Source organism: Sinohyriopsis cumingii, chromosome 11 (genome assembly GCF_028554795.1).
Source record: "Sinohyriopsis cumingii isolate HCF-2022 chromosome 11, ASM2855479v2, whole genome shotgun sequence".
Lineage (NCBI taxonomy): Eukaryota > Metazoa > Mollusca > Bivalvia > Unionida > Unionidae > Sinohyriopsis > Sinohyriopsis cumingii.
Genome location: NC_142971.1, coordinates 66,589,132 through 66,661,220, shown reverse-complemented (window position 1 = coordinate 66,661,220; position 72,089 = coordinate 66,589,132). Strand labels below are relative to the sequence as shown.

Sequence of the window (72,089 nt, the reverse complement as noted above, 5' to 3'; positions counted from 1 at the left end):
ACTTTGTTCACTTTTGATTTCCATATAAAGGTGAAAAATAATTCATTTAGCTCTCTGATACAATTTTGCAGATGATTTGGTAATGAGATGAACAAATGATTACGCGGGTGGCCGAGTGGTATAAAGCACTCACCGTTCCGGATCACTGCTATATCACCTCTGTCTGCGTGGGTTCGAGTCCAAGTCTCGGCTAGCGTGGGTACGTGGGAAAAGCCTGCCAGTTGCTGCTCGTGGGTCGGTGGTTCTTCCCTGGGTTTTCCAGGGTTCTTCCTCCACCAGTAATACTGGCCGCCAAGTATAGCCTCTATGTTCTGAAAAATGGCGTTAAACACCTAGAACAACAAAAATGATTAGGCTGGCATATATCATTTGGCACATAAACAATAATGTATCGATTCACTACTATTGTCATGCATATAAAAACATATTCAAAAAGTAAAAAATTATCGTTAATAAGATTTGAGTTTAAAATGTATTGGACAAAATTTCAGAACATGCAGATACGCGTACGTTGTATAATCTAACAATATTTTTGCCGTGGTTTTATGTAAATCTGATTTAAAACAGAAGTTCTAATGAGCTTAAGTATTGACTTAAGTAGCTTACTGAACCGAGAAAAAAGATCACTCCCACCCACGACATACCTGTAAATTTGACACAGAACCTCCAGGTGGGGAAAGGAGTACATTATGTTGTGTAATGTAAAAGTGGCAAAGCAAAATGTAACAGATGCATGGACAGGGAAAATAAAAAGGTGAATTTGAAAAACCAGGCTCAACAGATTTGACAGAATCACAAGATAGTATAAGATCCCCCACCAACCACACCTTATTACGGTGGGTATTTGAGAATTTAACATGGGAATTGTTATCTTATATACCATACTTAGTTATCTGCTATCCAACTAATTAGTTATATAACATCTAACACCCCGTATACACTACCAAAAAAAGCCTTGTGTAGTGTGTAAAACCCAGCATTTACTATCAGACGAAAGGGGCATGATGTAAAAGAAAGGGATGCAATCACACAAATATTATTATCCAACGCCCACGTTTTGATTAATATCCACCACGCACCCTACTATCCAACACACACCCTTTGTGTACTCTCCAACATCCTTTTTTAATATACTAGCCAACACAAACCTTTTGGTAGCCATCCAACAACCCGTACACACCACCCAAAACCGTTATAATAAACCGTTATAATATATAAAAGCCGCAATCTACTATCAGACGAAAATAATATAATGTAAAAGAATGCGATGAAATCACACAAACATACAGTCTAACAGTCACCTTTTTAGAGTACTATCGAACATCCATGTTTTGAGTACTATCAAACATCTGCGATTTAAATTCATTCCAATAACCACCTATACTATCAAAAAACCCATATACACTATCCGAAATGCCTTGTGTGGTGTATGAAACCCACATCTAATATCAAACAAAAGGGTATGATGTAAACGAAAGTGACCAAATCACATAAACATACTATCCAAACTCACTTGTGAGTACTATCCAACACCCTCTTTTAAAATAATATCGAACACGCTGTGGGAGTGATCAAGACCCAACGAAATGGACAAGTGCTTTACACACATTATACTTACATGCACACAAACATACTATCACACAATATGTAAAGAATGGATGAACTATACACACAAGCAAACACAAGCAAGAGTGAATTGCAGATGGAATCCAATTCAATACGCTGGAGTGAAAGAAAACATTACAAATATCAATAGAGATTAATGTAAAATGGCATGTCAATACTATTTTGTTTTGAAAAACAAGACAAAATAATATTTAACAATAGGAAGAAGCTACTTTAACACAAATACACAGTCAAATAAACAAATAAAAATATAAAACATGAACGTATATACAAGGTTGACAACTTTGTGCAGTCAAACATGACTTCCAGTGATCGACGGCACTGTTATTTTGTACACTACGTTTCTGAGCTAAAGACAAGATTAGAGAGATAGCCACAATGTCTACTAAACAATCATTCTAGTTCATCATCCTTTGTTGAGTTCTCATGATCAAAACAAGTCCACTAAATTTGCTAAGGGGTATCATAGACTACGTTGATAAACAAATTATACATAATATTGTCCACCCACTTTGAAAATGTGTTCTTTATCAAATCACGTTATTGATTTGAGTCGATACAACATTCCTTCTCACAAAGTCGTCTTCCAGAGCAGGTAATCCTTGGGCATCAACATATTATTCATCGTGATCCTTGGGAAAGTAGACAGATAACCAACAGGTTCATGATCGCCTACTGTCGTCTATGTTGCTGGGAATATCATCTTTAGGACACGTGACATGATTCCAAGAAGCTGTGTCAGAATACATCCATTTTGTTCACAGGTGATGGAAAGTCATCAATTCACACAATACTTTTTCCTTTAAAATTTTCCTTGAAAATTTCTGTCAATCAAGAATCACGGTTCATCTCTGTACTCTGTTGCAAGGATACAGCCTATTACAATTAAACAACAAAAATGCAAGCGTCTAAGATATAAGTAGTTCTGCATTTTAATGGTCAACAACTCAACAATATGCTTTCAGCCACTTTAACTCAACAAAAACACGTACACATACTGGTGCATACTATTCACATTCTCATCTTCTAAAAATAGATCTTTCAAACAGCAAACACTGTAACTAAAATTTTGTTTGTTTACTAATCTGGGTAGGAACACACACCTCGTGTGATTGACTTTTGTCTGTAATTGATGGTAGAAGTTAAACCATTAATTTCAGATGCTACACCGAAAGTCACAATGACCGACTCTGAAATAAGAGGTAAACATTATTATATATTGGTGGAATATGTGTGTTAGGTTCGGTACCTAAATTTAATGTAATTATACATGTGACAATCTAATACACCATCATTCTTGTTAGTGAAAAATTCATTAATCATATTTATTCATATTGCATACATTGATCGTAAGTAGCGGAATTCACTCGGCTACACTTTGCAGTGTCTCGCTTTTTGTGGTTCTTTAAGATAGGTCTTTATATTGGAGTGATACCATGCTGTATCTGTCTGAGGTCTGGTGTTCCCAGTGGGATATCGTCGCATTTTTGGCTTCCGGTAGCCAACTAGATAGTTGAATGCGTCGCCTTCACGATCGTAGTCTGAATCTTCGAGCTGGTCACCTTGATTGCCGAATTGGTTGTATACAGCGTATTTGACTGGGTAGTCTTCTGGATCGCCGACTGGGTCATCTTCAGGATCGCTGACTAAACCATAGTCTGCGTCGTTGACGGAGTCAAGATTGAAAGAGAGATCAATATGTGTGCTCAAATGAGAGAAGAGAGATTTTCAGTTATTATCTGTATTCTTGGAAGGTCGTTATAACAAGATTTTCTGGCTTCTTGCACGAGCCTTGAAACGCCTCTGTTCTGGTCAATTAAAGATCCAGTCCTTGTTCTTTTGAGATTCCATGGTCTTGCCTCTTCCTGATTGGCGAACTATGGCCAAATGTGCTTGTTGCAGCTAGGAGGTTTATATAACGTTTTTATGTTGTTACAGTTTCATTTATGAGGCTGAAGTATGGGTGTGGGTTAGTGTGTCAGCGATTCGTTCACTAATTTGCACTAGGCTGCTGTATTTTAAATTTGTGACGGAAAAAGTTAAAAAGATGTATATAGTGTAAATCATCTAAAATACAATAACATGTTTAATAATAATTCCCAAAAAATGCTGCTGCTGCTGCTGATGATGATGATGATGATGACAATTAGGACCGTTTAATAATAATTTATATTGCTATTACGACGACAATGATTATCATGATGACCAACAAAATAAAAATATCATTATCAAGACAGATTCGTTCTAATAATGTGAAAATTGAAATTAGTAGACGTACGGCTATGTTGTAGTTAGGGTCGTGGACAGGATTTGTGGGCCCTCAGAAAAAATCTCCAGTAGGCTCCTATGAGCTGTGACGGCGGTCGCACCACTGACCGTTGTGGGTCCCCTGAATTTTGTCCTAACTGTCCTACCCGTCCGCGGCCCTGGTTGCAGCAACATATTGGTCAGCTGTGGAAATTGTGTATTGAAGATAAGCAGACTTTTTTAAAATCAAATTTGTTATTCGAGGACCAACATTTAATGAAATGAATAAAATAAAATATTATACTTATAAATGGCGGGAACGATTAAGGATGATACTAAAGAGATATGAGTAGTTAAGTGGGCCACCATAGGGACAATGGGACTTAGCATTAAAAACACCCCTGGGCAACTCTAGGGACAATGGAAATTTAACATGGAGAAAAACGCTGGGCCACTTTAGGGACAGTGGGAATTTAACATAGAGTTTGGGTCTGTCTAGGGACAAGGGAAATTAACATGGGAATAGAGTTTGGGTTTGTCTAGGGACAAGGGGAATTGAATATGGGATTTTTTTAATTTTGTTTGTTTTTTTAAATTTAAATTTAAATTTAAATTTAGAAAAGGGGTAGGCAATGGAAAGGCTATCTCTTTTCGAGAAATATGGCTGGCCCTGAAAAGGGCCTTTGGGTTTATGTTAATGTATTCATTAACATAAATGGTACCGCATTGGTCTTCTTCTTGTCCTTAGGCTACGTCTCACTGTTGGTCCGTAAATCAGCACTCTTTTCAGGCATCCTTGTCTTTCTACGTAGATCCTACGTATCCACAGGCTGGTGTTTGTCCTGTGGACAACGGCCCACTTGGATCGGACATACATGGGTATGTCCGTCCGGAACATCATGGAAGACACAAGCGTAGAAGATTGCACATCGGTCCACATCTTGAAGCGACGAGAACAGGTGAATCAATGCACTGAACTGCGCTTATTTATAGGTAGAGGCAGGATTGAAACGGATTGAGTTCATTCACCAATCCAAACACGCGTTACAAAATTCAGTCAGCCCGCATCCAATCCGAAGAGAGTAGTCTGTGACGTCAGTTGGTCTATATAGATTCGCTAGCGCTTGCGTGCAGTCAATCTATGCGACAGTGATTCAACATGACGGAAACTCAGAAAACGATCCATTGGGGTGCACCAGCAGGGGAGACTGCCCAAGGGAACCCGGACTTACTTTCAGAAGAGGTACATTGGGATTTTGTGGATTTTCTTACCTCGCAAGAATTTGTTCCGGAACCTTCGTTACCTTCTTCATTACCGCAAGTGGACAATTTTAGACAGAGACAGAAAGAAGAATTGGAGAAATTTATGCAACGACAAAAGGAAGCGGAACAAGCTTTTCTCCTACAGCAACACCAACAGCAACAAGAAGAGGTAAAAAAAAAACAACAGCAACAACAGCAACAAGAAGTAGCAGCAAAGAAACAAGAGGGCGAAAATCAAACGGTCACGGTACTGTTGGACATTTTAGCGGAGTTAAGAAGTCTGAAACAAATGTATCAGACTTCTTTATTACGACCGAAGAGAATACGACCTTCCCGAGCTAAACACGCCAACCCTGTGACTAAGCCTGTCGTACCACCCTTAGTGATTTCAACCCAATCATCAGAAGTAGACCTTGGCCGTGGCAAAGGCTTAAGGCAGTTAAAGTTGATTGGTTAAACTCACTCCTACACCATAAAGAAAAAAGGCCCTTTTCAGGGCCACCCACATTTCTTGAAAAGAAATACAATTTTAATTTGCCAATAACTCAAAAATAAACCCACCCATTTTACCCTTATAGTACGTGTCTGTGTATGAGTGCGTGAGTGTAGCTTCTTATTTTAAAATCAAAACTCAAAGACACTTACCTTATATCATTCATGTATTCTTTTATCCATTTTTTTTACAATCCAATTCACAATTCACCACAGAACACTTTAAAAAGTTCGTACACTTCTTCTTTTTCATTATTTAGTCTCTCTGTTTTTTGAATTTCTTCACCGTTTTTTCCTCATTTTCTTCCCTTCTTCTTTTCTTCTCCTGTTTCTTTGCCTCTTTTAAATAGAATTGTCTTCTTTCTTCCTCTTCTTCCTCTGAAGAATCCCTCTCTTCTTCCGAAGAATCCCTCTCTTCTTTTGAAGAATCCTTCTTTTCTTCTGACTCCTCTTGTTTCTTTTTTGGGCAATCTGGAGACCAATGTCCTTTTTCTTTACAATAATAACAGGTATCTTGACTTTTGTCTTTTATAGCCCCTGTTTTTGTTCTTTTTTGACGGTCTGGACACTCTGAAGACCAATGCCCTTTCTTCTGACAGATATAGCAAGTATCTTGACTTTTATCTCGAAAGGAAGGAGAGTAGTCCGTCGGCTGGTCTGAAGAGAATTTTCTAATGACCCCTCGCAAAGCTCTGACGAAACGTTCCATCTGGTTAGTCTCTTCCATCGTTGTGCTCAGCTTGAGAGTGAAATGAATAGTGAAAGGACAAGACACACACCCTTTTTATATACGCTGGTTTGCCAAGACTATAAATTAGTCTATGGTGTTTAAACTTGAGTCATTTGACGTTTTGCACTCAAGATGAAACGATCCCATTCATTCGAGAAGAAAGAAGAAGAAGAAAGTAAGAGGCAGAAACGTGATCTATCGCCTCGTACCAGGGCTGAAATCTTGGCACAGATTCATGCCAGTGATTTTGAAGAGGACATGAGTGAACCAGAATTTGAAACCTCTAAACCAAGTTCGTCACCCTTAGTCAACCCTGAAAAATACTATTCCATTCGAGAGACGGAAAAGCGCTCCTCTAGAAAATTTAGAACCACGGCTTACACCTACACGGTGAAGTTTAAAGATTTCAAGGCCGACGTACCCTTGGAGAAAGCAGAAGGGTTCATCACCGAGATGTGGGATTCTTTGCTCACCGCACTCAAGCAACAATGTCAACCCAAAGAAGACGATCGCTTGACACTATCCATAGATCACGACGGTTTGAAATCCCCTGTTTGGATCGAGTTTAGCAGACCTGCAGAACTAACCCCTTCCAAAATCATGGACAAGATTCAACACGTACAACAATCTGATGACCAGTTTGACATCACCGATGGTAAAGCCACACTGAAAATGGCCCACGTCTCTCTTCCTCAAGGGACAGGACGCAAAAAGATGTTATTGGTGAACGAGCATCGCAGCATTAAGAGTAGTCTTGTCCAAATTCACAATCCTCATGACCAGATGTGTTTAGCCCGTGCCATCGTGGTGGGACGAACCTATGCCAACAAGAACGACACGACAGAATGGAAAAGAACCTGGGAGAACATTCGAAAATCGAACCGAACCAAACAACGAAACGAAGCAGAGCTCCTGTTGCAACAAGCTGGCCTGTCCAAAGACACACCCTGTGGCATTCCTGAGATGCAAAAATTGCAAGATGTCCTAGCTCCACGATACACCTTGAAAGTGCACCCTCAAGAAATGCGCGGGTCTCTGTTGTTTCGAGGCCAAGACTTTAAGGACGGAAAATACATTCATGTTTATCATCACGATGACCATTTCGATACCATTACCAGTATCAGCGGATTCCTGGGATACAGATATTACTGTGAGAAATGTGACTATGGTTATAATAATCGAGAGCAACACAAGCATTGTGGAATGAAATGCCCAGGATGTTTGGCCTCTCCACCCTGTCTGAGCGAAGAACCAGTGCCTTGTTCGACTTGTCTGCGCACGTTTGTCAGCCCTACCTGTTACCAACAACATTTGAAAACACAAGGTTCACAGATTGTGCCCTACGTGTAGACAAGGGATACGTACCAACAATGCCAAGGCACACGTATGTCGAGGAAAGAAAAAATGTCACATTTGTCACACATCGTGGACTTGGAACATGAATGTTACGTGCAAAAATACCAACCCCCACCAGAGAAAGAGGACGGTCACAAGAAGAAAGGCAATTTCATCTTTTTCGATTTCGAATGCATGCAAGAGACTGTCATTCACATCCCTAATTTCTGCGTGGCTCATCGAGCGTGCGATAAGTGCATTCAAGAACCTATCTTCAGTCATTGCCCTCACTGCAGCAAGATTCCTGGAGGACGTGAAAAAATCTTTCGGGGACCGAACACGCTAGCCGATTTTGCCCAATGGGTCTTAGATCCCATCGACAAGACGTGGAGCCAAGAGGACATCGAACGTTACGGAGATTGTCATCGTCATGCCACGGTGATGGCTCACAATTTCTCCGGATACGATGGACAGTTTCTTCTCAGATACTATACGGAACATGGCACCGAACGTCCTAAAGTGATTTTGAACGGAGCCAAAATCATTTTCATGCAAGTGGGACAAGTACAGTTTAAAGATTCGATGAGTTACTTGACCATGCCTCTGAGCCGAATGCCTAAAACGTTTGGAATGACAGAAATGGCTAAAGGGTACTTTCCACACTTTTTCAATACGGAAGCCAATCAACATGCTGTTCCACCCCATTTGCCTGAGGCTCACTATTACGACCCCGACAACATGCGTACCGAACAACGAGAAGCTTTCTACGCTTGGTACCAAGCTCACGCCTCGGACCCTTTCGACTTTCAGGAAGAAATGTTAAAGTATTGTCGTTCCGACGTGGACATTTTACGGCGTTGCTGTGGAAAATTTCGAGAACTGTTCATGGAACACGGAGGGGTCGATCCTTTGAAAGAAGCTTGCACCATTGCCAAAGCGTGTTCCTTAGTGTACCGCCAACGATTCATGCCTGAAAACACCGTGGCTGTCATCAGTCCTCAAACGACCCACTATGTCAAGCGTCAATACTCGGTCAAAGCCCTACGTTGGTTACATTACTTGTGCGACAAGAAAGACAAATGGATTCAGCATGCCCGCAACGGAGGAGGCGAAAAGACCATCGGAACGTATTCGGTCGATGGCTGGGACTTAGAAAACCCCAAGATCGTGTACGAATTTAACGGTTGCTTATTTCACGGATGTCCCGTCTGTTACCCTGACCGTGGCACTAAAAATCAGTTTTTGCAACGAACCATGGAAGGCTTGTACCAGGACACTTGTCAGCGACGCCTAAAGTTAGAACAGCAAGGATACCAAGTGGTGGAAATGTGGGAACACGAGTACGATCACCGTATGAAAACCGATCCCGAGTTTAAACGCCTCGTGGAAAGTTACCAGTTCATGGACCCGCTGAACCCGAGGGATAGTTTGTACGGAGGAAGGACCAATGCCACCTGTTTGCTGTACCAAGCCGACGAAGAGAAAGGAGAAGAAATCAAATACTTGGACGTGTGTTCGCTGTATCCCTACGTGTGCAAATATTGTCGCTTTCCTGTAGGGCACACGCAATTGTTCACGGAACACATCGACCTGAAAAACATTCGACAATACGAAGGCTTGATCAAGTGTAAAGTTTTGCCTCCCACGAACCTATACCATCCCGTCTTACCTCACCATTGTCAAGGCAAACTGATGTTTCCCTTGTGCCGTACTTGTGCCGAAACGTGCAACCAGGACCAACCTTGCCAGCACACCCAGGAAGAACGTGCCTTGACGGGAACCTGGGTCAGCGTGGAATTGTTCAAAGCTCTGGACATGGGATACCAACTGTTAGAAGTGTACGAAATTTGCCACTTTCCCAAGACACAACAGTACCACAAGGGTGACCCTACTCAGAAAGGCATTTTCGCCGACTACGTGGATGCCTTTTTGAAACTGAAACAAGAAGCCAGCGGCTATCCTTCCTGGTGTCACACTCCCGAAGACCAAATACAATTCAAAGAGAAATACTACGTACAAGAAGGCATCTCTTTAGACCACATCGAGAAAAACGAAGGCAGGCGATCGTTTGCCAAAGTGATGTTAAATTGCTTGTGGGGTAAAATGGCACAACGACCGTGTTTACCCAAGACGGAATATTTGACAGAACCTTCCCGCTACTTCCAGATGATTCACAACAAAACCAAATACATGAAACACGTGGACGTCGTTCGCGAGGATTTGATTTTGGTCAATTACGAAGAAGATCTGGACTTTGTACAAGACGATCCTTTTGGAAACGTCATCATTGCGGCTTACGTGACAGCTCATGCTCGCTTAAAATTGTACGAAGCTTTAGAACTGTTAGAAGAACGCGTCCTGTACTTCGACACGGACCGTTGCATTTACATCCATCACCCGATTCAACAGCACCCTGACATCGAAGGAGACCGTTTAGGAGCCTGGACAGACGAGCATCCCGACGACAAGATTCTAAATTTCGTCAGTGGTGGTCCCAAAAATTACGGCTACGAATACCGGGACAAACAAGGAGAAGTGCACACGACGTGCAAAGTGAAAGGACTGACTCTGAATCATCGTACCAGTCGAGTGGTCAACTTTGGGGTATTGAAAGAAGCCTTGCAATCGGGAGAGGATGGAAACTTTAAAGTCACCACCTATCAACCGAACAAGATTGTATGTTTACCCACTCACCACATCGTCAGTCGACCCTTGGAAAAAGTCTATCAAATTGTATACCAGAAGCGAGTGAGACTTCCCAATCACTTCACCTTACCGTACGGTCACGTCGGTATTGGTCTGTATATGAAAAGGAACCCTAGGCAAGATCGATAGTTCATTGTTCATTGAAGTAACTTACCATGTCGTTGACGAAGAAGAAACCAGATTGGTTAGGAGTCAAATGTTGGACATCACCGAGACCAGGGTTTTTGAGGCTTGGATACAAGAGGTGGCCCAGTATGCACGAGAGTTATTCAAGGAAAAAAGTTACTTTTCAACCTGTGTTAGTGACGGTGCCAGAAGAACCCGTCACCCAGGACAGGACTGTCGTGGACAGGCCTGAAAGACCCTTTCGGGAGGACACTTGTGTGACCTTACCCCTGTTGAACTTGTCAGAACATTACCCAAAACATGTTATACAGAAACTTGTTTCTATTTCACGTTGATCGTTTTCATGTGCATTTTATCGTTGTACTTAAGCCTTTGGCTTTTAAGTATTTTTGTCTTTCGTGTTCATTTTTAAAACATCAATAAACGTGTCCTGAAAAAAGTATATAAACTCTTGTCTTGTCTGTTTTCGTGTCACAAGTGACATTCCTGCCACTATGGCTACCTCTGCTATCTCTGCTCCCTCTTCCTCCACTTTCAAAGTCATCGACGAACACTTAGATCATGCCAGTTGGGAGGCTTTGTATCTTCGCCATCCCTTTAACATGCTCATTGCTAGACCTAGCGGTTCAGGCAAAACCGAATTCGTCAAACGTTTGATCGAACATAAACATCATTTGATCGATCGTCCACCTCAACGCATCGTGTGGTGTTACAAAGAGTGGCAATCGGCGTACAGCCTCTTGCGAGAAAGTCAAGGCGATTCCATCGTGTTTGTGGAAGGCATTCCAAACGAAGACAACGGAATCGTGTCTGACTCCCGTCAAACCCATTTGGTCAATTTCGATGACATGTTAGGACAAGACGAAGAAGAAATTAAACTTTGGTTTACGCGCAAAGCTAGTCTCATTTACATCACTCAAAATTTGTTTCAACAAAGTAAAGCCCATTGCACCATCAGTCTCAATGCTCATTACGTGATCTTGTTTAAGAACCCTAGAGATAAATCGCAAGTGCAAGTCTTAGCCAAACAGTTAGGAACGCCTTGGCTGACTCAGGCGTACGACGATGCCACTCAAACGCCACACTCCTATTTACTCGTCGATTTGAAACCTACGACTCCTGAGGATTTGCGATTTCGTACCCACTTGTTTCACCACTGGTGCCAAGACGGAGGGCCTGTCCTGTACACGTCTCCGTCCTCGACTTCATTTCACTCCCCATAAAAAAATCTATAAAAACCTCAGACCCTTTTTCGTCTGTCTCACTCTCAGTGCGAACATGACGTCCCTTCAGTCGCATCTTCCCGTCAAATTGATTCGTGCCTTGTATGGCATCAGTCGAGAAAAAAATCCACAAACACGAGCTCGTGTCTTAGAAGCTAGTCTCAAAGAAGTCTTACGATGGTTCACGGTGACGGCACGTCAATTACTCCAAGGAATCATTCAGATTCCTCATCAAACCAAACGCTTTTTCGATCGAAACAAAGTCGCTTTGGTCCAACTGGCCGATAGCCGCATCGACACTCAAACCAAAAAACAAATCATTTTGAAACCTGGAGGGAGCGGTACTCTAGGAGGGGTCATCATTCGCTCACTCTTAAGATGGGATCCTAATACCCCCAAAGTTATCCCCAAGACAAAAGTCCAACGAAGCCCCAAGAAGAAAAAGACCAGGTCCCCAAGGAGAACTTCTCCAGTGGCAGGACCCTCCTCTGACCAGACACCACCACCACCCCGGAAAAAGAAAAGAAGCCCCCAGAAAAAGAAAAGTCCGCAGAAAACTAGTCGCAAGAGATGCACTTCGGCCAGGACGCAACCTTACACTCGCAAACCACGACCTGCCAGAGCGGTGACTGCGTCTCCGGCAGCTTCACGTTTGTCCACTTCTCCGTTAATGACACCCAGAACTGAAGAGTACTTGGAGACGTTGATCACACCAAGAACTTCTCCGTTGATGACCCCCAAAAGAACTTCCCCAGTGGCAGGACCTTCCAATTTAGTGGCAGTGGCTGCTGCTCACAAAGTACCTTCTCCCAAAATCAAAGTTCAAGAAAGATCGGGCATGTTACAAAGTTTACTGGATTTGTCCAAGCAAGAACTGGCTCGATTTAGTCCGTTACGTACCCCTGCACGACGTGTCATGCCTGTCCTCAAACTGATACGACGTCAAGACAATCAGTGGCGACGAGTTCCAGTATAAAAAAGGCCTGTGACCAAGTCGGGTATCAGTGTTTTTTTGGTGCTCCTGAAGACTCAAAGATGTCACCCTCCAGAAAACCCCAAGGAAAGAAAAGGAAAGGACTGCCACCACGTTTAGCCAAACATGGGGACATGTTATCTGTCCTGTCCAAAGCTTCTCCACCCCTACGAAAAAAACTCATTCAAACAGCCTCCAAAGAGGTCATCGATACCGTGTGCGAATGTTGTTTGAACGTTTTGAAAGGCACGATCCCTTTGTCCAAACACCAGAAACAATGCTTAAGCAAGCATCGTCACGTTCTTCGCCAAATGGTTCGAAAGAAAATTCCCATTCGTCAAAAAAAGAAGATGTTAGTGCAACGTGGAGGTATTTTACCTCTCTTGTTAGGCCCCATACTGAAAGGAGTCTTGGGAACCATGTTGGGAGGACTGGTGGGAGCAAGATAAAAAGGCCTTCGGAAGTCCCAAGATCTCAGAATCGACCCCTAACAACCCCATGGAAGGACGAAAACTAGCTTTAGTGCCTTACAAACGATGGATGGAATACCATCGGTGGCAAGAACAACACACCCCGCATTTACCTCCCAATCCCCATTTGAGCGAGATGTCCCAGTTACAACACGAATTGCAGTCCTTGATCGATCGCCAAGATTTGTCCGAAACAGAAAAATCGCAAAAGTACGGTCAACTCTTGCAACGACTGCAACTCTTTCACCAGAAAGCTTTAGACGAAACAGCTCTACCCACTCTGAAAGATTTTAAGACCTTGATGAAAAGTTCAGCACCATCACCAGTACCAGTACTAGTACCAGTACCACCAGTACCCGTGACCAAGACAGAAAAAGGAGAAGAAGATGAAGGGTTTCAAACTCCACCAGAAAAAGTACGCAAGTTAACAACACCACCTACCTCCAGAATTGGATGGATTAAAAAGATGATGGCCACCCCTTCTTCATCACAAGAGAAAAAGAAAGTGAAGACAGAAGTCAAGACAGAAGTGAAACAAGAACCGATATCCCCCGCTCAGACATTCTTCTCCTCTTCGACACCTATTGCTGGCCGCACACGCAAAGCATTGCAATCCAAGAAAATATCCCAAGAGAAAAAGAGTAGCATCCTCCAAGAGTGGGTGTCTTATTAACACACCAACCAACACAAAAAAATGGAAAAAGTCTTAGCCAGCATTTACTACGATCCCTCCCATCCTGCAGGTTACGCAGGAGTTCAAAAATTGTATCGTGCTGCCAAAACTCGACTGAAAAGTCTCCGTTTACCTCAAGTGCAACGATGGTTACAAGAACAAGCTACCTACACTTTACACAAACCCATTCGACGCAAGTTTGCCAGAAGTCGCACCCGAGTGGAAGGCATCGATCATCAATGGCAAGCCGATTTAGCCGATGTCTCTCATTTGGCCAGCTACAATCGTGGCTACAAATATTTGTTTTGTGTCATCGACGTCTTTTCCAAATTTGCCTGGGTCGTGCCCTTGACTTCCAAACCGAGCAGCGAGTTAGTGCGAGCCCTGCAACGGGTGTTGAAACAAAGCGGTCGTCACCCTCTTCGATGGCAAACGGACAAAGGCACCGAATTTCTGAACCAAGCTTTCCAAAAAGAATTAAAGAAACGTGACATTCATATTTTTACCACCGAGAATCCCGAAACCAAAGCCAGCATCGTGGAACGTTTTCAACGCACTTTGAAAGAACGCATGTGGAAATATTTTACGCATCACCACACTCTGAAGTACATCGACATCTTACCGCACCTGGTGCAAGCGTACAACCAATCTTACCATCGAAGCATCGGACGTGCCCCGCAAGACGTGACTCCCGACAACGAAGTGCTTATGTTTGAGCGCCTGTTTGGTACGTCCCCGATGAGGGCTGTCCCCAAAAAAAGTGGAGACTTGGCCGTAGGAGATTGGGTGCGCATTGGCAAAACCAAACGCACTTTCGACAAAGGTTACTAACCTAACTGGACGACCGAATTGTTTCGCGTCACTGGACGAGTGCATGGCCGTCATCCTACCGTCTATAAATTGGAAGACATGAACGGAGAAGTGCTCAAAGGAACGTTTTATTTGCCCGAGTTACAACGTGTCACCAAAAAAGAAGACGACGTGTACGACATCGAAAGCATTCTCGAACGCAGAACCCGTAAAGTGGGCAAACGACGTGTCAAAGAAGTCAAAGTACGTTGGAAAGGATATCCACCCAGTTTCGATTCTTGGATCGACGCTTCGCAAGTCATCGACTATAAAAAGAAGTGACCATCATGCCCTTTCACACAGCAGACGCAGCTACGTCGACCACTCCTCCTTCACCTAGTTCTTCTGTGCAAGATTTACAAAAACAATCCTTGTGGGTGTGGTGTGGAGAACGTGTGCCTAAAACGCAAATCGTCTTTTTCTGCCAAATCTTCGTGGTGTATTGTGTCATCGGGGCAGCCATCGCCAATTTGAGTTTGCAACAAGGAGACAAACAATTGTGGACCATTTTATTGAGCAGTTGCATCGGTTACCTGCTTCCTAATCCCTCCCTGAAATTCACCTCGAACGGGAACCCCGGGAACCTTGTGTCCAGTGCCAGTGCCAGTCACCACTTCAATCACAACCAGAACCCCATTTTAGACGGAGACACGCCTCTGACGTCCAGTAACCCCTCGGACAGCCACAGAACTCTGGAATTATGAGTCACCAAAACCAATTTTACTTAACTTTACCCAGTGACAGTTCCATGGAGGTGTTTCCCAAGAACACGTTGTGCTGTTACACGGCCAAATTACCTCAAGCCATCAAGTTAGATCACGAAGCCCATTGGGAAGTGGCTTTAGTAGAAATGATTCACCCGACCCAAGTCCTCAATGTCCTTCCCAATCAAAATTTTTTTGATGTGGAAGTTCATGACGAGCAAATGCAACAGTGGATGGATAGCAATGTCAAATATGACAAGAAAACCCGTACACAAAAGTACACCACCTATCACTTGTTCATTCCCCCAGGCTATTATTTTAGTGGTCAACATTTGGTCAGCACCATAGCCTCCAGGTTTAATGTCGTGTTTCTGAAAGCTTTGGAGCATGTCAACAAAAGTGTCACCATGGAGTACCACAAAGCAGCTCGTCGCTTCTTGATGAAATTTGAACGGAGTAAAATCCTGTCCATTTTATTTTGTCCTGAATTGTTTGACATGTTGGGCGGAGACATGGACATGAGAAAGACCATGCTCAAGAAAAACGAATTACCCATCGTTTACGACAACGAGTCTTTTAGCAAGTTATTTCGTGCCCCGGTAGAACTGAACCAAGGACTGAATTTGATGTTCGTGTATTCCGATGTGGTGGAGTACAACGTGGTGGGACACACCTCCGTACCGTTACTGCGTGTCATTCCTTTCAAAGTGGATTCTGCCACGAACACTGACGAGGAAGGTGGAAACACTTACCACGTCCACCGCGAATTTGTCCATCCTCACTATTTGCCGGTCAGCAAGTCGTATTTGGACACGGTCAACATTGCTATAAAAGGAGATTTGGGACAAAATATTTCATTCACCAAAGGAAAAGTCACGGTGAAACTCCATTTTCGAAAACGGTTCTCTCACGACTCTTAAGTCATGTATCCAGTGTACCGAGGGGTTGCTCGACAGCGAGGACACGGCTTAGGAGACATGTTAAAATCGGCCTTTCGTTCGGTGGCCCCGGTGTTGAAACCGATGGTGACACGCGGATTGCACGCCTTGAAAGATGCGGCACTGACGCAAGGCAAAGAATTTCTCCAAAATGTCATCATCGACAAACAAAACCCTAAAGAAGCCTTCATGAGGGCAGGCAAAAATGTCTTGCTGCAAACGGGCAAAGACATTTTAGGCCAACGAGAAACACCTATAAATGCCCTGCACGCTACCGAGTCAGGCATTCAGCAAGGACAAGGCAGAAAGAGACGACGAAGAAAACACCCTTTCACCAGACTTCAAGCGAGAAAGGCCAAGAAAAGAAGAACCGTTCGAGACTTAGACGTTTTCGATTATTGAGAAAAGAGACAAAAAAATGATGCACCGAGAATCTTGCGCTTGTTCCAAGACGGAACTGGATCTGTTTGCCATGCCCCCTACCATGATGACGATGCAAGAATCCCAGTGGGTGGAATTTCACCCCGTCTCCTCACTGACCGATTCCGCTCCCATCGAGTTTGAAATCAAAGGACAGCCCGAAGATTACATCGATCTGAATAGCAGTTACTTGTACCTGAAAGTCAAAATTCTAGATAAGACTGGAGGTGCTATAGACGATGAAGCAGTAGCTCCCGTCAACAATTTCATGCATTCCTTGTTCAGTGGAGTGGACTTGTACTTGAATAACAAACTGATCAGTAGCAGCATGGATACTTACCCTTATCGTGCCTACCTGGAAAATCTCTTGACGTGCGGAATAGATGCCAAGAACACTCATCTCAATGCCTGTGTGGTATGGGAAGCTGACGAACCTACCAAGTTTGAAATATTGGAAACTGATGAAAAGAAAGACAACAATGATGGATTTGTAGAACGAAGAAAGAGAATCACGGGAGCCGACACAAGTTTAGAACTGATGGATCGTTTGCATTTGGACATGTGGTTGCAAGAAAAGTATTTGCTGAACGGGGTGGATGTCCGCCTGAGACTGAATCGTAGCAGTGCCGCTTTCCATTTGATGGCTGATAGTGACGGTTACAAAACCAAAATCCTAGAAGCCAGACTCTACGTACGCCGTGTGGAAGTGTTACCTAAAGTGGGAAACGACATCAGTCAGACGTTGAGCAGAACGACCGCCAAGTATCCCATACGACGCGTGGAAGTGAAAACCTTCACCATTCCCAAGGGACAGCGATCCATGATCGAAGATCATCTGTTCCAAGGACAGTTACCCAAACGTTTGATCGTTGGTATCGTCGAGAATACAGCCTTCAACGGAGCTGCCGAAAAAAATCCTTTCTACTTTCAACACTTTGGCGTGTCCAAAATCGAAGTCAGTCGCGATGGCAAGACCTTGTGTACCTCACCTTTCGAACCTGACTTTACCAACAAGAATTACTTGAGATCGTACTTGTCCCTGTACGAAGCCACGGGACAGTTAGGAACCAATACCAGTCACGGCATTACGTACGAGGATTATGCAGGAGGCTACGCTTTGTGGGCTTTTGATTTCACTCCAGACCAAGGCAGCGACGAGGGACATTTCCACCCTATAAAATCCGGCCAGATTCGTGTGGAAATTCAGTTTAAAGACCGAGACCCTGATGAAACGGTGAACGTCATCCTGTATGCAGAATTCGATAATACCATAGAAATCAACAGTTTGAGAGAAGTCATCCTAGATTACTAGAAACCATGGAAGACTGTTATCCCTCTTTACCTAGTGAAGAAACTTTAAAGATGGAATGTGATGAGACTGTGGAAAAAAATGTTGTGTTTTGAAAAAAATTGTTTGATGTTATGATGTTGGATTATTGTTAAAAATGTTAGAGTTGTTATTTAGTGTTAAGTGAATTTTGAATAAAAAATGTTGTGTTTTGAAAAAAATGCCTTTGTCTTTTGTTTAGCTATAAGAATGATGGATTGATGCTCTTTCATTTCTTACTATCCCTCTCATGACACTCACTAAACGTTGCGACTCAAAAACCGTGTGGGGGATGTTTTCCTTCACGTCCGCGCTTTGACTTTAAGAACCGGGTTGTTTCCAGTCTAACCATCCATTGTCGACTCATCCTCCTAAGAAGATGTGCTCCAAACTAGCTAAACTCAACGAAGCCTACGTGAATTTGCATAGGGTCAGACACAGTCTGATACCGAAGCCAGAAGAAATAGAGAATGTGAGAATGTTAAAAATCACTGAAGACCTGATAGAAGAGCTCTTCAGAGAAGAAATGAACAGGGAGAAAGAAGAATGGACAGAGAAGTACAGACTTCAGAGACAGCAGCAACAGCAGCAACAACAGCAGCAGCAGCAGCAACCTGAACCTGACAGAGGCTTTGTCGATTGCCGTATCGACACCAAAGAGTTCTTCTTTTCTTTCCGAAGAAGCAGACCTATCGCCAGAAAGTCTATCCTCAGAGGACATCGCATTCTTAGAAACTAAAAGATTGCCATAGCAAACAAAAAAACCCAGCCCTTTTCAGGGCTACCCCAATACTCTAGAAAAGAAATAACGATCGATTTGCCAATGTGTGTAGGTAGAGTAATGTGAAAATAAACACTAACTCTTTTTTAAAAAATGTGAGGGTATGTGTTTGTGTGTTAGTAAGTGCTTAAGTAAGTTGGTATGAATAGTAGATTAAAATCATGTTTTTTTGGTGTTTGAGGTGTATATTTGGAGTTAGATTGGATTGCTTTGCGTATGTGGATAGTCTATTGAAGTGATTTATAAAAAATTTTAAAATAGTGATGGGTAGCATAAAAAAGTGAGTGAGTGTTTCTTTTAGGTCCGCGCGTTGTTGTTTTTGGTCATGATGTAGGTAACATCAATTTTATGTTTTTTTAGGGGGATGTTTTCCTTCACGTCCGCGCTTTCACTATAAATTGAAACTCGCTGGGCAGTCTAGCTACCCTTGTTGATTGATCAACACCAAAAATGAACACGAGACTGTCTAAACTGTTGGAACTTCATGTGCATCTGGAATATGCCAGGCGCCTGTTGAATGAACTGGCCGCGGAAGCCATTGTGGAGGAGGGAAGGATAAGAGAGGAGGAGGAAAGAAGAAAAAAAGAAGAGGAGGAGAGAAGATATAAAGAAGAAGAAGAAGAGGAAAGAAGATACAAAGAGGAGGAGAGAAGAAACAAAGAAGAGGAGGAGGAGAAGGAAAAGAAGAGAAGAAGAATAAATTTCAGAATCCCAGAGAGCGAAAATTGGGATTCTGAAGCGACATATCCTGCCTCTGCTCTCTCCCCCCAAAAAGTAAAAAGTAACTGGGGGATAAGATGTGTATGTGGCGCCAGGCCTGGAAGGTGCCACCATTAACCAGGTGTCCATGAAGTTCCAAAAAAACAGCCATTTTCAGTGCTACCCAATACTCTAGAAAAGAAATAACCATAAATTTGCCAATGTGTAGGTAGAGTAGTGTGAATATAAACACTAACTCTTTTTTAAGATAGTGTGAGGGTATGTGTTTGTGTATTTGTGTTTGTGTGTTTGTGTTTGTACCCGCTCACGTACGATTGTGTGGATAGTAGATTATGGATTTGTTTATCGTTTCTTAGCGTATGTGTTTGTGTGTTTGTGTTTGTGTGTTTGTGTTTGTACCCGCTCACGTAAGATTGTGTGGATAGTACATTATGGATTTGTTTATTGTTTCTTAGCGTATGTGTTTGTGTATTTGTGTTTGTATGTTTGTGTTTGTGTGTTTGTGTTTGTACCCGCTCACGTACAATTGTGTGGATAGTAGATTATGGATTTGTTTATTGTTTCTTAGCGTACGTGTTTGTGTGTTTGTGTTTGTGTGTTTGTGTTTGTACCCGCTCACGTACGATTGTGTGGGTAATAGATTATGGATTTGTTTATTGTTTCTTAGCGTATGTGTTTGTGTGTTTGTGTTTGTACCCGCTCACGTACGATTGTGTGGATAGTAGATTATGGATTTGTTTATTGTTTCTTAGCGTATGTGTTTGTGTATTTGTGTTTGTGTGTTTGTGTTTGTACCCGCTCACGTACGATTGTGTGGATAGTAGATTATGGATTTGTTTATTGTTTCTTAGCGTATGTGTTTGTGTATTTGTGTTTGTGTGTTTGTGTTTGTGTGTTTGTGTTTGTGTGTTTGTGTTTGTACCCGCTCACGTACGATTGTGTGGATAGTAGATTATGGATTTGTTTATTGTTTCTTAGCGTATGTGTTTGTGTATTTGTGTTTGTGTGTTTGTGTTTGTGTGTTTGTGTTTGTACCCGCTCACGTACGATTGTGTGGATAGTAGATTATGGATTTGTTTATTGTTTCTTAGCGTATGTGTTTGTGTATTTGTGTTTGTGTGTTTGTGTTTGTGTGTTTGTGTTTGTACCCGCTCATTGAGTCATCCACCCTTGTGTCTTCCATGATGTTTAGGACGGACATGCTCATGTATGTCAGGTCCAAGTGGACTGTTGTTGATAAGACAGATACTAGTCAATGGATGAGGAGAGTTTACATAGAAAGACAAGGATGTCTCAAGAGGGTACTTGTGTATGGACCGGTAGTTAGAAGGAGTTTAAGAAGAAGAAGAAGAAGATGTGACAGATGCCATCTATGTTAATATTAATATTAACATAAACCCAAAGGCCCTTTTCAGGGCCAGCCATATTTCTCGAAAAGAGATAGCCTTTCCATTGCCTACCCCTTTTCTAAATTTAAATTTAAATTTAAATTTAAAAAAAACTTTTTAAAAAAAAAATAAAAAAATCCCATATTCAATTCCCCTTGTCCCTAGACAAACCCAAACTCTATTCCCATGTTAATTTCCCTTGTCCCTAGACAGACCCAAACTCTATGTTAAATTCCCATTGTCCCTAAAGTGGCCCAGCGTTTTTCTCCATGTTAAATTTCCATTGTCCCTAGAGTTGCCCAGGGGTGTTTTTAATGCTAAGTCCCATTGTCCCTATGGTGGCCCACTTAACTACTGATATGGTTTTACATGGTTGCCATCTTCTACAATTTGAGAGAGCCTTGTAGACTGGATAAAAGTTGAACCGCATTCATATGTGAAGTGACCTTGAAATTGTATAGTAATACTTAGTGGGATGTGTGTGTGCGCGTGTGTGTGTGTGTGTGTGTGTGTGTGTGTGTGTGTGTGTGTGTGTGTGTGCGATTTGGATTTTTAACGTAGCTTTAACAATTTTTCGGTCATATCGCACATTATCCTGACACCAGGGAGACCAGTCTTAACACTGAATTCTTAATGCTGAGCGCCAAGCGAGGCATCTGTTAGTACCATTTTTGTAATTTTTTGGCATGACTCGGCCGGGGATCGAATCCACGACCTCCCGCGTCAGAGGCGGGCGCTCTAAATACAAGGCCACCGGAGCGGTTAATACTTAGTGGGAATGTTTATGACATTAATAAGATATGTTTCATTATAGCTGTATATCTAATGTTTCACCCATCATACAGTAGTTATTAAATGTATGTATGTGAAAATTTTTGTTGCTTGATCATAATCCTGTTATGAGATTTTATATATTTAAACTGTATTAAAATTTATTTATTTATTTACTGTCAATAAGTTGTGAAGGATGGTTGGTAGCCGTGTTGGTTTTAGATTTCAGATATACTTAAATGTAATCTATAGAAACACAGGCTCATCATGTGTGCGAGGCTTACTTTATATTCATGTCTTCCGTATTTTGAACAACTGAGTTTCCTTCAGTATCGGGATCGGAACAGGAATGACAATTATTTATACTCAAATTGTGTAGGCGCTTGATCAGTGAGTACGCTGATCCACGCTAATACATGATGCAAAGCAAACCATATGTGAGTGAAAGTGGCCTTTGACAAGAACTATAGTTTTGTTTAGTAAGTATTCAGCCATAATTATAGCTGTTTAGAATGTGGTTCACCACTTTGGAATCCAAGGTATTCTGAATGTGGAGATTGCTGATTTATGAAATGTACCCCTGTAGAGGGACTGTTAGACCAAAAGTTGTTTTCCACTTACTTTTCCTGACATGACCGACGTTGGAGAAAAAACTCGCCAAAGAATAGGCCTACATGTAAGACATCGACGCTGATATTTCTGTTTTGGGCGTCGGGGACGTAGCACTAAAATATAAATGACGTGATACGCCTTACGTTGAAAGACTATAGTCTGACTCTTCATTCCCGTTTGTTTGTACCCCCATACCGATTTTAAAAACAAGAACGTTTAATGTGATAAAAAGTGCACATAACTAAGTCAATTGAATCATTGATTTATAATTTCTAACCTGACTGTGACCAGAATGGCACTAATGCTGTCATCCCTGCACCATTTCATACTTAACGGACTTTCCATAGTTACACGTCGCCATATTGCGTACACTATATGCTAGTTTATTTCCATCAGACAACATAATGATGTAGTTCATCCTGTTCAGTAACTGCTGAATAATTGCATAAATTGCATAACGTTGAGAGTTTGGAATTATATCCCTTTGCATATATCAACGTAGAAATTAAACTGCTTGTTAAATCCTCATGAAAAGCAAAGTTATAGTTGTCATTATTTTCCTTTGCTGGATTCGACATTGTAAATATTGGAAGCAGATGACTTATGTATGTACATTTGTAGTCGCGATACACCCCATTGCTGAAAATGGACTTGTCCAGAAACTGGAAATGGATCTGAGCATGTCCGTCTATTACACTGAAAACTTCCGTTAAGCACGAAACGTGTGTAAGTTGATGGTGTTAGGGCCACTCTCCTCAAGAGTCAGGTTAGAAACTATAAATCACTGAATAAATTGACTGAGTTCCTTGCACTTTTTATCACATTAAAGGTTTCCATTATTTAAATCGGTAGGGGGTACAAACAAACAGGTTTGTATTGTCAGACTATAAGCAAAGACACAATTCATGCTGGAGCATCACAGGCTTTTGTAGTCCTACATGTAAGACATAGCACATGTTGATTTTGTTTAGGTGCTATGTCTTACTATCCAAATAATGGCCTTGTATAGTGTGTTCCGATGTCGTTGACATCAGAATGAGTAGTCAGAGTTTCAGGAATATCTCACACATCTGGCAGCGTAATTAATATACTTACTGTGCTGTTTTTATTCTGGCGAAATGAAAATATGACACTAGCAAATGGATGCCTTTTCATGTTTCGTTGACATACATTTGAATTAGTTGCAATGCGACGGTAGCCGAGGTATGCCAAAGTATGTTTAAGTAGGTTCATGTATTGGATATGTTTCTTGAACAAAATGAAATGTTGCTTTACAGTTCCAATAGGCATATTATATTTTTAATTGTTTCATTAAAGAATGATATTTCCACTTAACCCGATTTCGCATTCCCAGCTTTCATCCCTTTCCAGTCAACTGAAATGTAGGCCAACAAAACTTGAAACAGGTCCATTTCTTTTGTGAGAATTTGAATTTATTAGAGAAAAGACATCAGAGTAAGTAAAGTCTGACTAAAACATTATTACCTTACTTTGTAGAAAAGCTCAGTTATTTTAGTTGCCAGTTGTGTGAGATTATCCTTAAAATTTGACTTAAAAATGTAAGGCCTATTATAACAGACAACAGGGTAGTACAATTGTATTTTCAACATGCATTGCTTTCATTATGATATCATAGCCTGCAACATTCAGTCAGGTTTGTGCTGGATTACACCTGTAGGTTGACCTTGTCCAATGAAGAACCAAATAAAGTGAATAGAGTCCTACCCACTTATATCAACAAGCCGCTGGTGTTGATGAAAATGCAGTGACTCTGTCCTGTGGTCTATTGCTACTACCAGATTTGTTGTGCTTATGTCGACATCAAGATTTTAAAAAAAGTATATGTTGACAATAGCCTAAACAAGATGATAATATTATCATGTAAACAACAACAATACATATACATACACGTGTTGCTTTTGACAATATCATAGTGATTTGTTTAGTGGCCGGTGCAGAGATCCCAGAAATGCTTAATTGTATATTTGGATGCAATTTTATTATTTGGGATGAAGAAAATCACTTATGCAGGAGTCCTCAGCATGCAATAGTTTGGCAGCAAATTTAAAACCATGCCAGCCCTGTTTCAGCCACCTGTAGAGTGTCGAAAAGGGTTGATCAATTAATCATTTTAAGTGCTGATATTTACATTGACAGAATTCAGTGGCTGAAAGGCCCCCAGATGTACAAGTTATTATAAGAGTACATCAATTGTACATGACGTATTACATACATGCCAATTATTATGCTTTTTTCACTAAATTACACCTTATGGGTAACTGTGTTCAAATTATGCATTTTTTATATATACCCCTCCAAAAAAATTGTTTTTTCATTTTTATTAACTACCCATTAATCCCACGAGGAGTTTTCTAGAAAAGACTGCATTTATGTAACTACGACATAAGAGTACACTTGTCCGAATACTTGCATGTACTTTCCTAACAGTATTATGTTCTATTTATAGCAGTTACCATATTTCCAAGGAACATGCTGGTTTCTACTTTTGACCTCTGTTTCTATTTATAGCAGATGTATGGCTTAGTTAGGAGAGAACAGACTGGTTTTCGAACTTGTAATCTTTGCTTGCAGATTCTTTGTTCTAATTCATATTTTCTACAGAACCAGTCTGTATGTATTTGGCGCTAAAAGTCAAGTCAGATTTATTCTAGTCAATGTGTGTGTTAGAGCAAAAATATGTTTAAAAAAATGTCACAGATGGATTAGGAAAAGACGAAAAACAGATTCAGAGATGAATACATGAATTACATAATACAGCGTTCCATTTGTCTCCATCATTGTCCATATCAGGTTGTCTCTGTCATATGATGCACCATGCTGCAGGAAAGGCTGCTGATAAATTAGAAGGAGAACTCTTGAAGTATCAAGTTGGCACTCTACCTGACAATGTACTTCATGCGGACAGAGTTGATTTTTTTTCATGTTATTTCCCAGCTAAAAGACTCAATAACAGTAAGATACAAATTTCCTCTTCTTTGTCAGGTTATGAAAGGAATACGTGTATTGGTTCTTTACCATTCTAATGGTGACTGAGAGAGATTGTTAACAAAAATAAAACTGAATTCAGATCCAGGCTCTGTAACCCAATACTTAGTGTTCTATTGGTGTGCAAAACATAACGAAAACTTGAAGCAGTAATTGATGCTAAAAGTCCAGAGGGATGAATAAATAATTTTGTACATATGCTCATTGAATTTGTATCATGTTATATGTGGATTACTCTTTTTCTGCTTCGATTACTCTTTTTGTCCACTTGGATTATACTTTTTCCTCACCAGTGGTTGGCATGTATGATTACATAATTAAAATTAATTTTGTCCCAAAGACTACATTTATATCCATCATATATTATATTGTTATTAATCTTTGGTCCTAAACTTTGTAACAGAAAGCAGCAAAACAGACAGATGTTGGCATGTATACGCAATAGCTGGGCAGCAAGTTCATAGACTTTGACTAGCTGCTGAGTGGTAGGAAAATGCACTGATATTTACAGTGACTGAGCTCAGAGTTTTTGTTGTTGTTGTTGTTGTAGGGTTTAACACCATTTTTCAGGACACGAAAGGCTATACATGGCGGCCAGTATTAATGGTGGAGGAAGAACCCAGAAAGAACCACTGACCCACGAGAAGCTACTGGCAAGCTTTCTCACATACCCACATTAGCTGAGTCAAGACTGGACTATTGCAACTCAATTCTGTCTGGTTCATTTCAATATGTGCTCCAGAAACTTCACAAAGTTCAAAACACAGCGGCTCGGATCATACTTAGAGTACCATGATCAGAGCACACCTCCCTGCTGCTCTGTACCCTGCACTGGCTATCCATCGATCCAGAATCAAACACAAATTTTTTCTCTGTTGGACTCTAGTCCAACATACCTATCTGACCTCACCCATATGTAGACACCAGCAAGATACTTACGCTCCTCTTCTGACAATCGTATACTCATTATTCCCACTATGAAAACAAAGTCATATGCTTTCTTTTGCATACCAGGGCCCAGCAACGTGAAATGAATTGCCCACTGAACTTAGACACAAAGACACAGTGATCACATTCAAGAGTGCTCTCAAAACTCACTTATCTTGACTGCAAGAACAAACTTAAAGACCTAATAATGTTTCCTACCTTAAATATTCTCAGCATGTTTTTTTTAATGTTTTCTAATTTCATGTTTGTTTTTGTAATCATATCATTATATGTTTTTTATCTTATAGGTGTTGTCTGATCTTGTAAAGCGCTTAGAGCTTCTAAAGATTAGGCGCTATACAAAGTCCTCATTATTATTATTATTATTTAATGATCATCTTAATTAAGAATCGTAAAGATATTTCTATAATCTTGACTGTCGTGCTGTACTGGTATGTTTTGAAATCAAAGAAACAAATTATCTTGCAATTAACATGAAAAATATAATTGCTCTTTTTAAATGCCTTAAGTTTTTTGCTTTGCTGTCGGTGTCAAAGAGGAACAATTCAACATAATCATTAAACCTAATTACTCTTAAAAGTACTGAACTATAAATTATTATTATGTTTTTTGTGTTATTGTAATAGTTAATTGAAATGCGTGAGATCAGTTAGAAATGGATGTGTTAAATGTAGTCGTTAATCATCTATATATATCTAAACGTAGTGGCATGTGAAGTATGTGTATTGGTACCTATAATTTTTCACAATCACACTTGTTTGATTTCATTTTCATTTTATTCACTCATTCTAAAACCATCTAGTTTATTTTATAACCAATATTAAATTATCAAAGCTATGAATTATTCATACATAACCAGTGAGACACTATGATGTGTACAGTATAATTGACATCTTTGTATTTTAGCATTTGTAATGGGTTCCACTACTTTTGGTGTTTATGTGCAGGTATTGCATTGTCATATATGATCATCTTGGCATTGGGACATTTCAGAGAACCACATAGGGTTCTCGACATAGTTTCAGGATAAGGAATCCCCAGCCTATTTCTGAGAGTCCATGGCATAAACGTTTGAGTCCCTCACATTCAGTGAATAAGTATAGGACCATTATTTTTTTTAATTATATGGATATTTTCTCACCTCATCAGATTCCATTAACTCTTTTCAGTAATTATTCCAAAGACTTTGTATTAAATTGCTCTCAGCCATCTGCTGTCAAGTTTGTTTCTTTACTTTTTCCTGTTCTATGACATAAAAAATGCATGTATGGCACGTATTTGATCCAGGTTAAATTTGTGATGGCTAAAGGCTGATAGTTGCAAGTTGATGTTTTTAATTTGATTGGAAGGATTTTGCTTTCTAGTAATCTTACTCCACAAATTGTTTTAAATGATTACACTTTTTTAAACCACGAGAACTGCTTCTCTCATGTCTCTAAGTTCTCGTGTTAATTGTTCTACCACAATTTTTATGTGTTCTTCACCATAGTTGAGATGGATTCAGCGTTAAATGTATATTCCAAATTCAAGTTGTCTTTGTTTTCTTCACTTGTGCTCACACTTTTGTCTATTCTTTTGCCTTTTGTTTGCATTAGTGTCATTTGTATCACGTGTCTATTTATTGAAATATGAAAAGAAGTTTTGCTGTCTCATTTGTACAGCCGAGTCATACCAAAGACTTACAAAAACGGTACTAGCAGCTGCCTCGCTTGGCGCTCAGCATTAAGAGGTTAGTGTTAGGACTGGTCGGCCCGGTGTCAGGATAATGTGACTGGGTGGAACATCATGCTACATGTCTGCGGCATGATGCCCCAGTGCTAGACATCACTATAAACTGCCACATTGCAGACATCATAGCGATATGACTGAAAAATTGTTAAAGCTACGTTAAAAATCCAAATCACATCACAACACTCATTTGTACATATCAGAGTATTTCTCTGCACTCTATTAAACTGTGTTCACTGATATTGTAGTTCCCTAGTCTAAATCACATTGACTGATATTGTAGTGCCCTAGTCTAAATCACATTGACTGATATTGTAGTGCCCTAGTCTAAATCACATTGACTGATATTGTAGTACCCTAGTCTAAATCACATTTGATGATGTTGTAGTGCCCTAGTCTAAATCACATTTACTGATATTGTAGTGCCCTAGTCTAAAATCACATTTACTGATATTGTAGTGCCCTAGTCTAAAATCACATTTACTGATATTGTAGTGCCCTAGTCTAAATCACATTTGCTGATATTGTAGTGCCCTAGTCTAAAATCACATTGACTGATATTGTAGTGTCCAAGTCTAAGATCACATTGACTGATATTGTAGTGTCCAAGTCTAAATCACATTGACTGGTATTATAGTGCCCTAGTCTAAATCACATTGACTGATATTGTAGTGCCCTAGTCTAAATCACTTTTACTGAAGTAGCAATTATTATTATTGTAGAATGTTAATGATAGAACAATACCATCCAACTCCAGCTCTTAAAATATTTTGATTACTTTACATGATTTATATATGTGTTGTCTCCAGTGTATACACTATGTAGATGAATACAAATCATGGCAAAAGCCATTCTTTCAATTGCCAAAAACCAGTCTTTCAAGTGCACTGGATTGTGCAGGGAATTTGTGATTGATTCATTATGATAAATACAAGAGACTGACAATTAACAGTGCAATACTAGTTTTTAACTAGGTCTCGTCTCTAATTAAAAACACTGATGGTCCTTTTGTAGGTCAGTATAAACTAGGCTGCTATTTTTATCTTCTGATTTGAAACCAGTGAGCTGTGACATCAAACAGTTTTAAACAATGCTTCCATTTGTTGTAGTTAATGTACGTAAACATTTTTGTGTTTATTGTGTGTCTTGTCCAATGGCTCAGTGAGAGTCAAAAGCACATAGGTTACCATATATATTACCTTATAAGTCTAGTCCAACTGCAGACTCAAATATGCTGTCACATAAAGCGTTGGCAGGTTTGAATCTGCGCAGCTTGTTAGTAGTAATCAGTAGATCATTGTTGTTTGCAGTATGACTCAACTTATAAGCAAGTATTTATGGTTGTTAAAAACTTGTATACATGGTATACTGAATAAATTCATGGTTGAAGTGTTTTCTTCCAGAATAATGTTGCTGTAACATCTTTTGTGATGTCTGTCTACATTACAGTTCTTAAATTATTTTCCATGATGAGCAGAGATAGAACTATCAGTAATAAGTGTGAGTAACATTGTAGTACATGTACAGTGGAACACATTGTACACAGTAATCAAAGTGAGCAGTTTCAACCTTAACATGAATATCCAAACCAAAGACTTTCTGGTAGAAACATGAAGTGGTATGATTAACAGATGAAAGGTGAAAGGAACAATATCAGACACAAATTATTTGGGTATGATATTTGATAAAATTAGCTAGATTTCTGTCTTTATTTTGTGTTATTATTTAGAGTTATCTCAGATACAAGAAAGGGGGAATAATGAAAACAAGGAAGAAACATGCACCTTAATACTGCAAGAATGATTTTTTTAATGATATTACTAACCCGTTCCTTTAGGTTTCGCAGGAGAAATAGTTCATTAAAATTCAGTACAAATCTTGCCATTGTTCTTCATTGAAGTAGATCATACAAAGATACATGTAACTTGTCATTGTCAGTTCTATATGTTACAGGTGTAATGTTTCGGTTATGATTGAATTTTGGATCTGCTACTGTTAGAAAAGAGGATATCAAAGGGAAAGAACTCAAAGGACACCGAAATGGAGTTTGAAAAAAATGAAGATAGTCAGGAAATTCAGGAAAAGATAAGTGACAAAAGTACAGACTCATGCAGAGAAAAACTAGTTGAAGACAAGGACAGGAGTTCACCCAAAGGTAAGTTTAAAGGAATATACATAAAAGGTCTTTACATTCAAAATTGTGATGACCCAGTCTCATAGCAAGAAATTGTTAATTTTATGAAAGTTTAGGCATGTCTGTGTACCTAAAAAATAATCTTAAAAGTTGAAATATTTCTAGCAATAAAATAAAATCAGAGTGAACTGAACTATTTTTGTCTTTTCATCCCTATGCTTGATTAAAAAGCATCAGAAATATTTTGATGCCCTTCATCTGTCTCTCTATCCATCCATCTGCCTTCTATCCCCATAAACCACTAGGTGTACATTCACTAGAATGTATCTATATGGTTCGTATGGTAACCACCTGCAAGAAATATGTTTCTTTGGGCTCTATTCCCACAGGACCTTAGGATTTCATTTGTTATTTTGGGTTCTATACCAAAGGGACCCTGGGATTCTTATTTTGGGCTTTATATCCATGGAACCCTAGATGTTATTTTGGGCTTTGTACCAAGGGGACCCTAGTTGTTAATTTGGGTTCTGTACTGATGGGAAGTGTTAGTTTGTGCTCTATACCCATGGGACCCAAGGAGATGTTATTTTGGATAATTTACCCATGAGACCCTAGGTGTTCTTTTTGAACTCTATACCCATGGGACTCATGGAAGTATTAGTTTGGACTCCTTACCATAGGACCCTTAGAATTGTTATTTTGGGCTCAGTAACCATGAGACCACATGTGTCATTTTGGGCTACATACCCATGGGGCCGTAGGAGGTGTTATTATGGGACTCTAGACAGTGTTATTTTGGGCTCCATACCCATTGGGCCCTATAGGAGGTGTTATTTTGGGCTATATAATTGGAGGTGTTATTTTAGACTGTATACTTAGGAGGTGTTATTTTCGACTGTATATATGGGATTCTAGACAGTGTTATTTTGGGCTCTGTACCCATGGAACAATGCTTGGTGATCAATAGTTTGTTATGTACTTAAATTTTATTCTCACCATGATTTGTTCATTGGCTGTTTGGTTTCTTAATGTTCAATAGTGTTACATCTAGAGTGCAATTTTGCACAATTAATATATGTATGGGGCTGTTTGGTGCAAAATTTTAGTCTGTGGGTCATTTTGGGTATAAATTATCTGTAGTTTTCTAATGCCTCAGTCATTTTTTTATACATATAATCCATTGATAATTTACTCAAAAAGGAACAACTTTATGAAAATTCCCAAAGTTAAAAATAGCATGTACCTTGCTTTGATTTGTCAGTATCTTTTGGAACCCATTTTCATTTGTTGAACTTGTTATCTTGGTCACATGCTATGCATTGTGATCAGAAGTTATTGTTTGACTACAGTGTAAAGTGTCTACATAGGTTTATGAAAGACTAATTTGCACTTAGTGAGTTAGCAATAATGTGTAGTTTAACAGATGCAACTATTTTGACCAAATGTTTTTCAGGAATGGGATATCAGAAAAAAAGAAAATTATCTATCTTGTGATATTCTTTGAGGTTTGTTAACATTGGATGATTTGTGTTTTCATGTGTTTCATGCAGTGTTCAATGCTTGTTAGTTTGCCTGTCTTTACTGAGCTAAGTTATAGACACAAGATATGGCTCAGACCCCATTTCACCTAAATTTAAGAACATTGTTAGGTGGATGCATCTTTATACCAAAACTAGGTAACTGAGACCTGATTTGCATACTTAAGTGATTTGTGTATTTTTCAGCTGTGTCATTGCACCAGTGTTTCTACACTATTGGGATAGATTTTTTCAGACTGAAAAGTCATTGAATTGTGAAAATATTGACATATGTCAGGGAAAATCAGGAATTTTCTGCCACCACTTGATGAAAGAATCTGTTATTTACAAGTCTGTAAGGAAAACAAAACTAATTTCGGTTGTTCCATCTATTACAGTTTCCTCGTACCAACAAAGTAAATTTAACATTTTTTTTCTGTACACTGAAATGACTTAACATAAAATTTATATGCATTTTCAGTACTCCAACTTGTTTCCTGTGATACGTTTTATACATTTCTTGTTATGGGGGAATCTTGAGATAGAAATTGATTTGAAAAATGCACTTTTTCTAAGCTTTGGTGTTCATTAATTCCATTCAATAATTGTTATATGTGAACCTTGACAAAAAAATGAAATTCATTGGGGAAAACATGGAAAAGACCTAGACATTTTTCTTTAAAAAGTGAGAACCTTGTTGCACCCTCAATTGAATATCTGTATCCTTAATTCATGTACACTCATGAGATTTGGAATGTTGAGAAAAGTAACTTGTCCGTACCAAAATTAGGTCTTTGTGACCTGATTTGCATGCTTGAGTTCAAATGTTACTTGCCCAACATCTTGAACTCAATTTCACCAATATTCATAAAAATGGTGTGTTTGGATACAGCTTAATGATGGTGATTGGTTGGATGGTTGGTTTTTAATGTTACTTTCAGAACTTTATTTGTGTACATCATAATGAGGAAATGGGAGCTAAGTGAATTTCCCAATGATACATCAAGACAGCCAACCTACGTCCTTGGATTCCAAGTCTGATACTTTATCAGCTGAGTTACTGCAGCTTCCACCAATGTTTTGACAGAGTTGACAGTTCTTTGTTGATACATATATTGAACTTATTTTTAATCCACACTACATGGCCAGTATAGTGATGACATGCCATTAAATATAATACATACATTGAGGTTGTTCCTCTTAAAGGGCTGACTGTTTCTTAGCAAGATACTTGTGCTTTCTTTTGTTTGATTCTAAATTTTTAAAGTGCACAGGTGTTTGCTGCACTCTTGCCTTTCAGGTCAACTACTCAGATTTTTGGGAGTTATAAAAAGTAATACTTGTTTATATCTTGCTTGCTAATCATGTAGATTTGAAAGCTAATTGCATACTTATTGCTTTTGATGAAATTTATGTTGGACTAAAAATCTTGCAGCTGTGTGCTTTTTCTTATTTTGCTTTTATCCATTGCAAGATGTTTTTAGCAACTATTGTTAAAGTCAAATTGGCTTGCTATGTTGTAAATTTATCCCTTATTAAAGCATCTCTATTTTCCATGACAGTGGAGGGTGGTCAGGATAGTTGCGAGGAGGACAATGCCCTGTATGACTATTCAGATGACTTTGAGAGCGGGGAGGAATCAGATGTGGAGGACAATGCAGAGGCACCAACCAAAGAACATATTCTCACTAGTGATCATCCATCTGATCTTAACCTTCCATCCACTGTGACTGTTCTGGATACAGACTGGGGCAGTAGAGTCTACATTGTGGGCACTGCCCATTTCAGTCTAGAAAGTCAAGAAGATGTAGCTAAAGTAAGTTTTGTCCCTCTACTGGATGTTTTCTTTTCTTTTAAAAGCCATACAGTTTACCAGAAATTTGATTATAACATAAATGATCTGATAGTTTTTGGCTTGGAGGGATTTGAATCCGACTCTGTTTATAGTATTCTGTTTTACCAGATATAGGTCTTAGTAATAGAAACTGTTTCACAAGAAACTTTTTCTATCAATTTTACTTAACAAGGCAGGTAACTCAGTTTTAAGTAATTGCTTATATTTGTTGGTAGTTATCTCCCTTTTATCGTGTTTCCAGTAACGGTGGTATATTTAAACAATTCGTGGTTTCCACATTTCAAAGTAAATGGATAAAAGTTATGATGACCTTTCATTATAATCTGGTTTTTGGCTAGAGAAGACCATGTCAATAAACGTTTGCAGGATTCTTGATTACTGTGGTCTTTTGTATTTTAAAAAATACCACTTAGTTCAAGGTAATCATGCGTCATATATAATAATAGTATCTTTAGAAGCTCTAAGCGCTTTACAACATTAGACAACACCTATAAGATAAAAGACATATATAATGATATGATTACAAACACCATGAAATTAGAAAACAAAAAAACATGCAGAGAATATTTAAGGTAGGAAACATTATTAGGTCTTTAAGTTATTCTTGCATATATAAATACTAGTGTACGATTCAGTCAGAATGAACAGTTTAACAGAATCTGCTACATATTTCCTGCAGATTGGTGCAAACCCATCCCAGGGAGATCACTGCCCTTGCAGATTTCCTATTTTTACAACAATGATAATAGTAATAATAATAAATATAATGGGAACAGCATTTGAGAATAAAGTAAGATGTCCTTTTGAACATGAGATACACATTTCACATGTGTCCTTTTTGGTAGATAATTACTAAGCCTCTTTGGGAAAACACTCTACACAGCAAGGAAAATCAATTCAAAATAACTTCCACACACATGTGAAGCTGCAAATTTACATGTAAAAAATATAAAGCATAATATAAAATAAAAAAGTAGAATGAAAACGTACAACACAATGCATTTCATACTATAAGAAAAGAATTGTAAAGACAGAAAAATTATACAGTTGAATATAATGGAATATGTTCAATAACTTAAGTGAGCACCATTTGTGGCTGTTGTCATTGAAAATAGTAGGTACATTTTGGTAACTCAACACAATACATTATTGTGAACATAGACATATCCCTTGACTATCTCAAGAGCATGATTTCATGATGTCAAAATGGTCAACAGTAGAAAATTCTCTGATAAAGAACTCAGCACATTAAATTAGTTATTCCTCAAATCATGGTTCAAATGGAAATATGAATTTTCTTGTGACGTAAAGAAAGACAATTTTGAAAATGTTTTAATGCAGTATATTTACCATGATAAAATGGAATATGAATCAAAATTTATTTGGAAATGTGTTATTCACCTGATCTTATGTAAATTAGTGTTCCATCACCTGGTTTGATTCCCTGATCAAGCTGGTCAGCTGCCATGTTGTGTCCGGACATTTTAAACTCATTGCCTAATAAAAGCCAACTAAAGCATCCTGGCTTAGCACCTTGAAAAGCAGACTCATAATTCTCAGTAGATTTAAAATCTGAGGAGTCATTTGACCCATGACCCCTTAATCTCATGAGTCTAATAAAAATGTCAAGAGTTGACACTGAAATCTTGATAGTCAATCATTTTTGACAGCCATGAGCTTATAGCTGTGATTGTTTTTTATTCATAGATCAGACTGAGCTTTAAGAGAAACACTTTTGTATAGTATTTTTGTAAGAGAAACACTTTTGTACAGTATAATGTAAGAGAAACACTTTTGTACAGTATTTTTAAGAGAAACACTTTTGTACAGTATTTTGTAAGAGAAACACTTTTGTACAATATTTTTGTAAGAGAAACACTTGTACAATATTTTGTAAGAGAAACACTTTTGTAAGAAATGGACAAGCAGACAGTGAGACATTACTGATTTTTGTACAAGTGTTTCTCTAAGTCTGTTTGACTGTATATTTGGCATGTTAAACAGAAAAAGGATTATTCTTTACTTTTTATATCTTTAACTTATCAACATATTCTACTTTAGCTCCACAAACCATTTTAAAGGCAGAAATATACCCATACACCTGTGAAAGATATATATGAATATGGTTTCTAACTTTTTATATCCTAACCAGATAAACTGGTCTCAAGGCATCAAACCATATGAATAAAACATCCAGTTTTATCAAGGATGGTGACTTTGTATACACTGATGTCATCTGTCAACAGAGCATGTCTGTTAATTATATCCTCAAAATTTTACTCTTTACCAATTTAGCAACAATACTTTCTTCATCAGAATTTTGACTGATGGACTTTGTGCTATGATAGTTGTCAAATACATATAATATGACCAAATTATTTGATCTTGTTATTCAGTTTTGAGTAGTTTCAGAGTATGAAATAAATCACTAGATTCATTTCTAGTAAATTCTTACTGAATCACTCTTGAATTAAAGCACAAAATTTTGATAATGTTTTGCAGATTGAAACAAATTAATCGGCAATCAAACACAATTAAAGTGTCCACTTTGACAGTTGGCTTTGTGAGCCATCATAGTTTTCCTTCCTGATCATTACGTGTTAGGAAAACTACTAAAGATCCAGCCTCCCTCCAGGTTAAAACATTTAAGCGAAGAAGCTCAAAGTTATGCTCACATCGGTGGCAGATATAGTGATTTTCCCTTGATACACGTATTGGTGCCAAATCCAGTGAATACTGAAGGTTCTGCTTCAGCTTAATGTTGACTAGCATGCTGTCTGCAGAGAGAGAAGACTCACAAAAGCCATCTACAAGTAGTCTGGACTCTGCCATCTGATTGCAACAGGTCACCACCACAGTGTGTAAGCCCAAAAGGCAACATGTCTTTGACCAGTTTGTCAAACCTCCATTGTACTTGTGCTTATGGATTAGCCTGACCTGTACAGAGCCACAAGTTCCTTAATACACTTGATGCTCATCTTTGTGCCTCCGTACACATGGGATGTTGATTCACTTCATTCTCAATCCTTTGCCTCTCAGTGGAGCATTTATTTACTGACAATTTGGAAATCCAAATTAGGATGCTCTTTGATCATGGTGAATTGCTCCCTTTGACGTTCTTCTCAATCTACATTGCACATATTAAAGGAGATGGCAGCATTGCCACATTCACGCAGAGACAATGAAACTTGCTTTCAAGCTTCCTCATCTTTGGAAGATCTCATTACGATTAGAGAAGACTCTGCTTTCTGGGCTTCGATTGAAGTAGTCTTCGACTTTGTTGCAACTGGAATTTGCTACATCAACAGCCTATTCTAAAATTTTGGCATCTGTTGACTTATCCATCAAGAAGAATGAAATTGCCTTCAAATTGCATACACGGTTTGGTAGAGTTGCTTGCCTTTTTGTCTGCTTAATCAACAATTTCTTAAGCAGAGCTGCTTGGCACACCCTGACCAATGTTGAGCAGATATGAATTAATAACTAGTGGAAAAAGATTCAATGCTGTCTTTGTCCATCTTTGTTAAAGATGATCATAAAGCCATGTTAAGAGTGCAGCCATTGTCTAATCCTTCTTCAATGGCCATGTCAAGGAATTCTGAAAACAAGCCACCAAAGTGACCAATTTTCCTCAAACCAAGTCTCAGTCACAGAAGGGGGATTTTAAGAGAAATCAACAAAAGGATTGAAAAGAACAGGGAAGTACTGGAAGTCCTACTGATCCTACAACCAGAAATTATTAAAGTTGACAAGGCAGAATGAAGACAATCTTTTCTCCTGCATCTGTATAGATGCCAGCCTTCCTTTGACCAAAATTGACATAGTTCTCATGCCACACATGTCAGGGGCTTTATTCTTTGCAGCTGAATGGGAAGTATTTGCCATGGACTTTGAAAGCACACAAATGGAGAATCATCATGCAAGAACACATTGCACCACTAAATGCATCATTACCAGAAATATCTAATTTCCTACTATGACTCATTGATAAGAAATGGTTATCATTAATTATGATGAAAGGTACTGTTCCATGATCTTCAACACTCAGGATCATCATGGAAGAGAGGATATATGACAAAACAAAGACCTATCCAATAATGTATCAAATTAAATTTCAGATGTGCAAAGGTGTTAGCTATGTGCCCAAAGTAGAATCTATCATGGGTACTAACCTGACTGAAGGTGACATCGTTTAAACTGCTCTTGAGGGCTTCATTGGTTTGTCACCGCTATAAGACCTGCATCCTGCTCACACTAGTGATCACAGGCAGAATCAGCATAATACATGCTTTTTGATGATTGGCCCTACTTTCATTGACAGGGCTTTATGATGATGGACTTTACTTTCATTTACGGGGCTTTATGATGGATCCTACATTCATTGACAGGCCTTTATGATGATGATGGGCCCTACTTTCATTAACAGGGCTTTATGATGATGATGGGCCCTACTTTCATTGCCATGACTTCATGATGATGGGCCCTACTTTCATTGCCATGACTTCATGATAATGGGCCCTACTTTCATTGCCATGACTTCATGATGATGGGCCTTTTTTCATTGACAGGGCTTTATCTCATTAGGCCTTACTTTCACTGTCAAGAACAGGTCTCTTGCTTATGGAAAATCAGGCTTTTATGTTGAAACATGTCTATTCTGGATACTTCATCACAAGATTGTCTGCAGGACCCATTGAGAGTTGTGAAGTGGCACATGAAAAGGACCCATGGAGAGTTGTGAATTGGTACATGAAAAGGACCCATTGAAGTTGTGACGTGGTACATGAAAAGGACCCATTGAGAGTTATGAAGTGGTACATGAAAAGGACACATTGAGAGTTGTGAAGTGGTACATGAAAAGGACCCTTTGAGAGTTGTGAAGTGGCACATGAAAAGGACCCATGGAGAGTTGTGAATTGGTACATGAAAAGGACCCATTGAGAGTTGTGACGTGGTACATGAAAAGGACACATTGAGAGTTGTGAAGTGGTACATGAAAAAGACCCATGGAGAGTTGTGAAGTGGCACTTGAAAAGGACCCATTTAGAGTTGTGAAGTGGTACATGAAAAGGACTCATGGAGAGTTATGAAGTGGTACATGAAAAGGACACATGGAGAGTTGTGAAGTGGTAAATGAAAAAGACCCATTGAGAGTTGTGAAGTGGCACTTGAAAAGGACCCATTGAGAGTTGTGAAGTGGTACATGAAAAGGACTCATGGAGAGTTATGAAGTGGTACATGAAAAGGACACATGGAGAGTTGTGAAGTGGTACATGAAAAAGACCAATGGAGAGTTGTGAAGTGGTACATGAAAAAGACCCATGGAGAGTTGTGAAGTGGTACATGAAAAGGACACATTGAGAGTTGTGAAGTGGTACATGAAAGGGACACATTGAGAGTTGTGAAGTGGTACATGAAAGGGACCCATTGAGAGTTGTGAAGTACCACATGAAAAGGAAAAAAGGAGAGTTGTGAAGTGGTACATGAAAAGGACACATGGAGAGTTGTGAAGTGACACATGAAAAGGACACATGGAGAGTTGTGAAGTGGCACATGAAAAGGACACATGGAGAGTTATGAGGTGGTACATGAAAAGGACACATGGAGAGTTGTGAAGTGGCACATGAAAATGACACATTGAGAGTTGTGAAGTGCATGAAAAGGACCCATTGAAAATTGTGAAGTGGTACATGAAAAGGACCCATTGAGAATTGTGAAGTGGCACATGAAAAGGACACATTGAGAGTTATGAAGTGGTACGTGAAAAGAACACATGGAGAGTTGTGAAGTGGTACATGAAAAGGACAAATTGACAGTTCTGAAGTGGTACATGAAAAGGAAGATAGTGAGTTGTGAAGTGGTACATGAAAAGGACCCATTGAGAGTTGTGAAGTGGTACATGAAAAGGACACATTGAGAGTTGTGAAGTGGCATATGAAAAGGAACTTTCATTATGGATAAAATGGGTTCTCTGTTCCACGTCAGGAATTAACCAAAGATTGAATTAAATTGCGATGCATCTCGTCTTATGAAGTTAGGGCTGTTGTGACAAAGCATTGCATTTGAGCATGTTTCCTGGCTGACATTATCCAAGCTGTGGGATGAAGGTCAGAGTCCACCTTCTCCAGCTTTTTCCTAAGAGATCTTGCATCGCAAAAGGCTCAGCTATACCTTATGGAACCTATCACCATATGCTGCTTCATGACTTTTGGAATTGTGAGAGGGAATTTTTCCAGGTGGATTGTCAAAGAGCTGCCTCACATGCCTAGTAAGTTAGGTTGACATGTATATGTATTGTGGGTTTTGGAAGGAAAAAAATAAACTTCTGGAATTTTCCAGTTGAATCAGATCTCTGACGCACACAATAAACCTCAGTAAGAAAAGAAACTTCAGAAACTTAAATTTGGCATTGCCCAATCAGACCTTGTGTTGATTGTGTCTGAAAAAATGCACACCAGTAACTCAATCAAAATCACTAATATGAACCCACCTCTGTAAGTAAGGTGGACTTGTGTATTCAGGTTTCTGAAGACAAAAATGTAGAGCTTAAATCAAAGTTTGCCCAATCAAACTAGGAGTTGATAGTGCATTTCTGATGCATGCCTTCACCATCTAAACGATCAGTATTCTCAACAATTTCATAATTTTGTATCATTGTATAGAAGTTATCTCACAAAAGCAAGGGTGAAAAGGTGGGTTCAAACAGCATGTTCAAGTATAAATAAAAGATAATTAACAGAAATAAATTTCAGATCAAACTTAAAATATAAGATTTTCCCTAAGTTTCATTTCAAACAAGCTCCTGTTTGTTGACCATGATATTTTATGTTCAGGCTGTTTCACGATTACCATCCCAACAGCAAATTGATCAATAAAAATTTGCCTTCATCAGAATTATATAATTAGCAAATGTGCCTTCTGACCTGATTGCATGTTGACCCTGTCTTAGATTGCAAAAGTAAAGGATAAGACCAAACCAAATTTTCCTGAAATGATCAAGTAACAGTTATGTCCCTTTTCAGACAATAAAAGCTACCCAGCCCAATGTTGTAGTGGTGGAACTGTGTCATGGCAGGATTAACATACTCCAGTTGGATGAGAGGACTCTCTTAGAGGAAGCCAAAAACATCAACCTCGAAAAAATTCAAAGGGCCGTTAAGCAGGTTTGGGATTACATTTACACACATATAAATGAATATTGCAGTGTTTAAATGATCTGTTTAAAAACTTAAATCAACAAGACTTCCAAAGAATTTATAGACTTGTTCAAAAGAAGGCAATTTATATTTGTCTTCCTACTTCATTTATATAGCATAATGCAATAAAGAAACAAGATATGCCAACCCTGTGTTTAATAGTCTCTATGTAGATGATGGAAATTTTGGTGCAGAAATCATTTTTCTTATTTCAGTATGAGTGACATTGACCATTGCCCTTGTGACCCTGAAATTGATAGGTTTCCTTCCATTTGTCAATACTCTTGTAAGGAACTTTTCTCAAAATGTAAGACACAGCTCCGGTGACCTAGTGGTTAGAGCATCTGCCTCGGATGCAGGAGGCCGCGGGTTCAAACCCCGGCCGAGTCATACCAAAGACTTACAAAAATGGTACTAACAGCTGCCTCGCTTGGCGCTCGGCATTAAGAGGTTAGTGTTAGGACTGGTCGACCTGGTGTCAGGATAATGTGAATGGGTGGGATATCATGCAACATGTCTGCGCCATGATGCCCCAGTGCTAGACATCACTAAAACTGTCACACTGCAGACATCGTAGCGATATGACTGAAAAATTGTTAAAGCTACGTTAAAAGTCCAAATCACATACACACTCAGAATGTAAGAACTACACCAGAATTTACACTGATGACTCCTAGGATGGTGAAAAGAATGCCTTCTGAAGTGGAAATCACACTACAATGTTTTAAAGGGAAAAGACCCATCTGTGTGTGAACTATATAATTGTGAAGCACTTTATGGTGTGAAGGAACTTTTTGATATTGTAAATATATCTAGTATTTAAAATTTCTTGAAGGAAGTTAAAATTTATTCTAAAATATCACTTCTGTACGATCCTGTTTCCTCTGAGCATTTTTAACCAACATTTTTTTGTCAGTCACTCTATTGTATCTTTTGTTATCAATTTTGTAAATCAAATTACCATTTTTAAAAGCCATTACATCCCCTGTTGCTCAGCAACCTTCATATTTTGTCCTCACTCTCGTTTTAAAAAAAATACTTGTATTGCTCATTGGTAATAAAAAATTTTGATACATTCATTTTTATGATGTACACCTTTGTGGTACTATATTGCCTTACAGCACTGGTGTGAAACCAATCAATCATCCAATCTTCTGTACTCTTAAGTGCAAGTCATCCACAAAATTTGAACCAAGTCTGTGGTTGTGGCATTCATGTTATTGTGTGGAAACCATTTTTCATCTTCAGTCAGTTACCTTGACCCCTAAATCAAGTCTTTTTCCTTACCCAAAATGCAGTCTATCCAGGTATGTCTTAGAGAACTAATATTATTATGCGGAAACCCTTGTTTGATTCATTCAGATACAGTGACTTTGACTGTTGACCCTTTGGCTAAAAAATCATTAGGGTTCTATCTTATCCCAAGTGCAAGCTCTCCATAACGTGTGTTACTTCTAGATGATGGAAAATACCAATTTTTTTGAAGAAACCATATAACTTCTTTCAGTCAGGTTGACCTTAAACTTTGATATTTTGAACTCCAACTTTTGTTTGATTCTAATTCATCCCAAATGCAAACCATGCACAAAGTCTGGTGACTAGATAATGAAAAACTTGTTATTTTGGGGAAACTATTTTTTGTTGTTCCAGTGACAGGTACTTTGTCCTTTGACTGTTTGACCCAGAGTTTAGTAATTATATGGATATCTTGTATTATTGAGCAGAAAGTTTTACTTTTTCAGTCACAGTGACCTTGATCTTGCAACCTAGAAGCCTGACAGGGACTCTCTGTCAGCTTGGATTCTTTTGGGATCCAGATCTCACCACCGTTTGAGTTGCCACCAATGTCAGGACAAGTTTCTTGCCAGAAACACTCTTATTCAGGCTGGGGTGTTTACTGAGAGCCCTATGTGTAGTCCTTCAGAACTCTGTTGCCTCAGCAACAATCTTCCCTTCATATCAGCATGCTAGAGATACATACTATTTTCCTAGTGCTACAAGGGTGCATTGACCATACAAGACACCACAGTGTTAGGTAGAGACCTTTTCAGCTGTGGTTGAAGTCAGTGGTAGACTTGATTACAAGGATGTTGAACAACAAACTACCACTATATCCAGCAAGTTCTAGAATACAGTGCATGTGTAATGGATGCTTTTGATTACCTATTGCTGTGTCTTTCCACCTGAGGAGGAAAATGTTGTAACAGCACAGAGGTTGAATCCTGCACATTCTCACATCAACCAATCTCTTTGACAAGAGCACGTTTTAAGCAGGGTTGCAGACAGCATTTCCAAGACTTAAGGCAATCAGCCTCTAAGGTTTACAGTGCCAAGTGATTGGTGCAGTAGAAAACCTGACTTGATCTGCCCGTTATTGACAACAGTTGGCAGCTTTCTTCTCTTTCGTTTCAAAGAGAAAGATTGTACAGGATCCACTATTAAGGGCTATAGGACAGACCTATCTCTTACCATTAAATTCTCTATGGGTTCCACCATAGAATCTGACTGTCATCTTTCAGTACCGATTAAGTATTTGGAGTTTCATTGACCAGTCTCTTGCTCTTGCATGTCTAGATGCAACCTTTCATGTATCACTGTCAACAACCTTATGAAGCCTTGAGTTATGCTTCATTAGAGAGCCTTATCTTAAGAAGGTTTACTGTGACTCACAAGTGTCCACAAGGAGATGAGTGAAATTCTGCCTTTCATTGGAAGAAGGTGCTTATGATTCAGTGTTAAGTGTGATTTCATCTCTTTTCTTTACTAGCTTGGCTTCATGGCCAAAAATTGGTAGACCCAGTATTATCACAAATCCCTAGTCCCAGTTGCAGATATGATGATCAAGATAATACTTTTCCAAGTGTGTCAGTTTGGCTAAGTTAAATGGGAAAAGAAATCATTTTCCTTCATGAAAATCAAAGTCCTTGAAGTTAGGGCCATAGCTGCATCCTGATTTGTCTTTGAAAATTCTATCAAATATTAACAAGTTCGCTTCCAGAACATTCTAAGATCAAAATCAGGGCTAGATCCTGAACTTGAATTCATATAAACATTTTAAAGAAATGATAATGGTAAGGTGGGTCAGAACTCTACACTCAGTCATGGACAAAGGTCAAGAACACAATATAAATTACAGTAGTCCCTCTCTTATAAGTCCACCCCTACTGCAGCAGGGAAGTGGTCTTATAATGAGGGTGGCCTTTCTAGAGGGGGATGACAAATGCAAATAGTAAATACATATGAAGAAAGTCACAAGTACATTTAATTGTAAAACATTTAATATTTTCATTAAAATATTACATGCATGTTGTGAAATAAATGAAAAACAAACTGTTTCATCATTTTCAAAAGAATGTTATGAATAACCATTGATATAGTTTTAAAACTGTCTTTATAATTATGTTACAGATCACATCTTCTGTCACTCTGTTGGTAACAGTCAAAGAAACAAACCAGTCTCGTCACAATTAAAAATATCCTTGCTGTCATATCCCCTGCATATATTGTTTAGTCTTTTGTTCCAATCATCGACAACTTCATTATTAATATCAGCTGATTCTCCACTAAGGACAGAACTCTTAATATTGTGTCACACTTGAAATCTGTGCAACCATCCATTACTTGCGGTAAAGTCGTTATATCCCTATTCAACTGACAAAATTGTTGCTTTTTCTTGTCATTCAAATCAGGATACAAACATCTCCTGTCTCAAACAATCTTCCTTTCTCCGTTCATTTCACCTTCCCACTTCTGCAAAATTGTTTCCTTATCTTTCATGATATTTGTTTATCTGAGTCTTTCCGACATTAGTTTTCTGCAAGGATTATCAACCTCACCCCCGAACCTCTTGGTCAGTTGAATTACTTTCACTTTCTCTTCTAAACTAAGAATTTTTCTTTTCCTCGATGACATGTTGATCTTTTTGCAGTAAGTTATTCATGTTGCCAACTACAATAATGATTTTAAAAAATTATGGATCTAAACAAATTGCCATGTGTTTTTTAACGGTAGTGATCTTGTCACATGATTCGTTAGTCTCAGTCTGGTACCCTATTATTTTTATACATTTCTTTACACTGAGTGAGTGAAGCCAAAACGGCTTCGTTATGTACCATTTAACATCACGCATATTTGATTTCGCGGCTGTTAGGATTTGTAATTTTGACAATTATTGTCAGTAGTAATAGCCACTAATTATCAAAGTGAACATTTTACTAAGGGAAGCCATAAAGGTTGTCAAACCATTTTCCAGCTGACTTGTGTATTGTACATCAATGCTGCCACTTCTCAGCTGTTACTACTGTTCAATAATTGTAGTCTTAACAATTATCGAAGTGACTAAATCGGACATCTTATGATAACACAGCTGTAAGGCTAATTGGATTACATGTACTTACCCTTTTGTATGGATTAAAATTTGAGGCTTTCTCGGCTTTATGGAATAAATGTGGCTTCTTGTGAGGCGTAAATGATATAATATTAACCTTAGTGGTACATGTACTTTAGTCAACATTTCTTTCAGTAACGAAAACCTGACATAGGGAAACAGTTATCGGATTACTTAACACACGTTATGAATAAAAATACTGGTTCTGGATACGTATCAAAATAAAATGTGACTGCATGTGAGGGGTAAATTTTATATTATTGCACTAATATGCTATTCGCGTTTGCCAGGTGGCCTTTCGTGAGAGGTACTTTTGAACACAAACTCATCAGTGCTAATGGATTCGGGCCGTAAGGAGCGGGTAGCCACTGGTCAGTGGGTCCGTTTAAGAGGGGGACTACTGTAAATATACATTATATTTGTATCGTATGATACAAAAATGTGCAGTAATTGTTGAAATTTGTTGTCTTTTCAGGATGGTTTTGTGCAAGGCTTGATGAATATATTATTTCTTAGTCTGACAGCACACCTGACAAAGGAATTAGGGATGGCCCCTGGGGGAGAGTTTCGTAGAGCTGTGCAAGAGGTGACTGTTACAAGTGTATCTTGTTAGCTTATCATTTGAAAATATTATATATGTTTGCAAAATATGTCGTGAGCAACTGCTGATGACAGGAACATTTAGTTATCACACAAAGTGTTATTGATTATAATGTACTTGTTTGTATGTTCTAGATTGTAGGTTAAGTAATGGCCCTTGTATACTGTAAAACTGAAACTATTTCCGATTTCTCTATCCCACCTTATGCCACCACTAAAAATATATGCTATATAAGATATAGTTGGCTTTCACTTTATATTGTTTTTCTTCCTGGACATAAGTTGTCAGCACTTTACATTTCTCACTTCATCACCACCAGAACTGGTGTATTGGTTATTACGGAAAAATGTTTTGTATCATGACCTTTACATATTTTTGCTTATTTGAAAACATTAAACATTAAACACACACATTCATGCACATCCACATACCCAAAGGCACTGTCACACACACTCTCAAGGTGTTCTTAAAATGTAATATTGTTTTTTCCCCACAAAATAAGACTGACAGCACCCCCCAAAGTATAAATTACCATGGTTTGACAGTATAATCCATTTTTTCTTCTTAAATGCATTCATTCTGTTATTCACTTTGGATGCACATTTTCCCAGCATATTACAAGATAAAACAGAATATTTATAAATAGGTGGGATTTGGAATTTTTATGTGCAATGTGAACTGTATATAATATATTTTGCAAGTGAAATTAGGAAGTGAATAAGGTTATCAAAATTGTCATATCCTGTTTTTTTAAAAAGTGCTAAGTAATTCAGCATGTCAAATTATCAATGCTCAGTATGTTCTATTCCATTTGGTTCATTTAATATTGTCACTTAAATTAATCTTTTTTTTTGTTGAAAACTGGTTTATAGGAAGATATTGATAAAACTAAAATCAAAGGTAATAAGTTTTTGTTTTTTTTTGTACAAAGTTTTGCATGAACAAAAGAATTGGTAAATTCTTCTGCGCCAATTGCACATCAGCTGCCCAAGTTTCTTTACTGTTTGGTTTTTGTATCTTTGTTCTTACAAGGTCTTTATAAAGATATGTTTTCTTTTCTCTTACCCTCAGGAGTGAAATTTTGGCAAAATCTATTTTCCTTTTCCACGTTTTGTTTTAATTCATCAATGCTTAATAGAGATCCTTGTGAATCAGAAAGATGTTGAATAATTACAACAGCGGAAATTCTCCATCTTCCATATGATTTGATATTATCTATATTAAGTAACTTCAGAATATCTTGAGACAGGTATTCTTGAGTTACAGTATATAATTATGTTGTCTGTAGCAATAAAGAGAAATAACCACACCAAAACATAATTTTTATTGGATTGAACAATTTCTTTTTGTTAATTTTATTTCTAATTTAAATAACCATGTACCTCCAAATTTTCCAGAATTTTGTGATGAACTGTCATCATTTACTAAAGGACACATAATCCAGGAAAACATAACACACAAAAATAGTGTAAATGAATCATATTGAATTCTTATAATTTAAAAGAAGCTATAATGGTGTCTCACTTAACCTTCTGTTTTACAGACACAGATGAACTGGAAAAATAATGAATTTAGTTTATTTTCTATATGAGGTGGAAGATTTGGTAGAGCTTGTCAAAGATGAATGAATTTAGGTAAAATCAAGGATTTTTTGAAAGTAATGTTTCCAGTAAGGGATAAATTTCTTCTGTCCCACTGGTCAAGCAGTTTCTTTACTTCTTTCTTCATTAAATAAATTTTGACATATCCTTAAAGTTGAAAGAGTTGTCTTCTCCCAGTAATGTAATATTGTTTGTTGACAACCTAATACATACTTTTGGAAATATTGTTTTCATTTTAATTTTTTTTAAATTTCCAGTTCAGATTGCTTAAAATTGAAAAATATTACTTTTATGTCTTATGAACTATGGAGCTTTAGAATGCTATAACTGATAATTCAATTCCTTTTCTGTAATTCAGCCTGCCTATACACTTACAGTTTTGGAAAATTATGGGTTTCGTCTGGAACAATGGGGTCATTAATTCCAGCCAGATCTACACAAATCAATAAATAATATTTTTTCATAATCTATTCCATACAAGTTGACTAGGATCCACACATTCAGCTGAAATGCTCCATTTCCTCATGTAGACACATGCTGGTTAAGAAGGAAGTTTTCATATGTACCTTGGTAAAACTTTCATACTATCACTCTAGTAGAAAAATAAAATGTTTAACCTGGAATTACAATAATGTATTTCCATTCAAATCTGTTTATTTTTATCTTTGTTTAAAAATGAAAAACACACAGAAATTGTTACTTTTGCTCACTTGTATAATATTATACAGGTATTTCCTTCTTTCAGGCCCGGCTTATACCAAATTGCAGAGTTCACCTGGGAGACCGACCTATTCATATCACATTTAAAAGATTTCTCCATTCATTATCATTCTTCAAGAAATTGAAATTGGTGTGGCATCTAATTACGTCCAAAGATCCCATCAGGTAAACATCACTATTTGTAAAACCACAGACAAGGACATATAGTCATACCTGTCCCATTGTCCCAACAGTCACCTGTACGTAGCAGTAACCTTTTCACAATTGTCCTTCTAATTTCCTCAAGCAAATTTTCCTTTATAAATGTCCAGTGTGTAATGATCACGTGCCTTCTTCAGTCCTTGGCCAGATGTTTCCCAACTGTCATGGAATTAAACTCTTTTATTTATTGAATGGATGTACTCAGGTTTCGTTTTTTGTGTACAACGATACCCGAGGGTGTTTATGTATATTGTGTCGTATTTTGAAATAGTGAGTTCGGTTCATCCCATGCCACACGTGCGTAGTGCTCTCGATGGGATGAACCGAATGCCTACATTGCGCAGACTGTCTGTGAACAGCCATTTCCAAGCCTAATTTGTTCAAGCTGGCTGACCAAAGAGTCAGTCCTCTATACTAATGATATGTAAGTTATCCATTAATAGTGGAATTAGTGTTTTGTCATGGTACACAAAACTTAGACCAGTGATTACTTAAGTCACTAATGATTCATTTTACAGAATGGATTAATATGATACAGTAATCTTTTGTCAAGTATTTGTTTAAAAGACAATTGTGACAGGTGAGCCTGTGTACAGAAGTCACCTGAGTACATAGGCCGATTTTGCCTTTACTCATAGGTGGCAGCTGCTAACAGGTTTGATATATTTTAAATGCTCGTGCTTGTTTTTAAATGTGTCCAGCAGAGTCATTTTCCAACTAGTTATGTATAAATAATTTTGCTGCCATGCCAAACTGATCAATGAACTTAGGTATCATCACACATTCCTTAGACCAAGCCTTTGCTTCATTTTACGTCAAATGTTATGCCTTTGTTTGTTCTGCATGAATAACATTGTGACCTTTTGTTATAATTTCTTTATACACTCATATCCTGCCATTCCTGCCAGACTTCCACACAGTGGTGGTAGGATTTTGAGACACAAAAAGCATGTTTTATGGTCCCAAGGTGAGTACATCAGTGTATCACCCAAATAATAGAATTGATATTCTATTAATATAAGACTGTAGAAACTTACTCTTAATTTAGAATGTAAATTAATGAACATAACATTCCTGTTTTCTAAAAACATTTAATGTGCTTTCAAACAAAATATATATTATAGAATTCTCATAATCACATATTGTCAACAAACACACAAATCACAAAAACACAAACATTAAGAAAAATACAACAAAGTTTCTATTGTTAAAATCAGTTGAACATTGGAATACGGTATTCATTTCTTGTGTCAGTCTTTAGCAGCTCTGAATAGTTCATTAGAAGTTAATATAGGTTCATCAGTGATCATCTTTATGCTCATTACAATCTGGATATAGTGGATAGTAGAAAAATAATTCTGAGCTTTTGTGACTGGGTCTATTGATGATTGTTTAGTTCATTTGGGGACGGAACTTACCAGTCGTGTATTGTACCAGTTAAGTTGTATTACTGTTTTGATCTCAATGGATTTCGTTTTCTTCAGAATGACAAATGTCAATATGGTGTTTACTATGTGCAGAGAATGAAATGCTCCCTCTTTCGGCTCTGCTTCACAAAGTCCAACTCCATCTACCAGGAAATTTGGATTTGCTTGCCTTTGCTTGCATCGCATCGCAGACAAATTACCCTTCCTGAATCATAGTTGTGTTCTGATATTTGCCTTGTCAGTCAAATACTCTTTTGTTTGTTATTTCATTTATCAAAATAATCACAATTTTCATTTTATGTGTGGAGTAAAATTGGACTTCAAGCAAATGTCACTATTGATCTTGACTTATTAATCACTAATGATGAAAGTTAAATATTCTTATCCTTGGCATCAGTTTCTTAAGCACCCATCTTTCGTTTGCTGTATTTTAAATGGATTCTTATACTTTACATATGATAATTAGCATATTAGACTTGCCCACAACAGGATTTGCAACACAAAATCACGATAGCTATTGTCAGTTAAGTAATCTGTGGAATGGTGGTTGTTTATCTCAAACTGTCAATACCATTTAATAGCCTCTGTGGCAGTTACTTTATACACTGTCCAGTGGTGATAATTTGCCATGAGCATTCAACATAAGCTGTGCGAATCATTACTGTTTTGTGTTTAAACAGGCTACAGGTTGCTGATATCATGCCATCAAAAATGTTCTCAAGATACATTTTATAATTTTTTTGTGTGACAGCATAATAAGACGGGTGTGTGCCCCCAGCAAGGATTTGTTTTTGATTTACATGTATCTGTGATTCTTGCTTTTTCTTTCATATCTCGTTTATAAAAAAAATTGTGCTTGTTGTTAGTTTTTTTGCATGTCTATTTCAGTAAAGAAGATGTAGAGAAGTGCAAACAGAAGGATTTGCTGAAAGAAATGTTAACAGAGATGACAGGAGAATATCCTGATTTGACAAGAGTCTTTGTTGAAGAGAGGGACGTTTTCCTGGCAAATTCATTAAAATTTGCTGCTCAACCAATCCATCTGTCCACAGGTAAAACTCAGTTATGTCAGAATCAATGATTTTTTTAGTAGGGATTATTTGTGTATGTGTGGTCATGATGAACTATTTAGTAGTTATGTTTGTTATGCATGAACTTTTGAACATTAACCTTTGATCTCACTTCATAGTGAGAAAGATAAATAACTTGCCCAGATTAAAATACATGGAATCAATATTAAATGACTGAAGTATTAACTATGTTAATATAGCCATATCATAATGTTTATAACACATATAAAAATAACACCTGATGACATCACAAATAATGTCATAACATCTTGTGAAGCAAAGGTCTATTGACCAAGACATCCAAATGTATTTCGTAGCCATTTCATTGTACTTCGCCAAGTCCTTAAAAAAATTATTTTAAGTTGTGTGGTAAATCAAATATAACTTTGCACTCATTCTAAATGAATTCATGGAATAATTTTAGTATGTGCTTTCCAAAGCTCAAAAAAGATGGTTATTACTTCACACATTTGATAAATTTAATATAAAATGGGGACTTCAACAAGATCCTTTTTTTATGCCATAGGTGCTTGAAAAGTTTTTATTCTTGCTTTGCTGTTGTGAAAGTTCTTGATTAACTTACAGGATCTGCACAGCCATTAAAGGTCATTGAAAGTCATTCAGAAATGAACACCTCAATTCAAGGCCTTGAAGGGGCCCTGAGTGCCCGAGTGGTCTAAAGCGCTCGCCATTCTGGATCACTGCCACCTCACCTCTGTCTGCGTGGGTTTGAGTCCAAGGCTCGGCTAGCATGGATACATGGGAAAGCCTGCCAGTAGCTTCTCGTGGGTCGGTGGTTTTTCCCTGGGTTTTCCAGGATTCTTCCTCGACCAGTTTTACTGGCTGCCATGTATAGCCTATCTTGTGCTGAAAAATGGCTTTAAACTCTAGAACAACAATCAAGGCCTTGAAAGTCATTTATATTTCACCCAGGTCATTGAAAGTCATTGAATTTTAGAGATTCTGCTTAGAAATAAATGATCCAGAATGTTACTTCTTAGTGGTTTATTTTATGATGTGAGACGATTGGAAGTATGGTTTGATTTTTCATCATTTGCTTGCAATTCCTACATTATCACATTATAATCCACAGTAGTATAAAGATATGTTTAGCGCCCCATTCAGACGACATCATGAACTCATGCCCACTCTTTCACTTTAATAAGATTAATTGGCTATATTTGGTACTGAACTTAGCTTTTTGTCATAGTTTGAACCCTGCATCAAGGAAGTTTTTTAGATACGCATGTTTAAAATGGGGTACTTAAAAAAAGGCTAGTCCCAGCATTGTTCATTTTTAGATGACAATTTTACATTTGGAAAATACTGGCTGATGATATTGATGATGGCATTTCATTTAAAAGCTATGAATTGCATCAGATTATTGGAGCTGGAAAAGTGTTAATAGTGAGAATTTTAGCTCATGTGCCTTGCCTGAAATTGAGTTATCAGAACTGGAAGATGCATTACCGACATGACAGAAGTAGTACATATAGTTAGTGATGTCATGCTTTGAAGGCTGAAAAATACGTTAATGCTGTAAATGTATGTCAAAATCGGCACAACATAGAACAAATTCATAACTTTTAAAACACTAGATATGTAATTTTAATAGGTCTGATCACCACCTTATAAACTCTTTGACTGTTCATTTGGCAATTGTTATTGTCATCCTATGGACTTATAAACATTGATAAACCCTTGGCATTCTTGAGGATTATTGTTGTCTCGAATTTTAATTTACTACTCAAGTTTTAGTTACAAGAATGTGTGCAATTGAAACAAATTTAACAAATTATAACACAAATTTATATTCTTTGATTTACCTGGATTAAGTTTTTATTTTGGAACAAATTAGTGCAAGGTGAATTCTAATGTATGGTCAGGGATGCTTTACTGCAAATTTTCCTACATTGGAAAAATATGGGGGTAAACATTTTCACTCTTTTTCATTCACTTGAAGAAATGTAGGGATATTGCACATTTGTTAAGTGTATGGTATTATAAAAAGTGTTGACATATTTGCAAATTCCCTTTTGTTGATGAAAAAGTGCTATAAATCTAAATATTCCAGAAATTTCAACTACAAGCTATGTTTAGATTTCAAATTTTAATTGGCTCATGGCATAATATCTCACGGTTTATGAGTGAAAGAAATACTTAATAATGAGACCCTGATAAATCCCTGAAAGTTAATGTTCTCCTTACAGATGTATATTTCAAAATTCCTTGAGCATAGGTACATATTGCACTATAAGAGATCAGATAAATTATATAAAGAAAAATCTAAAAATGAAATTTAGAAGTAATATTTATTTGATGAAAGCATCTCTCTGAACAAGCAGACTTCAGTATTGCTGGACTTAAAATCCTAATACAGCATAATGGAACAGATAATAAATTTGGCTTAGTAGTCAGTAAAGCACTGATTCAAGAAAGTGAAACTTTAACAGAACTAATGTTGCAGAATAATCTCATTTGGAGCAGAAGTATCCAAAAGACAATACCTGTGTGCTGTGGAAAATTGTACATAACATTTATAAGGAACAGTTTCCAAACTTATGTTGGCTAAGCTAGCTGTTTATCTGTACAGAACAATATTCATACATAGGTAATGAACAGGTTAATCTCAGAAAATAAATGATTAATGCTTGTACAACTAGGGGCAACATTTTTAAAAATGTTGATTTCACTTGGACAGTAAAAGAGTGGAGCTGGAAGAAAGATCGATATTGAAGTGTTAAGTAAATATTGAAATATGGTTGTTTCCTCCTTCCCTTCCTTTTTGTTCTACTCCTTCCTTAATTTGGTGACAAGTGGTAGCCCCCACTCCTTATTAGATAAAATCCTGGCAGCATCAACGTCTTAAAATCACCACAATTTTCAGTTGCTACCACACATCATTTGAACTAGTCCAAACCACACTCACGCTGGAACAAAGGTCAGTGTATTTTTTCTGCCTCTACTGCCCTCCTTCTAGTAGAAAAATAAACTAGCTAGCTGAATCTCTCTTTTTGGAGCAGTTTCCGAATCTCCTGGAGTATGGAAATTCAATAGGTGGCAACCTGATTATTCTTGGAGATTTCAACTTTCACTTTGACTATCCCAGAAACCCAAACACATCAAAACTCCTAGCTGCCATTAATGTTTTCAAACTCAAGCAGTCAGTTAACCAACCCACCCATAAACATGGTCACATTTTAGACTGGATTCTTCATAGACCTGATGATAATATTCTACGGTCCTCCCTGGTATCCCACAAACTTGCATCAGATCACCTCTGCATTATATGCTATATTGACGCATCAGTCCCTAACCCTCCACCTGTATTTGCTACTAAGAGAAACCTCCATATGATAAATAGAACCAAACCAATGCATGACATCCAAGCAAACCTAACAACTTGCTTACCTCCTACAGCAGAACAACTTGATAACTGCCTGCGTTCATTGCCCAACAAACATGCCCCAGGCAACAAGTGCAGAGTATCAGTTCAAAAGTGTTCTCCAATGGTATAGCAGTGTTAGGGACCAGCTTCGCACTATTCATAAGCAAATCTATGAAGCTGCTAAGAAGAACATCACAAATGCAGTCCATGCAACGAAATCAGCACACTACACTAGTAAGATCATGAAAAGTTCCAGCTGCAAAGAGCACTTCGAGATTACTAACAAGCTAATGTCAAGGAACAAATGTACACCACTTCCAACTACCTTCTCTCCAGTCGACCTTCTGGACTGGTTTGCAAATTTCTTCTGTGACAAAGTACAAACCATTAGAGATAAGCTCGACAACACAATTTCAGTTGACTCATTTTCACCATACAGTTGGGATACAGAATTTGAGCAGCAACCATTAGCAGCATTTGAACCTGTCTCTATGGATTTCGTACGTACATTCGTGATGAAGAGTGCACCAAAGTCATGTGAACTTGATCCAATTCCAACATCACTGCTGCTTGAGTGCTTAGATCCAGTATTGCCTTCACTAACTGATGTTATTAATACTTCTCTCTCATCCGGGGAATTCACATCATTTTTCAAAACTGCCATTGTAAAGCATCTGCTGATGAAGCCAACATTCGACCATAATGATTTAAAGAACTACTGCCTAATCTCCAATTTATATGAAAAATCTTAGAAAAGGTTGTTCTATCCCAGCTTGTATCTCATCTGAATTCAAACAGTCTTTTTAGCAATGTACTATCTGTATATCGCCCTCGCCACAGTACTGAAACTACTCTTCTAAAAGTAGTTAATGACATTCTCTCTGCTTTGGATAGCGGAAAGATTACAGCTCCTCACCCTCCTTGATTTGTCTGCAGCATTTGACACAATAGACCATGATATATTACTTCACTGTCTCCAGCATGTGTTTGGCATTCATGATACAGCCTTACTGTGGTTCAAGTCCTACTTGGTCAACAGGACACAAATTGTGTCTGCAAATGGAATACACTCCAGCCCAGTTAATCTATATTATGGTGTTCCACAGGGGTCTGTTCTTGGACCTGTTCTCTTCATTCTGTACACTTAGTCGCTCTCAAGTGTCATAGATCATCATCCAGTGTCTCACCAATTGTAAGCTGATGATACGCAAATATGCAGATCTAACCACCCAGGTGAAGTTGATGCTACCAGCCAAGGTGTAGAGAGGTGCATTTCTGATGTGAAATCATGGATGACATGTAACAAGCTGCAGATGAATGATGGTAAAATGGGCCATTCTGATCACAACAAAAAGACTTTCTCATTCACATCCTTTACATCAAATAATAAATATCAGCAACACCAACATTAAATTCACACAGTCAGTATGAAACCTAGGTGTTACTCTCAAAATTACTCTCACACTGCACCAACATACCCTGAACATGTGCAAGGCCGCATATCTTGAGCTGAGACACATCAGCTCCATACACAAATATCTTTCTTTTGATGCCACTATAACACTTGTGTGTTCATTAGTACTTTCAAGACTGGGCTATTGTAACTCAGTTATGTCTGGTTCATCTCAATATCTACTCCAAAAACTTCAAAAAGTTCAAAACACAGCTGCTCGGATCATACTTATGAGTACCACAATCAGAGCACACCTCCCCCGCTACTCTGTACCCTACACTGGCTATCTATTCGATCCAGAATCAGACAAAAAATTTGTTCTGTGTGCTACCTATCCGACCTCACCCATGAGTAGACACCAGCAAGATACTTATGCTCCTCTTCTGACAATCGTATACTCATTATTCCCACTATGAAAACGAAGTCATATGGACAATGTTCTTTTTGATACCAGGGCCCAGCAACATGGAATGAATTGCCCACTGAACTTAGGCACAAAGACACATTGATCCCATTCAGGAGTGCTCTTAAAACTTACTTGTTTCAACTGCAAGAACAAATTTAAAGACCTAATAATGTTTCCTACCTTAAATATTTTCAGCATGTTTTTTATGTTTCCTAATTTCATGGTATTTGTTTTTTATAATCATGTCATTGTATGTTTTTTATGTTATAGGTCTTGCTGATGTTGTAAAGTGCTTAGAGCTTCTAAAGATTATGCACTATACAAAGTCCTCATTATTATCATTACTATTATATATATATATATATATATATATATATATATATATACACACACACACACACATATATATTTGTTTTGCAGGTCATCTCATGCCCACAGTTGTTGTTGGAGTTGTTGGGATAGGACATGTACCTGGGATTGTGGATGTCTGGAAACAAAATGAATATGACATTAGGAGTATCATGACGTGAGCATTGTTTTGTGTTTTTTATATTTTATTTTGTCTGCTTGACATTCTGTCTGATAAGCTTGATTGAGGTTGACATTCTATTGGATAAACTTACATCAGGTTGACATTCTATCAGATAAGCTTGTGTCAGGTTGACATTCTGTCTGATATGCTTAAATCAGGTTGACATTCTATTGGATAAGCTTACATCAGGTTGACATTCTATTTGATACGCTTGTGTCAGGTTGACATTCTATTTGATAAGCTTGTGTCAGGTTGACATTCTATCTGATAAGCTTGCATCAGGTTGAGATTCTAATCGATAAGATTGTGTCAGGTCAGGTTGACATTCTGTCTGATAAGCTTGATTGAGGTTGACATTATATTGGATAAACTTACCTCAGGTTGACATTCTATTTGATTAGCTTACATCAGGTTGACATTCTATCTGATAAGCTTGCATCAGGTTGACATTCTATCTGATAAGCTTGATTGAAGTTGACATTATATTGGATAAACTTACCTCAGGTTGACATTCTATTTGATTAGCATACATCAGGTTCACATTCAATCTGATAAGCTTGATTGAGGTTGACATTCTATTGGATAAGCTTGATTGAGGCTGACATTCTATTGGATAAGCTTGATTGAGGTTGGCATATTGGATAAGCTTACATCAGGTTGACATTCTATCTGATAAGCTTGCATCAGGTTGACATTCAATCTGATAAGCTTGATTGAGGTTGACATTCTATTGGATAAGCTTGATTGAGGTTGGCATTCTATTGGATAAGCTTACATCAGGTTGACATTCTATCTGATAAGCTTGCATCAGGTTGACATTCTATCGGATAAGTTTGCATCAGGTTGACATCCTATCTGATAAGCTTGATTGAGGTTGACATTCTTTTGGATAAGCTTACATCAGGTTGACATTCTATCTGATAAGCTTGCATCAGGTTGACATTCTATCTGATAAGCTTGAGTCAGGTTGACAATCAATTGGAGAGTATGGAAACTTTATAAAGCCTCAAAATAGAACTATATGCAGGATAATTTGGTTTTATTAACTTTGTAATAAATTGGCTCTCTTGATAACTACATTTAATTTACCTAATTCTTTTCATATTGCAATGTAAGGTCTCTTATGAAGTCTGTAGCCTCCTTTGAGAATTGTATGTACAGTACCAACTGAATTTTTAATAAGCACTTTATCATGACAATAAATGATTGAATTTGTTTCCAGGATGTGTCTTTCCAATTTCATATCATATTGTTTTGAAAATCCTGCATGCCTATTAAGTTTTGAAACATCCTGCCTATTAGGTTTTGTAACAACCTGCATATGCCTGTTAGGTTTTGAAAGAAATCTCCACAGTTTCAACAATTTTAAAGTGATCTGTTTTTGCAAATGTATCCTAAATTCAACAATGATCAGCATGAAATTTATTATATAGTTTGAAAAGTTGTGGTCACAGAAGAACTGGTGTAATGCCTAATTGTAATAAATACATCATAATTTACTATGAACCTTGATCAGATTTCAAACTATATAATAAATTTCATGCTGATCATTGCTGAATTTAAGACAAATATTGATAAGGTTTTGCAAAATAACTTTTCCAGTGGCTGCTAAATAAGTCAAAGGGCATCTTTAGGAGGTTTGTATATCAAGTAAATCAAAGGACATCCTTAGGTATCTGTGTGCATGTCTGTCTGTGTGTGATTTGGATTTCAAACGTAACTTTGAATTTTTAAAAAAATATCTTTCAGATATCTTTTTTATAGATGCTTTTTAAACACCATGTAAGTTTTCTAGGTTTATTGGACATATAAGCTTTCTAGAGACCACTACATTTGCCTAAGTGGTTAGAGTGTCTGCCTCGAATGCAGGTCATGGGTTCAAACTCCAGCCAAGTCATACCAAAGACTTATAATAATGGCATTTGCAGCTGCCTCGCTAGGCACTCAGCATTATGAGGTTAGTGTTAAGACTGGTCTGCCTGGTGTCAGGATAACGTGACTGGGTGGGACATGATGCTACATTTCTGTGGTATGATGCCCCAGTGCTAGACATCACTATAAACTGCCACACTGCAGACATTGTAGCTGTATGACTGAATCTTTTTAAAGTTATGTTAGAAATCCAAATCACACACAGACACACAGCTTCCTTAAGGTGTCCTTTGATTTGCTTGACATGCAAACTTCCTACAATTGCCCTTTGATTTTTTTGATTTACAGGCTCCTAGAGATGCCCTTTGATTTATTTGATTTACAAGCTTCTAGATATGCCCTTTGATTTTTTTTATTTACAAGCTCCTAGAGATGCCCTTGGATTTACTTGACATATAAGCTTTTAGGGATGCCTTTGATTTATTTAACATTGACATGCACACTTGCTATAGATGCCGTTTGATTTATTTGACACACATAATTCCTAGAGATGTCCTTTGATTTTTTTGACACACACACGTTCTAGAGATGCCCTTGGATTTACTTGACACACACAGATCCTAGATATGCCCTTTGATTTATTTGACACACACTTCCCAAAGATGCCTTTTGATTTAGTTATTACTTGAAATGCATACTTCCCCAAGATCCTTTTTAATTTAGTTATTATTTGACTTGCACACTTCCTAGAGATGCCTCTTGATTATTGAAGACTTTATAATATCTTGTGAAGTTGATTTGAATTAGTATACCTTCTGCATCTACTTTTGACATTGCCTGCCTTACATTAATAGATTTTATCCTTTTCCTTTCAGTGTGCCAGAGAAAAGCCTGATTAGAAAGTTCTTGGGCATAAGCATCAGGGCAGGATTCATTGGACTTGTTTCATATGGATGTTTCCGACTCTTTAAATTGACTCGATCAGTATAGCTTGGAAGCAGGTTATTCCACAGATTTACGCTACCAAGATTTTAATAATCATGTAAAGTGAATTGTGATTCTTGTATGATATTTTATTATTGTTGCCCATTCCTAAGCTGAATAAAATAAGACCAGGTGAGATATTGGCTTGCACATGATCAATCTAACAATTGTTATTGTTTATCTTGGGGAAAAAGGTTTGATACCAATTTCCCACCTGTTTTTTGTTGGTGAAAATAGGACAGATTTTATGAAAATCATCAGCAGAACACTATTTAAAATGTCGTTCCAAGAATCTCTCATCCTTAAGGGGTATGTAAATATTGGGATATACTTACATGTGCAATATAAAATGTTTAATTGGCTTAAATGAACAATTATTTAAACTTTTATATGTAATGCAGATGGTTATAACGAAAGGGAAGTTTATGTTATAATTTACCTGAACACATTGGTTTTGCTGTTTAAGAGTTTATTATTTTGACATGGGTCTTTTTCCTTTCATTATGTCCAGGGTTCCCATGCCCTCCTGGTTTTTAAGGAGGTCCTGTAATCCATCTGGAATTTTAATTCATTAAAAATATCCAGGAAACCTCCTTGAAAATGACTTTTTGACATAAATTGTCCAGGAGTTTGATATCAAAAAGCTTAACTAATTTTTTAAAAGAGAAAATATTTTATTTTTTCACTGCAGTTTTACAGTGAACTATTTTGCAATGAGCATCATATTATGTCAGTAGCCGTGGTTGAGTCTGGATGGCCTCAATGTGTTGATAGATGCAAAACATTTTGCTTTGGGTTGCTACATTGATTGGGTTAGGGTTGTTCCATTTAAATATACATGGTACCCAGGGAAGGCATTTAAAAAAAACAACATATGTTAGGGTACTTTGATTGCATAGAGTTCATATTAAAATGATAAGAGATTTCTAAATTGCATCCATGGGTGAGTACCCTACTTTAAAAATGCTTTCCCTGAGTCCCATGTATTTTTTAATGGAACAGCTCTTACTACATTGATTGCTGACAGCATGATAAACAAGATCCTCTTTCCAAATTAGTTTGGTAACCTAAAATGAAGCTCAAGGTGCATATTGATATGCATCATAGTATTAAACATAGTGTTTTATGCTAATATAGCATGTTAATGGCCATGTAGAATGTTAATGCTAATATAGTATGTTAATGGCCATGTAGAATGTTAATGCTAATATAGTATGTTAATGGCCATGTAGAATGTTAATGCTAACATAGCATGTTAATGGCCATGTAGAATGTTAATGCTAATATAGTATGTTAATGGCCATGTAGAATGTTAATGCTAACATAGCATGTTAATGGCCATGTAGAATGTTAATGCTAATATAGCATGTTAATGCCAGTGTAGAATGTTAATGCTAATAAAGTAAACTCAGGCAGAAATTGCCACACTGGTGGCAATATTTCTTGTGATTTTTTTGTATTGATAAGATTGATCTACTGATTGTCAATAGATATTGTCATACACAGCATCCAACTCCAGATCGAAAGGAGAAATAAATCTTACAAAAGTCACATGAGATTGTAGTAATTTCTTGAGCACATTGTCATAAGATGATCATAAAATGTACCAAGTTTCAAGGTGATTATTTTTAAAATGCGAGATTAATTCCACTAATGAGACCGTGTGCCAGATGATGATTAATATATATAGTAATCTGTCCATCCATATGGCATGCAACCTTATTGTGCACAATTTACAGCAGTATTGTACAAAAATGTTTAACAAACATTTATGGTTCTTGTAATTGATAATGTAAGAAAAAGAACCTTAAAAATTGTAAATTCCTCTTAAATATTACTAGTCGTTTTTTTAATAGCTTTTATGTCCTTTTCTTCCTGCAGCTGAATGCAGTCTGTGAAAAAATCTTGTGACTCCAGCTATAGTAAAAATGATAGAGGTTACCTTGTATATGCTTTCAGAACCAACTATTTTCAGTAACGGGTGTCATTTTTTAAAATTTGATTATGCATACCTTTAAATAGTGATTATTCACTTTATTATGATCCTCATACATCGATATTCCTTTGGAAGGTCAATGTTTAGATGTCCAGAAAAACGCGTGCAGTAAACTCAGTGTTAAAGTACATGTATAATTTTGGACAAGGTCTGCCTGAAGGTGTGATTCAGTACAAACCTGATTGATGTCACAATGAAAAATACACTTTTTAAAAAAGTGTATGACCCTATATTGTAATGATTTGATTGAGAATGCTCCTTTCTTTACCCAGTTTCGTACCTGGCCACCATTGTAAAAGTCCATAGTGAACAGTAATTTTTGTCTAGAAGTTTGTTGATGACAGCTAAGGTGCAGAGAATTTGTTATTCATGATTGAAAAGACTTAGGTTAAACTTTATTAGTATTAAATTTTAGAATAATGATATTTAATTTAAGGTGAGTAAATGTGACTACATGAGCAAACCGCTATACCCTTTCTAGTCCTGCAGCTTTAGAGAGATCACTTTGAAACTTGGTACCAATTATGGTCAGTCTATAAAGATGTACATGTATATATCAACAAATCACTGTACTATTATGGTTTTCGTTAGAGTTTTTGCTCCTTTTGATAGATAGTTTGATGTAGTGTATGACAAAAATTTCAGAATGTTATTTGTCACCCAATTTTTGATCGAACTTTGTACATGTTTGGCCATCATCGGAATATGCGCATGTTGATAAATCACAGCTCTGACAAATCTTACAGAGTTATCGTCCTCTTGTCCTGAATGCAATGCAAGATGAATGTTGTGACTGAGTTGTACAGATCATTGTGATTCTTCTGATCATCACCTACATTTATTAACAAATCTTTTAGCAATGGTACTAACAGTTGCCTTGCTTGGCGCTCAGCATTAAGAGGTTGGAACTGGTCTGCCTGGTGTCAGGATAATGTGACAGGGTGGGACATTATGCTACATGTCTGCGGCATGATGCCCCAGTGCTAGACATCACTATAAACTGCCACATTGCAGACATTGTAGCGGTATGACTGAAAAATTGTTAAAGCTATGTTAAAAAAATCCAAATCACACACACACAAATCTTTTAGCTCCCTTGATTTTAGCAGTTGTTGCCTTTTTCAAGGTACAGCTTGATGCAGGATAACACAGAATTTTATAAATACAGCATCTTATTCAGTTTTATGTGGGTTGCTGTGAAATGTGATATACATTATAGTCATCACTAGAAGATATGCATGTTGATAAGTCATTGTACTCCTACTATTTTCAAAACAATTGTCTTTCTTTGCCACAGACACATCTCCATAATGGGGTTGGGTGTGGGAGGGATCGGTATGTCTACATGAGCAATTCCACACTATTTTTCAAGTTCTACATTGATTTGGTTCTTGGTATAAGGATACACATAGGACCTTATAATGGCATCATTGACTGTTTTTGGCAATTTACATGTAATTATTTTGTACTGATATATTTTTATTACAAAATGTGTACAGGCATTGAACATATATTTTACATGCTCCATGTAAAGCAGATTTAAATATACAGGTGGAGGATTTTTCTTGATTTATGATTTTATAATATGTCATACGTGTTAGTCACTTAAACAGTTAATATTTATTTAATAGATGTGTATTGTACAACATAATGATTGCAAATATGTAAACAATGGAACTTTTTGGATTATTATGTGGAATGGAAATCCTGTCATGAATATCACATGACACTGGTATAATTAGTTGGCTTATGCACTGAAATGACCGTACATATAATCTAACTGATTTTGTGTTGGTTGGTACATGATTGAAAATTGTTCTTAAAATGTGCTTTGAGCATTCATCTTCAGAGCTGACATATAGATGGAGGTGGGGTTCATGGCAGGAACATAAACAAAATTTAAATAAAAGTTACAGTAATGATCAAGTACTTGTCAAGTTATTATCCTGTATTTCAAAGGTTTGTATATAGTCCAAAAATCATACACTGAAATGATTTATGTAGGAAGATTCCTTTGTCTTTCTGATAATTATGTATCTGATGGGTCCCGTAATCAAACACACCAGTTCATTCAAAGAGTCAATCAGTTGGAATGCTTTCTTTCTCTTAGTATTCAGAGACTTGCAAGCTAAGATTGCAGTGTATGTATATATGCAGGTAGGTTGTTGTTATAGGGTTTAACGCCATTTTTCAGCACAAGGTATATACATGGCGGCCAGTATTAATGGTGGAGGAAGAACCCTAGAAAACCCCAGGAAGAACCACTGACCCACAAGAAGCTACTGGCAGGCTTTCTCACGTACCAACATTAGCCGAGCCTGAGACTCGAACTCACGCAGACAGAGGTGAGATGGCAGTGATCCATAACGGTGAGTGCTTTAGACCACTTGGCCACTCTGGGCCTCGTGTATGTATGTATGTATGTATGTAGATATGTATGTACGTACGTATGTATGTATGTATGTATGTATGTATGTATGTGTGTGTGTGTGTATGTATGTATGTATGTATGTATGTGTCTATCTACCCAGACTGATACTGTAAATTATCTAGATAGTATTGTTTAATTTCTTATGAATCTTCATCTGTTTGTATTATTAATGATTGATTGATTGATCTATTAAGTTTATGATTGGTCTAATATTTATTTCACATTGCACTTTCTCTATTTAAAAGATGAATATACTGAGTGTACCTATATCCAAATCTACATATTGTGTATTCTCTGGTCTTGAAATAATCTTTTGATCCTTGTCTCAAGAACCATAACTTGCAAAATAAAAAAGCAATATGGTACAATTTAAAAAAGAAATTCAATCTTGTGTTTGAAAATTGTTCTAAACAAGGCAGCATGATCTTCATTTAAACATGGCAGTGTGATCTTCATTTAAACATGGCAGTGAGATCTTTATTTAAACATGGTGGTGTGATCTTCATTTAAACATGGCAGTGTTATCTTCATTTAAACATGGCAGTGAGATCTTCATTTAAACATGGCAGTGTGATCTTCATTTAAACATGGCAGTGAGATCTTCATTTAAACATGGCAATGTGATCTTCATTTAAACATGGCAATGTGATCTTCATTTAAACATGGCAGTGAGATCTTCATTTAAACATGGCAATGTGATCTTCATTTAAACATGGCAGTGAGATCTTCATTTAAACATGGCAATGTGATCTTCATTTAAACATGGCAGTGTGATCTTCATTTAAATATGGCAGTGAGATCTTCATTTAAATATGGCAGTGAGATCTTCATTTAAACATGGCAGTGAGATCTTCATATAAACATGGCAATGTGATCTTCATTTAAACATGGCAGTGTGATCTTCATATAAACATGGCAATGTGATCTTCATTTAAACATGGCAGTGTGATCTTCATTTAAATATGGCAAAGAGGTCTTCATTTAAACATGGCAGTGAGATCTACATTTAAACATTTCAATGAGTTCTTCATTTAAATATGGCAGTGAGGTCTTCATTTAAATATAGCAATGAGTTATTCATTAAAACATGGCAGTGAGGTCCTCATTTAATCATTTCAATGAGATCTTCATTTAAACATGGCAATGAGATCTTTAAACATTTCAGTGAGATCTTCATTTAAATATGGCAATGAGGTCTTCATTTAAACATGGCAATGAGCTCTTCATTAAAACATGGCAATGAGGTCTTCATTTAAGCATGGCAATGAGGTCTTCATTTAAACATGGCAATGTGATCTCATTAAAATATGGCAATGAGGTCTTCATTTAAACATGGCAATGTGATCTTCATTTAAACATGGCATTGTGATCTTCATTTAAACATGGCAATGTGATCTTCATTTAAACATGGCAGTGAAGTCTTCATTTAAACATGGCAATGTGATCTCATTAAATTATGGCAATGAGGTCTTCATTTAAACATGGCAATGTGGTTATTAAAATATGGCAATGTGATCTTAATTTAAACATGGCAATGAGGTCTTCATTTAAACATGCAATGTGATCTTCATTAAAACATGGCAATGATGGCTTCATTTAAATTATGGCAATGTGATCTCATTAAAATATGGCAATGAGGTCTTCATTTACACATGGCAATGTGATCTCATTAAAATATGGCAATGGGGTCTTCATTTAAACATGGCAATGTGGTCTCATTTAAACATTGCAGTGATGTCTTCATTTAAGCATATCAATTATGTCTTCATTTAAACATGGCAATGATGTCTTCATTTAAACATGGCAATGTGATCTTCATTTAAATATGGCGATGAGATCTTCATTTAAATATGGCAATTAGATCCTCATTCAAACATGACAATGTGATCTCATTAAAATATGGCAGTGTGATCTGCATTTAAACATGGCAATGAGGTCTTCATTTAAATATGGCAATGAGATCCTCATTCAAACATGGCAATGTGATCTTCATTTAATATGGCAATGATGTCTTCAATTAAATATGGCAATGAGATCCTCATTCAAACATAGCATTGTGATCTTATTAAAATATGGCAATGTGATCTTCATTTAAATATGGCAATGAGATCTTCATTTAAATATGGCAATGAGGTCTTCATTTAAAAATGGCAATGAGATCCTCATTCAAACATGGCAGTGTGATCTCATTAAGATATGGCAATGCAATCTTCATTTAAATATGGCAGTGAGGTCTTCATTTAAACATGACAATGAGATCTTCATTTAAATATGGCAATGAGATCATTAAAATATGGCAGTGAGGTATTCATTTATACATGGCAATGAGATCATTAAAATATGGCAATGAGGCCTTCATTTAAACATGGCAGTGAGATCGTCATTTAAACATGGCAATGTGATCTCATTAAAATAAGGCAATGTGATCTGTATTTAAACATGGCAGTGAAGATCTTCATTACAATTTTTGGTATTAACTTTGAATCCAGTTTAAGCAAGATCTATTACTCCATCACATTTACAAAAAGTGACATATTTTAAGAAACAAAATTTCCCTAAAGATAATTCTGGACTCATAATTAATTTTTATTTATATTTTTTCCACTGAAGTGTAAATACAGACTTGCAAACGTAAGTTGCATATGGGCAATAAAAGGTAGGGTGAAATAGCTTTTGTACTAGTGTCACCTGACTTGCCTGAGGGAAAAACCTAAAACTTGAATGTACGCAGTAAGTTAGTTGTGCAGAACCACTAACACACACAAGGTGGTAAAGCTGAATCATTTATTAAACCTTGACATCCAAAGCAAAAATAAGCTATTTGATATGTAACATTAGCTTGCTTTGCACTTTGATACCTTGGTCTTATTCAGAACAAGCAGTGTTTTAGCAGTACCCTGGTCCTTAAGGAAAGTTAAGTGGGTTTCTGCAATGAATGGTTGCTTATTGGAGGTTCATTTCATAATAATTTTGTTCACTGCTTCTAGGTAAAGTGATATATATTTCAACTACAGATGATTTGGTTGCTTAATATGTGTAACCTTTAATGTATTTTAGACTGTGTACCACATTGTTGCATGTTGATGAGAGTCTGAATTAGACACTGAAGCAGTCAACCTTGTTGTGATTTTTTCATCCAAGATAGAACATTTGTCTGAAGATTGTGGTATATGTTGGGTATAAATTCTAGATTCCTTAAAATGCATTGTACATTGGGTATGAATCCTAGGCTCTTTAAATAAGGACATGCGGTATACATTGGGTATAAATCCTACATACTTTAATAAAGGACATGCAGTATATGTTGGGTATAAATCCTAGATTCTTGAAAATGCATTGTACATTGGGTATGAATCCTAGGCTCTTTAAATAAAGACATGTGGTATACATTGGGTATAAATCCTACATACTTTAAAAAAGGACATGCAGTACAAAGTACAAACTGAGGCCACCACTAGCAGCATACTCATTATTCCCGCTATGAAAACAAAGTCATATGGACAGCGTTCTTTTGCATACCAGGGCCCAGCAACGTAGAATGAATTTCCCACTGAACTTAGACACAAAGACACAGTGATCACATTCAAGAGTGCTCTCAAAACTCACTTATTTCGACTGTGAGAAAAAACTTAAAGACCTAATAATGTTTCCTACCTTAAATATTGAGTATAAATCCTAGATACTTTAAAGAAAGAGATGTATAAATCCTAGGCTCTTTAAATAAGGACATGCAGTATATGTTGGGTATAAATCCTAGATACTTTAAAAAAGGACATGCATTATACATTGGGTATAAATCCTACATGCTTTAAAAACGGACATGCAGTATATGTCGGGTATAAATCCTACATGCTTTAGAAAAGAACATGCAGTATGTGTTGGGTATAAATCATACATGCTTTTAAAAAGGACATGCAGTATGTATTGTGTATAAATCATACATGCTTTTTAAAAGGACATGCAGTATATGTTGGGTATAAATCCTACATGATTTAAAAAGGACATGCAGTATATGTTAGGTATAAATCCTAGATACATTAAAATTGGACATGCAGTATATCTTGGGTATAAATCCTATGTACTTTAAAAAAGGACATGCAGCAAATGTTGGGTATAAATCCTACAAACTTTAAAAGAGGACATGCAGTATATTTTAGGTATAAATCCTAGATACTTTAAAGAAAGATATGCAATGTACATTGGGTATAAATGCTAGGCTCTTTAAATAAGGACATGCGGTATACATTGGGTATACATCCTACATACTTTAAAAAAGGACATGCAATATATGTTGGGTATAAATCCTAGATACTGTTTAATAAAAGGACATGCAGCATATGTTGGGTATAAATCCTAGATACTTTAAAGAAAGAGATTTAGTGGACATTGTGTATAAATCCTAGGCTCTTTAAATAAGGACATGCAGTATATCTTGGGTATAAATCCTAGATACTTTAACAAAGGACATGCAATATACATTGGGTATAAATCCTACATGCTTTAAAAAAGGATATGCAGTATACGTTGGGTATAAATCCTACATGCTTTAAAAAAAAGACATGCAGTATATGTTGGGTATAAATCCTACATGCTTTAGAAATAGACATGCAGTATATGTTGGGTATAAATCCTACATGCTTTAGAAAAGGACATGCAGTATATGTTGGGTATAAATCCTAGATACTTTAAAAAAACACATGCAGTGTACATTGGGTATAAATCCTTTAAATAATGACATGCAGTATATGTTGAGTATAAATCCTAGATACTTTAAAAAGTACATGCACTGTATATTGGGTATAAGTCCTAGGCTCTTTAGATAAGGTCATGCAGTATGTGTTGGGTATAAATTCTAGATACTTCAAAATGGACATGAAGTATATGTTGGGTATAAATTCTAGGCTTTTTGAGCAAGGACAGTCAAGCAAATGAGCTGACTTTGCTGACACATAGCAAACTTGTTATTGGTATATTAATGTACATTCATCTTTGATTATTATACCTTTGCTTCTGATATTTTGAATTTTCTGGTTGCAGCTGTGACACTGGTGTCATTGTCAGCATAACATTCCTGTGTTAAAGCTTCTGGAAGTCATGTACTGTGGTGGGGAAACATTGTAGCACAAACACAGGTCACTAGAGTCATGTAAGGAGTGTTCATACATCAAAGTCAAAGTAGGCCACTGGTTTGGGGATAAATCAGTCACAAACACTGGTAATGGTATCATGTACTGGTTTGGGGATAAATCAGTCACAAACACTGGTAATGGTACCATGTTCTAGTTTGGGGATAAATCAATCATAAACACAGGTCACTAGTGTCATGTACTGGTTTGGGGATAAATCATATATTCATGTACTGTTTTGGGTATAATCAAACACAAACACAGCTCACTAGTGTCATGTACTGGTTTGGGGATAAATCAATCACAAACACAGGTCACAAGAGTCATTTACTGGTTTGGGGATAAATTAATCACAAACACAGGTCAATAGTCCCATGCACTGGTTTGGGGATAAATCAATCACAAGCACAGGTCACTAGTGTCATGTACTGGTTTGGGGATAAAGCAATCACAAACACAGGTCACTAGTGTCATGTATTGGTTTGGGGATAAATCATTCACAAACACAGGTCACTAGTGTCATGTATTGGTTAGGGGATAAATCATTCACAAACACAGGTCACTAGTTTTCATGTACTGTTTTGGGTATAATCAATTACAAACGCATGTCACTAGTGTCATGTACTGGTTTGGGGATAAATCAATGATAAACACAGTTCACCAGTGTCATGTACTGGTTTGGGGATAAATCATATCACAAACACGGGTCACTTGTGCCATGTACTGGGGTGATGATATGTCCTAACACAAACACAAGTTACTAGTGAGACATAGGATTCCATATAACACTTGTTTGTTTTTAAATGTAGGATGGTTATATATTTAATTCAGCTCATTATTTGGATATAATGGAGATTACCTTGTAGCTCATTTCTTGATATATGACTTTTTGAATAGCAAGAAATTGTCAATTATTGTTGAATGTATTTTTACATTAATTTTTCCACATATAAATTCCTGTTTCAGTGGGAATGTTTAAATATTTAAAAATTCCATACTGAAAAGTTATTGTTTCTTATATATTTAATAACTTTTGACATACAAAAATACTAATTTTAACACATTAACACCTGGAGGTTTTTATTGTTTTCGCCTGAAATTCGAGTAGGAAACACATTTTGAAATCTATTCCTGAATACATCCTAATGCATAAACTTCCAGGTGATTTTCCAATAACATACTGCCTAGTTGTCATAAAAACATCATTTTTCATTGGCTATTTGGCTCGCGCATGAGCAGAAGAGTACAAGTTGGACCTTTTTTCTTTCTTTTTTTTGCTTAACGGACCCATTGTTTTTGTATCAAGACCACTCTTTATTCCAAATGCCCATATTATCCTACGTTTTGCAAAGGTAAATCTGTCTGTTTGCAGTTCATACCAGTCTGCCATAAATCTGAGACCCAAAAGTCACAAAATCGGATTCCGACCACTGGTGAATTTTGGGTGGAAAAAATATGGGTCCAAAATATGAGGTTTTTCCCTCTGTATTTTGTAGTGCAACTAGAACTTCCAGATTATTTGGTATCATTGTAGAGCTACATCTGTCTACCTTTTTATATACTTGAATGTGGCAGGGGTGACAGGCAAAACTAACCCACTTAAGTGTATCATGCATGACCTTGACGCTACAGAGTTCGGCATTAGGCTACTACCTCCTGCTACATAAACTTGTCACCAGGGGTAAATGTGTTAATTATGCATATTTGTAATAGTTAAAATTACGACGTATGTGCCAGGTTGAATCTTGGTTTGTACGTTGGTCATGAAACAAGTATGCTGTAAGATTACAAATCTGTACTTTTAACTGCTTTATGATTTTTAAAACGGTTATGGTGCTTGTATCGTCATTCTTCTGTTAAGATTACAATAAAGGTCTATTCTAATTATAGAGTTCTTCGGTTTTGTTGATACATATATTTATTTATTTAATCTCATTTTGAGATGACATGATACTATTCCATTGAAATAAACTTTAAATATCTGGTACATTTGCACTTCTCTGAAGCAATCCGTCTGGAGGATCTCCATTAAAATCAGTGTAAAACATTATGTACATGTAGTAATCTAATAATAACAAAGAGGAAATATGTCTTTTCCGTGCATTACAACTTGGTCTAGCAAGTATATCTCCAACATCGGCAGTGTAGCACATCATTTCAAGCTTCATATTATAGGCAAATTATGTACAATAGTTTTGGAATGTATATAACTTGCGACATGGTATACTGTACATGGTACATATATACTGTACAGTACATTTCGATAATGTTATCAAGTGGATAATGAAAGATACTGCATAATGTTATGACTCTGTTGTCTAAAAATAACTTACAGAAAATAGCAAAGTAATAAATTATTTATTTCCCAAGAATACAAAGTGAAAATTTAAAAAAAAACTTACAGTATTGTGAATTAAATTGCAAATCCTTAAAGGTCAATCATAAAGCTAATTGTATGAAGTTTCAATTGAATTCCAGTAGTATTTCAAATAAATTACAATTTTGAATGTGTTGATGTGCCTGTAGTCTTGAAGATGCTAGTGTGCCAATGGCATAAAATATGGTATGTTAACTATCGTTTGATGTATCACAGTAATGGAATCCAAATATCCTTGTCTGAATTCACTATAATTCCATATTAATGTTTCAGTACGAGAATATTATTGAGTACTTTTTTAATTTAAGTGAATAATTTAAATAAATCCACCCATATTATAAACTGAAAACAAAAATAGACTGATTCTGTATCAGATGTTAAGGTAAGAATGAATAATCATAATATAAACAAGATTATATACACCGTCCTGTAATTGACCTTGGTCACAATTACTCTTTTCTGAAAAATACTGTCAACTTAATAGTACATTTTCATTTCTGGACCTTTCTTAAGTCAAAATGAAGACTCTTTACTTCAAACTTGTTGACAATTAATAATAATCTGAATATTTAATACCTTGAGAGAAATATTAATGATGTATTATGTTATCTACGAAACAAATATCAATACCTTGAGAGAAATATTAATGATGTATTATGTTATCTACAAAACAAATATCAATACCTTGAGAGAAATATTAATGATGTATTATGTTATCTACAAAACAAATATCCTGGTTAGGTCACCATTCACTTGATT

The 72,089-nt window shown here is 37.2% G+C and overlaps 1 protein-coding gene across 1 annotated transcript; it reads left to right on the top strand.

Annotated features, from left to right (window-relative positions):
- Positions 1 to 22,127: 22,127 nt before the first annotated feature.
- On the top strand, positions 22,128 to 70,840 carry LOC149788611 (traB domain-containing protein-like). Its single transcript, XM_089974681.1, has 9 exons — positions 22,128 to 22,241; positions 30,010 to 30,211; positions 33,270 to 33,523; positions 40,585 to 40,725; positions 45,621 to 45,731; positions 48,093 to 48,232; positions 50,584 to 50,747; positions 56,433 to 56,538; positions 59,292 to 70,840. The coding sequence occupies exons 2-9, from the start codon at positions 30,097 to 30,099 to the stop codon at positions 59,404 to 59,406; spliced, it is 1,146 nt and encodes a 381-aa protein (XP_089830807.1). The 5' UTR covers positions 22,128 to 22,241; positions 30,010 to 30,096; the 3' UTR covers positions 59,407 to 70,840.
- Positions 70,841 to 72,089: the final 1,249 nt, after the last annotated feature.

Bases quoted from the DNA above. Each gene is read 5' to 3' on its own strand.
- LOC149788611 (XM_089974681.1), top strand. From the start codon at position 30,097: ATGGAGTTTGAAAAAAATGAAGATAGTCAGGAAATTCAGGAAAAGATA. The intron at 33,524-40,584 runs GTAAGTTTTGTC...GTCCCTTTTCAG, and splicing joins GTCAAGAAGATGTAGCTAAA to ACAATAAAAGCTACCCAGCC. The intron at 50,748-56,432 runs GTAAAACTCAGT...TTTGTTTTGCAG, and splicing joins ACCAATCCATCTGTCCACAG to GTCATCTCATGCCCACAGTT.